The sequence below is a fragment of the Mandrillus leucophaeus genome, unplaced genomic scaffold (genome assembly GCF_000951045.1).
Source record: "Mandrillus leucophaeus isolate KB7577 unplaced genomic scaffold, Mleu.le_1.0 Scaffold359, whole genome shotgun sequence".
Classification (NCBI taxonomy): Eukaryota; Metazoa; Chordata; class Mammalia; order Primates; family Cercopithecidae; genus Mandrillus; species Mandrillus leucophaeus.
Window position 1 is genome coordinate 2,253,485 of NW_012103798.1, and position 72,089 is coordinate 2,325,573.

General features: G+C 39.3%; 1 protein-coding gene across 1 annotated transcript; it reads left to right on the forward strand.

Annotated features, from left to right (window-relative positions):
- Window positions 1–27,054: 27,054 nt before the first annotated feature.
- Window positions 27,055–59,938, forward strand: SLC35F4 (solute carrier family 35, member F4). Its single transcript, XM_011989588.1, has 8 exons — window positions 27,055–27,150; window positions 29,831–30,016; window positions 34,539–34,833; window positions 42,590–42,809; window positions 51,859–51,984; window positions 53,895–54,087; window positions 57,293–57,382; window positions 59,485–59,938. Exons 3-8 carry the CDS (start codon window positions 34,616–34,618, stop codon window positions 59,724–59,726), a joined length of 1,089 nt encoding a protein of 362 aa, XP_011844978.1. The 5' UTR covers window positions 27,055–27,150; window positions 29,831–30,016; window positions 34,539–34,615; the 3' UTR covers window positions 59,727–59,938.
- The last annotated feature ends 12,151 nt before the right edge of the window (window positions 59,939–72,089 follow it).

Below are 72,089 nucleotides of genomic sequence, written 5' to 3' on the forward strand. Positions count from 1 at the left end.
TTGCCATTTTACAGATTTATTTCTCAAGAAAAGTATTGCTTTTTAAAATATACTTTAAGTTCTGGGGTGCATGTGCAAAACGTGCAGGTTTATTACATAGTCATACACGTGCCATGGTGGTTTGCTGCACCCATCAATCTGTCATTTACATTAGGTATTTCTCCTAATGTTATTCCTCCCCTAGTCCCCCACCCCCCAACAGGTCTGGGTGTGAGATGTTCCCCTCCCTGTGTTCATGTGTTCTCATATACTCCCACTTATGAGTGAGAACATGCGATGTTTGATTTTCTGCTCTTGTGTTAGTTTGCTGAGAATGATGGTTTCCAGCTTCATCCATGTCCCTGAAAATGACATGAACTGATCCTTTTTTATGGCTGCTTAGTATTCCATGGTGTATATGTGCCACATTTTCTTTATCCAGCCTATCATTGATGGGCATTTGGGTTGGTTCCAAGTCTTTGCTATTGTTAACAGTGCAGCAATAAACATACGTGTGCATGTGTCTTTATAGTAGAATGATTTATAATCCTTTGGGTATACACCCAGTAATGCGATGGCTGGGTCTTTATAGTAGAATGATTTATAATCCTTTGGGTATATACCCAGTAATGGGAATGCTGGGTCAAATGGTATTTCTAGTTCTAGATCCTTGAGGAATCGCTACACTGTCTTCCACAATGGTTGAACTAATTTACACTCCCACCAACAGTGTAAAATCTTTCCTATTTCTCCACATCCTCTCCAACATCTGTTGTTTCCTGACTTTTTAATGATCACCATTCTAACTGGCATGATGTAGTATCTCATTGTGGCTTTGATTTGCATTTCTCCAATGACCAGTGATGATGAGCTTTTTTTCATAGTTTATTGGCTGCATAAATGTCTTCTTTTGAGAAGTGTGTGTTCATATCCTTTACCCATTTTTCCATGGGGTTTTTTTAAATTGTAAATTTGTTTAAGTTCTTTGTAGATGCTGGATATTAGCCCTTTTGTCAGATGGATAGATTGCAAAGTTTTTTCCCATTCTGTAGGTTGCCTGTTCACTCTGATGATATTTTCTTTTGCTGTGAAGAAGCTCTTTAGTTTAATAAGATCCCATTTGTCAATTTTGTCTTGTGTTACCATTGCTTTTTGTGTTTTAGTCATGAAGCCTTTGCCCACGCCCATGTCCTGAATGGTATTGCCTAAGTTTTCTTTTAGGGTTTTTTTGGTTTCAGGTCTTACATTTGAGTCTTTAATCCATCTTGAGTTAATTTTTGTATAAGGTGTAAGGAAGGGATCCAGTTTCAGTTCTCTGCATATGGCTAGCCAGTTTTCCCAGCACCATTTATTAAATAGGGAATCCTTTCTCCATTGCTTGTTTTAGTTAGGTTTGTCAAAGACCAGATGGCTGTAGATGTGTGGTGTTATTTCTGAGGCCTCATTCTGTTCCATTGGTCTGTATGTCTGTTTTGGTACAAGTACCATGCTGTTTGGTTACTGTAGCCTTGTAGTGTAGTTTGAAGTCAGGTAGTGTGATGCCTCCAGCTTCGTTCTTTTTGCTTAGGATTGTCTTGGCTATATGAGCTCTTTTTTGGTTCCATATGAAATATAAGGTAGTTTTTTCCAATTCTTTCAAGAAAGTCAGTGGTAGCTTGATAGGATAGCATTGAATCTATGAATTACTTGGGGTAGTATGGCCATTTTCATGATAATGATTCTTCCTGTCCATGAGCATGGAATGTTTTTGCATTTGTTTGTGTCCTCTCATATTTCCTTGAGCAGTGGTTTGTAGTTTTCCTTGAAGAGGTCCTTCAAATCCCTTGTAAGTTATATTCCTAGGTATTTTCTTCTCTTTGTAGCAATTGTGAATGGGAGGTCACTCATGATTTAGCTCTCTGTTTGTCTGTTCTTGGTGTATAGGAATGCTTGTGATTTTTGTACATTGATTTTGTATCCTGAGACTTTGCTGAAGTTGCTTATCAGCTTAAGGAGATTTTGGGCTGAGATGATGGGGTTTTCTAAATATACAGTCATGTTATCTGCAAACAGAGACAATTTGACTTCCTCTTTTTCTATTTGAATACCCTTTATTTCTTTCTCTTGCCTAACTGCCCTGGCCAGAACTTCCAATACTATATTGAATAGGAGTGGTGAGAGAGGGCATACTTGTCTTGTACCAGTTTTCAAGGGGAATGCTTCTAGCTTTTGCCCATTCAGTATGATGTTGGCTGTGAGTTGGTCATAAATAGGTCTTATTATTTTGAGGTATGTTCCATCAGTACCTAGTTTATTGAGAGTGTGTTGAATTTTGTTGAAGGCCTTTTCTGCGTCTATTGAGATAATCATGTCATTTTTGTCATTGGTTCTGTTTATGTGCTGGATTACGTTTATTGATTTGCATGTGCTGAACCAATCTTGCATCCCAGAGATGAAGCCGACTTGAACATGGTGGATAAACTTTTTGATGTTCTGCTGGATTTAGTTTGCCAGTATTTTATTGAGGATTTTCACTTCAATGTTCATCAGGAATATTGGCCTGAAATTTTCCTTTTTGTAGTGTCTCCCCCAGGTTTTGGTATCAGGATGATGCTGGCCTCATAAAATGATTTAGGGAGGAATCCCTCTTTTTCTATTGTTTGGAATAGTTTCAGAAGAAATGGTACCAGCTCCTCTCTGTACCTCTGGTAGAATTCAGCTGTGAATCCGCCTGGTCCTGTACTTTTTGATTGGTAGGCTATTAATTACTGCCTCAATTTCAGAAGTTGTTACTGGTCTATTCAGGGGTTCAACTTCTTCCTAGTTTTTTCTTGGGAGGGTGTATGTGTCCAGAAATTTATCCACTTCTTCTAGATTTTCTAGTTTATTTGTATAGAGGTGCTTATAGTATTCTCTGATGGTAGTTTGTATTTCTGTGGGATCAGTGGTGATATCCCCTGTATCATTTTTTATTGTGTCTATTTGATTCTCTTCTCTTTTCTTCTTTATTAGTCTGGATAGTGGTCTATCAATTTTGCTGATCATTTCAAAAAACCAACTCCTGGATTCATTGATTTTTTGAAGGGTTTTTTGTGCCTCTATCTTCTTCAGTTCTGCTCTAACCTTAGTTATTTCTTGTCTTCTGCTAGCTTTTGAATGTGTTTGCTCTTGCTTCTCTAGTTCTTTTAATTGTGATGTTAGGCTGTTGAATTTAGATCTTTCCAGCTTTCTCTTGTGGGTATTTAGTGCTATAAATTTCCCTCTACACACAGCTTTATGTGTGTCCCAGAGATTCTGATATGTTGTAGCTTGTTCTCACTGGTTTCAAAGAACATCTTTGTTTCTTCCTTAATTTTGTTATTTACCTAGTAGTCATTCATAGCAGGTTGTTCAGTTTCCATGTAGTTGTGAGGTTTTCAGTGTGTTTCTTAATCCGGAGTTGTAATTTGATTGCACTGTGGTCTGAGAGAGTGTTATGATTTCCATTCTTTTGCATTTGCTGAGGAGTGTTTTACTTCCAATTATGTGGTCAATTTTAGAATAAGTATGATGTGGTGCTGAGAAGAATGTATATTCTGTTAATTTGGGGTAGAGAGATCTATAGATGTCAATTAGGTCCACTTGGTCTAGAGCTGAGTTCAAGTCCTGGATATCCTTGTTAATTTTCTTTCTCGCTGATCTGTCTAATATTGACAGTGGGGTGTTAAAGTCTCCCACGATTATTGTGTGGGAGTCTAATTCTCTTTGTAGGTCTGTAAGAACTTGCTTTATGAATCTGAGTGTTCCTGTATTGGGTATATATGTATTTAGGATATTTAGCTCTTCTTGTTGCATTGATCCTTTTACCATTATGTAATGCCCTTCTTTGTCTTTTTTGATCTTTGTTGGTTTAAAATCTGGATTTTTTCAGATACTAGGATTGCAACCCCTGTTTTGTTTGTTTGTTTTGTTTGTTTTGTTTTGTTTTGTTTCTTTCCATTTGCTTGTTATTCTTCGCTTATTTTTGAGCGTGTGTGTGATCTGCAGGTGACATGTGCCTCTTGAATACAGCACACTGATAAGTCTTGACTCTTTATCCAATTTGCCAGTCTGTGTCTTTTAATTGGGGCATTTATCCCATTTACATTTAAGGTTAATATTGTTATGTATGAATTTGATCCTGTCATATGATGTTAGCTAGTTATTTTGCCTGTTAGTTGATGCAGTTTCTTCATAGTGTTGATGGTCTTTACAATTTGGTGTGTTTTTTCAGTGGTGGGTACCGGTTGTTCCTTTCCAGGTTTAGTGCTTCCTTCAGGAGCTCTTGTAAGGCAGGCCTGGTGGTGACAAAATCTCTCAGCATTTGCTGGTCTGTAAAGGATTTTATTTCTGTTTTGCTTATGAAGCTTAGTTTGGCTGGATATGAAATTATGGGTTGAAAATTCTTCTCTTCAAGAATATTGAATATTGGCCCCTACCCTCTTCTGGCTTGTAGGGTTTCTGCTGAGAGATTTGCTGTGAGTCTCATGGGCTTCCCTTTGTGTGTAACCCGACCTTTCTCTCTGGCTGCCCTTAACATTTTTTCCTTCATTTCAACCTTGGTGAATCTGACAATCATGTCTTGGGGTTGTTTTTCTCAAGGAGTATCTTTATGGTGTTCTCTGTATTCCCTGAATTTGAATGTTGGCCTGTCTTGCTAGGTTGGGGAAGTTCTCCTGGATAATATCCTGAAGAATGTTTTCCAACTTGGTTCCATTCTCCCCATCAGTTTCAGGTACACCAATCAAATGTAGATTTGGACATAGTCACATATTTCTTGGAGACATTTTTCGTTGTTGTTGTTTTTTTTTTTTTTTTCATTTTTCACTAATCTTGTCTTCTTGCTGTATTTCATTGAGTTGATCTTCAGTCTCTGATATCTGTTCTTCTGCTTTATCGATTCGGCTGTTGCTACTTTATATGTTTCACGAAATTCTTGTGCTGTGTTTTTCAGCTCCATCAGGTTATACATGTTCTTCTCTAAACTGGTTATTCTAGTTAGCAATTTGTCTAACCTTCTTTCAACGTTCTTGGATTGCTTGCATTGAGTTAGAACATGCTCCTTTAGCTCGGAGGAGGTTTGTTATTACCCATCTTCTGAAGCCTACTTCTGTCAATTTGTCAAACTCATTCTACGTCCAGTTTTGTTCCCTTGCTGGTGAGGAGTTGTGATCCTTTGGAGAAGAAGAGGCATTCTGGTTTTTGGAATTTTTAGCCTTTTTGCGCTGGTTTCTCCCTATCTTCATGGATTTATCAGTCTTTGGTCTCTGATGTTGGTGACATTGGCATGGGGTCTCTGAGTGGACATCCTTTATGTTGATGTTGATGCTATTGCTTTCTGTTTGTTAGTTTTCCTTCTAACAATCAGGCCCCTCTTCTGCAGGTCTGCTGAAGTTTGTTGGAGGTCCACTCCAGACCTTGTTCGCCTGGGTATCACCAGCGGAGGCTGCAGAACAGAAAAGATTGCTGCCTGTTCCTTTCTCTAGAATCTTTGTCCCAGGGAGCCACCCACCAGATGCCAGCCAGACCTCTCCTGTATGAGGTGTCAGTCGGCCCCTACTGGGAGGTGTCTTCCAGTCAGGATACATGGGGTCAGGCACCCACTTGAGGAGGCAGTCTGACCCTTAGCAGAGCTCAAATGCTGTGCTGGGAGATCCGCTGCTCTCTTCAGAGTTGTCAGGCAGGGACGTTAAAGTCTGCTGATGTTGCACCCACAGCTGCTCCTTTCCCTAGGTTCTCTGTCCCAGGGAGATGGGGGTTTTACCTTTAAGTCCCTGACTGAAGCTGCTGCCTTTTTTTCAGTGATGCCCTGCCCAGAGAGGAGGAATCTAGAGAGGCAATGTGGCCTCAGCAGCCTTGCTGAGCTGTGGTGGGCTCCACCCAGTTGGAATGAACTTCGCAGCAGCATTGTTTACACTGTGAGAGTAAAACCACCTACTCAAGCCTCAGCAAGGGCGGATGCCCCTCCCCCCACCAAGCTCAAACATCCCAGGTGCACCTCAGACTGCTGTGCTGGCAGCGAGAATTTCAAGCCAATGGATCTTAGCTTGCTGGGCTCTATGGGGGTAGGACCTGCCAAGCCAGACCACCTGGTTCCCTGGCCTTAGCCCCCTTTCCAGGGCAGTGAGTGGTTCTGTCTCACTGGCATTCCAGGTGCCCCTAGGGTATGAATAAAAAACTCCTTCAGCTAGCTTGGTGTCTGCCCAAGTGGCCACCCAGTTTTGTGCTTGAAATCCAGGGCCCTGGTGGTGTAGGCACCGGAGGGAATCTCCTCGTCTATGGGTTGTGAAGACCATGGAAAAAGTGCAGTATCTGGCCAGGAGTGCAGCATTCCTCACGGTACAGTTCCTCCCAGCTTCCCTTGGGTAGGGGAGGAAAATCCCCCGACCCCTTCTGCTTCCTGGGTGAGGCAACGCCCCAGCCTGCTTCAGCTCACCCTCCGTGAGCTGCACCCACTGTCCAACCAGTCCATGAGATGAACCGGGTACCTCAGTTGGAAATGCAGAAATCACCTGCGTTCTGCGTTGATCTCGCTGGGAGCTGCAGACCAGAGCTGTTCCTATTCGAACATCTTGCCAGTAAACTGCCATGATGACTGGATTCTTTATGTCAAATATACATACAAGGTCTTTTCACATTTTATTTTACAATCTTGGTCATGTGATCAATTTGTTTTACTCATATACTAATAATACATCCTAAATGTCAGATAGAAACACTTAGGGCTAGTTTAAAAATCTTCTCTTGGATCCCACTTGATATGATTTTATTACTGAAATGCAAAAAGAAAACAACTGTCATTGTAAGACACCATCATTACTTAACCCAAGAATAAACCGACTCTACTGAATTTAGATGGCATCTTTAAAGTCCCTTCTGTTGCCTACATATCAAGTGAGAGTTTATTTTCTTCTTTGAATAACAGAAACAGTTAATTTTTGAAAAACAAAACTAAAAGGTAAACTATCATGACCTGTAAATGGCATTCAGTATGTCCCAGGTTCCCTATTAATTGCTTGACTAACTCCTCCTCTGGGTTCCTGCTTAGATTTCACTTCCTTAGGAAAGCTTGCTTGAGCCCCCAGCCTGGTTAAATGCCCCTGCCATGGCTCATACAGACCCACTCTACCACTCCTAGCACACTGCTTATCCATACTATTGCAACTGCCTATTTTCTGGTCTGTATTTCCCTAAAGTCTTTAAACCCTGTGAGGTGAAGGTCATCATTATTCACAGCTATTTTACGAGCACCTAATATAGTTCCTAGTACGTGCAGGGTATTGAGTAATGTTTCTTGGGTGAGTGAATAAACAAATGAGTGTAATGTATATAAAGGTATCTCTGATTAGGAAGCTCTGTCATTTTTTTTTCTTTTTAAGAATAAGTAGTTAAGCTGAGCTCAGATTTCCAATATGGGGTTTCCCTATGAATGGGAAAGAGTCTAACCTATAAATCATCATCCAAAAGCTAAGGCTCAGTCAAATTATCTGACTTAATATTCACGCTGTTTTTGCAAAACAGAAAACCACATTTTCATAATGTATAATGCAGTGTCTGTGGCTCTGATTGAGAGGAAGGAGGACTTGAGAAAGGGGATGGGGCGAGGAAGAAGAGGGGCTAAGGTGTAGTCAGCTATAGCCAGGAGAAGAGTGGAGGAGGCTGACCCACAATATCAAGGGATGAGCGAAAGAGAACTTAGTCCTTATTTAAGGTGAAGGTGAGGCTGTGGTTGAGGGGTAAGGGACCCCTCAACATATGTGGGCAAGGAGAGGCAGGGAAGCAAGGATGATCCAAAGCAACAAGTAAAGGGAATAGACAAAAAGAGTGGAATTCAAAGTAAACAGACAATGACGGAGGCACCAGACAGTAGAGAGTTGGAGCCTGGAGAAAATCTCAAATGTGCTGGGAAGACCCAACTAGCCCACCCGATTCATCCACTTCCCTAGAAGGCTGGTCTTCAGAAGATATTTAACTTTGTCAGTCTTTTTAGGGGATGCTCAGTATTTTTCACTGAGAGGGGCAAGGATCCTCTTGTGCTTTTTACTAGGAGAGCATGTACATCACAGAGTTCAAACATTCACACCTTTGATTGTAACCCAAGGGGGCAGTTAACCATCACAAGTTAATATATAAGCCTTGTAGCACATTTGACATCAAACTAGCCAATGTGCAAGGGTCAATTTCCCCTTCATAATTCTAGAAAATTATACCCTTACTACCACACTAAGGTAGTATATGTTATGAGAATTCTGTTGGTTGATGTTCTCTAAGTGGATCAAGAAAAATACTATTAAAATAAGAGACTAGGTATGAGGTTTCAAGTTAGAGAAGTTGAAAAAGTTCTGGAGATAGATATTGGTGATCGTTGAACAACCATATGAATGTACTTAATTCAACTGGACTTTACACTTAAAAAAGCTAAAATGATAAATTTTATGTTATGTACAGTTTGCCACAATAAAAACATAAGAGAATAGCAATAGGAGCTTGATATAAAGAAATGGTAGTTATTTTCCAATTTTAAATGTAGAAAATCAAGAGGCACTTAACAAAAGAAATATCTAGGGTCAGGTGCTCAGTTAAGGGTAGTTAAACCAGTCACTGAGCCCTGGGAATCCTAATATTTGGTATAAGGTTCTTTTCAGGCAAAGCTCCAAATCTAACCCTCTATCCCATCTATATGTACGGCTGAGGTTCTAAAAGCCTCATAATATTGTTTTGTAAAGATGATCAATTTCACATTGCATGCCATGGATGTTTAAAACTATATCCTTTGGTAAAAGCCAGTACATAAGTTTAATTTATCATATACCTTACTGAAATTTCTCTTGAAAATACACTCCTTAAAGCAATAATTAACAGTGAAGATTATGAGCAGTATTTTTTAAAAAGAAAATGTCAGAAAAGCTCCAAATCTAACCCTCTATTCCATCTATATGCAGAACTGAGGTTCTAAAAACCTCATAATATTGTTTTGTAATGATGATAAATTTTACATTGTGGGCCATGGATTTTTAAAACTATTTCCTTTGGTAAAAGCTAGTACATAAATTTAATTTGTCACATAACCTATTGAAATATCTCTTGGAAAATACACTTCTTAAAGCAGCAGTTAACAATGAAAAAATGAAGTGTGCAGTTTAAAAAAAAAGAAAGAAAAATGTTTGTTTCTTGTTCTTTCAGGGATTCTCACTAAGACGTTTTGCTCTAGGGAAGGTTCCAAATGCATTGATATTTCCTGGAAATGTCTTGCCCTGTGCCTAGGAATAATTCTGAGAAATCTTTTCTTGGTGAAATGTTTTCAATTGTCATGGTGATGCTTAGGAAAGACACATTTTAAAGGAGGTGAGAGTGAAGAATCATATTGGCTTCACAAAGTTTAGGATTTTAACTTGTACTTAGCTAGAAAGAGTGCCCTACCTGGTATTAAGTCACAAGGTCCTCATAAAATTTTAAAAGTTTAGACGGAAATTTTCATAGAATTTCTGGCCCTACCTTATTTGATGGATGAGAACACTCAAATCTGAAAAGCTTAAGTGAAATTTTCATAGCATTTCTGGTCCCACCCTTTTATTTTATGGATGGGAACACTCAAATCTAAAAAGTTTAAGTGACACCCCAAGGTCACCCCAAGGCCACACAGCTTTCTCCTTACATGTTGTCTTACAAACCCCTCATATGCACTTGTTTAGAACAGGAACCAAGTTCTCTTGATGGCTGACCTACCACCCAGCAGTCATTGTGGGGAGCTGTCTGGTTTGAAATCTCATACCCACCACTCCCTGTTGCCCTGTCAGAGATCTAGAACTCGTCTGCCATTTCCCTCTACTGTGACAGCTGGGCCCTTCATTAAAACAGTTGCCTGAGGGGGAATGGTCACAAGCACACACACACCTCCTTTTTAAGACTTTTTACTTCCAATTCTTTCTCAATTTGTTCTTAGTTATTATTAAAAATTCTGTCATTTGTTCATCCTTTTTGTCTGTTTCTTATTCTTTGTCTGTTTCTTATTCTTTGAGAAATAACAACTTTACTCATGAACCTTACCATGTATCAGCTTAAAGAAATATTTGTCATTGTTGATGACAGAAATTGATGTTAATGGGTAACCTGTACCAAAGAAGTCTGTTCTAGGATTTAAGGGAAATTAAACAGAATAAATATCCAGGGCACCAACACTGAGAGTTTTTGGAAATACACAGAAATTTCCCTGAAGATCCCCTCCAGTAATTACCAACAACTTTTTCTTCCTCCTTAAATTAAATCTGTTTTTCCTCAACCGCTAACTCTCAAAATAAATATGAAACCGTTTTTATTCAATATTTTCTTGTTTTACTTAATGACTGGTTTTATTTTATGTGTTTCCCCACTGCCAGTGTACAGTATTTTAGCAATAATGGGATGTTAGTATCAATCTGCAGCCAAACCACAATTTATAACTTTGTTTATGTGGGGAAATGCATCTAGAGCTGGAAAAACCCAGTTTATAAGTCAGAAACTGCCTATGGTATATGCCCTGAGTTTAAGTAAAATTCAGTCAGTAAATATTTTTTGAGAGCCTTCTAGGTAAAAAGGCACCAAACCAGGGGTTATAATGTTCTGCAAATAAAATACAGAATAACACAAAGATACATTACATCATCTACTCCTTACAACTTTACTAGGTAGATGTTAATTTCCTCCTTGCCAATAAAGAAACTGAGGCTTTGAAAGGAAAGACAACTTGCTCAAGAGCACAATCCTAGTGGGAGGCAGAGCTGTCTTTCTCTTCCAGGTCACCTGACTCCCAAGTCTGGGCTCTTTCAGCTGTGCTGTGGTGCAGTCATTATGCTCTAAGGAGACTATGCAGGAAGTCAAGCTGTATTTGCAAAAGTCTTTGGAAGCTATGTGTCAGAAGCTTCTGGGAAAAATAGAAATTTGTGCTGAATCTCAGGTAGAAAAATGTTTGCTCGGACTATTGCTGCCTTAGAAATACATCTTAGAGAGTGCTATCCCAACTTACTAAGAAATTGAAAAGTATCGTTGGAACAACTGGGACTCCAGGAGGATAGGGTGACTGACGTTTCTGACTGTGAGTGGCCTATTGTTGGGGGAGGACAGGGGACATAGGGAGGAGCACAGACTGCCATCTTCTCAGGGGAGCGTATGACAGGCTGTCCTTTTGCCATCAGTAAGACTTCTTTATCAACATCAAACCTCAGATATTTCACTTTGATCTAAACCCCTGATGGAGTCAGACACACAATAAATTACATAAATGCTCTAGTAAGATTTGCTTGAAAGCCTTGAGAGCTAAATCTATTCCATGCACCTGCTAATCAGACCAACTCAGCATGTTTATTAATGGTCTCCATCCAGAAGAAGGAAACTCAGGCAGTTTCCCAAGATAGTAAGCAGTTGTTCTCAACTCTCCCATAAGTCAGAGAAGCAGGGACTCCAAAACAACCCAGCCCCTGCTGCCCAGATCTTAAATATGATAGCTCAGAGTTAATGGCATGCGGTGTCATGAAAGATCTAAAAGTTACCATCAGCACAGTCTCCATCCCATGCTCACATCTCAAAGATGCAAATGTGAGGCAGCTCTTGATGCATCTGGAGTTTATTGACTTTCCTGCTAATTACCCAATTTCTCAAGTATTTGTTGAATATTTAGTGTGTGCCCAACATTCTTTCATGGAGGCATAAGAGATTCAAAATTGGTCCTTGTCCTTAATTACGGTATTGCTACTCTTGTTCATTTATTCATTTAGTCACTTAAATATTTCTTGAGCATGCGTAGTTGGAGATAAGACATATGCACATTAGAGTTATTGAACACAGTAGAGCATAATTAGATGTTATCTTTAGTTTCTCCCCAAGGGTCAGAGAGCTCAACAAATGCTCATGAAAAGCTACTAAGTGCCAATACTGGAGATACAGAAATAGCTAAGACAGAACTCTGACTATTAAGAAGCTCACAGCCAGGAAGAAAAATGAATAAACCAGAAATTACAGTAGAATATGGTGTAGTTAGGTAAGTGCAGTGTGCACAGAGGAGGGAAAATGGCCAAGGAATGCCCCTATGGGTAAGTGACACTTGAACTGAGTCTTGAAGCTTGAATATGAGTTCATAGAATGTTGGCTCAACTGCTGGGTAGGGAGAAGCGGTCATCAACCAGGCTAGAGAAAAAGGCAGGCATGAGACATGAGACTTGCTTGTAATAGCCTGGGAAGTTACAGCTCCCTCCTCTCTGACTGCCCCACTAACGCCAGATCCTTCCCCAAACTTTTAGTTTTTTAGAGAAGGTCAGTGGCACAATCATAGCTTACTGCAGCCTCCAACTCCTGGGTTCAAGTGGTCTTCCTGCCTCAGCCTCCAAAGTTACTGGGATTATAGGTGTGAACCACTGCATCTGGCCTCAAATTTTGATCTCTGCCTCCTCTACTCAGTGGTAGTACCTCAGACTCCAGCTTTCTGCAACACAGTGAGGACATTGTCACTGTGTCACTTGAGATGTTGTCTCAAGGAAAAGCTGGAGATTATGAGGCTGACCTTGTAAGATCTTAGGGACTGCACTGTTGCACTGCAGAGTGACCAGTACCTGAGCTCAGTTGCCTCATATGCTTTGTCCAGTTTTATTTTGTTTACAGTGGGAGGGAGGCCAAGTTACTTCATCTAACTGGAACTCTCCCACATTTCTTGACTAACTTCACTCGACTTTGATGTTATTTACCTTTCAGTTCCTCAAGCCCCTGCCTCCATTCTTCTTCCTTCCACCTCCTTCTCCTCTCTACTGAAACTACTTTCATTAATCACCTGGGAGGTCCTTATTGCCATAAAAAATGGGCATTTCTTTGACTTTCAATCTCCTTGTCTTGTTGGCAGTCGTGGAAGTGATTAAACAGCAACTCCTTTTTTTTTTTTTTCTTTTTTCTTTTTTAACTCTTCTCTTAGATTCTCTCGGCTCTATGACTCTGATTTTGCCTTTGATGACTACACTATTTTGTTTGCTGGCCTCAACTTCTTCCACCCCTTGATAACAGCATTTCCCAGGACTGTTCCCCAGGCTGTTCATCCTGGACCAGCTGGGCATCTTCTCTACACTCACAGCTTTAGAGAGTTTATTTCTTACCCTGCCTTCCATTGTCTCTTACATGGGAATACACCCAGCTTCGTATGACCAACCCTGTTTTCTTCACCCAGACCCTTGTTAGATTTCTCCAGCTACCTAGTAGGGATTTGTACCCGGATAGCCCACCTCAAAACAGATCTGGCTTCTGTCTCTTTTTAAACCTTATATTCTTCTCTCCTTTATCTACTGAACTCTGTCTACACTATACCAGCCTGCATTTACTTGCTAGAACTCACCAAACTCTCCCCACCACAGGGTCTTTGCATGTGCAGTTTCTGCTTCCGGAATCTCCCTTTCCTCTGTTTATGCCTCAGCCTTGAAGTCCCAGTTTGCCCATAATCTCCTCAGAGAAGCGTCCTTGCATGACCTTATGTAACTAGACACCACTCTGCTATTACCTATCACTACTCACTCTTTTGTTCTTCACAGAACTTAGAACTTGTCATTATTGGCTGATGTATTTGCTTACACATGCTCTATCCATACGTTTATGTGTTTTTTCACTTACTTTAAACTTCCAAAGACTGAAACCATGTCTGTTTTATCAATTCGGGTCTGCATGGTACCTATCACAGTGCCTGGCACATAGGAGATACTCAGTAAATACACTCAGTAAATATTTGTCAGATGCATGAGTGAGATCATCACCAGACTCACTCTCCATTTCTTCTCTACAGGAGGATCTTCCACCCCAAGTTTTCTGTGCCAGGCATTGATGCTGGAGACACAAGCATATAAAGCATGGTCTTCCATGCTCCTACAACGTTTGGCTTATAAATTAACAAGTAAAAATAAAGTTATGAGACAAAGTGAATTCTGAGCTGAGAGAAACCGATGGGTTAGGTTCTGTGGTTATCGAGTTTTTAAAGTTGAAAAACCAAAGTTTGTCTTACAGCCCAAATTGAACCTCATTAAGGCTTAGCTTCACCATTATTGAGTCCAGATGGTATTGCTGCCTTCACAGACCCCAAGCAGTCATCAGGCTGTTTTCCTGCTGGTTTTGACCTGTTTCCCAAGAAGCGGTTGCCCTATAAGAGTTGTTCTTACTTCTGGGCTCTTCCAGTTCCTCACACCCTCCAGGCTCAGAGTCCTGCAGATTCTCATTTTTATTAATCCCAGGATTTGTCATTATATTAGCACATTTCGTGTTGGGTTATAATTTACCTGTTTTCCAGTCTCTTTTCCCTAATATAGTGTGAACTGAGGCAGAAACTTAGTCTTATGGTCTAGTTCAATGTCTGGAACATAGAGACTCCTCAATAAATCCTTATGAATGAATGAATAAGTGTTGCCAAATCTCCTCTAGCCAAAACAAACAGTGACAAAGAAAATTATCCTCTGGGCTATAGATGTGTAGGTCAAAGTTCCCCTAGAGTTTTTCTGTGATAATTGGATAACTTCTATCCTCACATGGCAGCTCCTCTCTACAGTCCTGGAGGCTGGAAGCATGTGGCAGCCAGTCATTCACGAATAGCCAGCAAGGGCCTCATGTGGGCAAGTGGAGGGGTAAGGATGGCAAAAGGAGATAGATTCAAGGAATGTTTAGAAGGTAATGCCAGCAGCATTTTTACCTTATTCTAAAGCCCATGTAGTAAATTTAAGTCATCTTCCAGACAGTGTGAACATCAGAAGAATTATCTTTTACTCTATCAGATAAATTTAGGATTTTGAGAGGAGAGCATGCATAACAAACTGCAAGAGCTGCCTCTACAAGAAACATTTTAAATATTCTATGCTCAACTGTCAGCAACAGCACATTAAGCATTCTAATACTTGCATAGCTGCCATAATTCGCCTCACATGGGTGAATATGGTACTCCTGGGAGGTGACTTACTCTCCTTTGCTTACCAAAGGAACTGAACAAATACTTGCATATCATTTTTTCCTCATCTCTGGCTAAGAAATGACCCTTATGGTGGGGATTTTGATTAAACATTTGCAACAATCATGGGAGCAGAGACGTGATAAACATGCCAAACCAGTTTCCCTAAACGCAAGGTAGCAAGATTTCCAGGAGCTTAATGAAAGCTTTACATTTTCTTCTATTAAATTACAAAACCATGCCTGATTTTTATAAATCTTTTGTACTGTGAATAAAAGATTATTTTTTTCTGATAAAACTACCCTGAATTATCTGAATCTTCCATATGCCATCTTTTCTCCCATCCATCCATCCATCCATCCATCCATCTGCATACATGTCCATCCCCACCTCCCACATAACAGATTTGAGATGGTTTATCGACTCCTTAAATTAACACAATTTCTGTGTTTTCAAAATCTCTGCATGGAAAAGTGTTCCCCTGATCTTTGCATTTGTGTCCTGTCTATACTTCCTGCATGCACTTTCTCATCTCCCACTTGTTTCTCAATAAAGGCCAGTCTGGCTTTTGCCCCTGCTACTCCACCAACAGTGCTCTTTCCAAAGTCAGCAATGACTGTCATGTCGCTAAAGTCACACTTGTACCATGGCAACCTTCTCCCATTCTCTTCCTTTGATTTCTGTATTGTTATAATTTCCTGGTTTTTTCCTCATCTTTTGGGCTGCTTTTTTTTTTTTAGTAGGTTCATATCCTTTTAATTACTGGGTTTCTTGAGTCTCAGCCCTTGTTATCTGCAGTTCTCAGTCAACATTTTCCTTCTGGGTGATATCCCCTCCTGTATGAGTTTGCTAGGGCTGCTGTAACAAAGTTCCACAAACACAGTGGCTGAAACAACGAAATGGTTTATCTCACAGTTCCAAAGGCTGGAAGTCCGAGGTCAAGGTATCCACAGGGTTGCTTTCTTCTGAGGCCTGTGGGAGGCAGTCTGTTCCACCACCTCCCCCATAGCTTCTAGTGGTTTTTTGGCAATCTTTGGCATTCCTTGGCTTATAAAAGCATCCATTCTTTCTCTGGCTTCATCTTTACATGGTGTTCTCCCCATGAGTGTGTGTGCCCAAATTCTCCCTTTTTAGAAGGCCCACTTTAATGACCTCTTTTTAATTTGATCACCTCTGTAAAGGTGTTATCTCTAAATAAGGTCACATGCTCAGGTACTGAGGGTTAGAACTTCAACATGTGAATTTGACGGAGGGGAGAGAGAGTGGAACACAATTCAACGTATAACCCCTCCCATAGCTTCGATGACTTGTCCATATACTGATGACCCTCAAATCTGTCTGCAGCCCTAATCTGTCTTCCGAACTCTAGACCCATGTGTCCAGCTGCCCACTGACCGTCTCTCCTTGGATGAGTTTCATGCACTTAAACTCACCATGTCTAAGACTGCATTCATCACCCTTCCCATAAATCAGGTCCTCCTTCTAGTTCTGTGAATGGTGTTTTATCAATTCAGTTGTCCAAGACAGAAACTGATGCTTATTCTTGACCCCTCTTTCACCCTCATTTCTACACCCATGTTCAATTATTTACCAAGTTATATCCATTCCATCTCTGTGATACTGTTCAACCTACCTCTCTTCAACCTCATTGCTGCCACCTCTTCAAGGCTACTATAATCTCTCCCCTAGACATCCAGTGTTCTCTTAACAAGTCATTTTACCTCCAGTTTTACTTCCTCTCAGTCCACTCTCCATGTTACACAGTGATCTTCTAAAAACTCAAACCCGATGATTCCACTTCTCTACTTAAATCCTTTCAAATGGCAGTGAGTGCCTTGAAAGTGGGCTTTGGCCCAGATTGGTGTTAGGCTTAGAACTGGACTTTAAAGGGATGGTAGGACTTTGGTAAGTGAGGAAGAGGCTTCTATGAGTGTGGACCTGGGACTCACCATTGTGGGTTTAGGTCCAATAACTATTTCAGCCCATCTACCTGGCAGTTGTGGATACCCATAACAATTGTGAAAACAAACTGATGCTGGTTGTTTAGCTTATATCCCCAGAGGTGGAAACTTGCGAATAGTTTCATTTAGATTGGGGCTTAAATCACAGCAGAGCTGCCTAAGCAGCTGTCTCTGCCAGTTCCTGACTGGCACTCCTCCCCTGGGTGACAAATTTTTATATGCTAATAGCATTAGCTGTACCCTGGCATGCTCGTCTGCCCATTTATTTCTTTCTGCTAATGAACAAGGCATAAATATTTTGTGAACTGAGCCATAGGGTTACAGTTTAAAAGCCCACTTCCCCAAAGAGAAGATACTTATGGACCATTAGTACTGGCAAGGGGCTGTGCAGTGAATTGCCTCCCAGAGTAAAGGCTGCCTTGTCCACCCCTTGGCATTTAGCACTCTTTATAGAAATTGCTTGTATAATTGGCTTTTCCCCTCCTGGACCATACAAAAATGAGGGCAAGCACCATGCCTTCTTGTTCTTCCCTGTGCTTAGCAGAGGGGCAGGCACTGCTAGGCACACAGTAGGCATCCATAACTTATTAATTAATTAGTCATCACAGAATAGGCCAGTAGCCATAGGTTTCTTGATTTATTCTAAATTGAGTTTTGAACTATAATGAGTTATAAGACTGCCTTATTAATGCGTTGTCAAATTCATCAATCCAGAAAATCACCAGGGCCATTTGGAAGAGGTGTTCCAGGGCAGCATACCAGGGAGGAATTTGTAAGTAGAGAATCTGTAGTTTCTACAGTCCATAGGGAGTATTTGTCAAACTTGTCAGAGTGCTGGTGACATTGCAAGAGGATGGTGGTGATGTCACAAGGTTCACAAGGATTTTAGTACTCTTTGTATACACTTGTATGTAGATAAATAACCTAGTTCAAGTTACAAGGAAACCAAGAATTTGGGGCAAAAGAAACAAAGGTTCAAATAGAAGAAAAGTCACTGTGAAAGCTTAATAAAAACAAACAGGGTGATTCAGGGAAGCAAGCTCAACATATGAAAATCCAGAAATAGAAAACAAATTAAAATCAGTTGCTTATTTGAGTAAGATATTATTTCAAGCATAAACACTCCCACTGCATCTAAAATGAGTTTTAAAATGCCATTAAGTTATTTGTATGTGTTTTTGGAGAAATAGATATGTATTATAGAAAGCAAAGTAGTCTTATAGTCTTAATGCCAGCATCTTGCCACCTAAAAAAGAGAGATATTTATTCAAAGGTACAACATTTGGAACTTTCTTTAATATTCTGGGAATAGCAAACTATAGATTTATACCAGGCCAAAAAGCACTTTTAGTTTTGTTTTCTTCATACAGCATAGACTTTTCTTTTTTCTTTTTTCAACTTTCATTTTAGAATCGGGATACATGTGCAGGTTTGTTACAAAGGTATATAGCATGATGCTGAGGTTTGGAGTACGAATGAATCTGTCACCCAGGTAGTGAGCATAGTACCCAATAGGTCATTTTTTCAACCTTATCGCCCTCCCATCCTTCCCCCTCTTGTCTTCCCCAGTGTTTATTGTTCCCATTTTTATGACCATGTCTACACAATGTTTAGCTCCCACCTACAAATGAGAACATGTGGTATTTGTTTTTCTGTTTCTGCATCAGTCCACTCAGGGTAATGGTTTTCAGCTGTATCCATGTTGTTGCAAGGGAGGAGATTTCATTCTCTTTTGTGGCTGTATAATCCATGGTGTATCTGTACCACTTTTTTTTTTTTTTTAAATCCAACCCACTATTGATGGCCACTTGAGTTGATTCTATGTCTTTGCAATTGTAAATAGTGCTGTGATGAACATATGGATGCACATATCTTTTTGGTAGAACAATGTATTTTCCTTTGGGTATATACTCAGTAGTGGAATTGCTGGGTTGAATTCTAGTTCAACTCTCAGTTCTTTGAGAAGTCTCCAAGTTGCTGTCCACAGTGATTGAACTAATCTACATTCCCACCAATGGTATGTAAGTATTTCATTTTTTCTGCAGCCTCACCAACATCTCTTATTTCTTGACTTTTTAACAAAAGCCATTCTGACAGATGTGAGATGGTATGTCACTGTGGTTTTGATTTGCGTTTGTTTGATGATTAGCGATGATGAAGATTTTTTCATGTATTTCTTGGCTCCTTGTATGTCTTCTTTTCAGAAGTGTCTGTTCATATCCTTTCCCCATCTTTTATGATGTTATTTGCTTCTTTCTTGTTGATTTGAGTTCCTTATAGATTCTGGATAATAGGCCTTTGTCAGATACATAGTTTGTGAATATTTTCTCCATTTCTAAAGGTTGTCTGTTTACTCCCTTAATAGGTTTTCTTTCTGTGTAGAAGCTCTTCAGTTTAATTAGGTCTCATTTGTAAATTTTTTTTTCAATTGCCTTTGGGGACTTAGCCGTAACTTCTTTGCCTAGGCTAATATTGAAAAGGGTATTTCCTAGGTTTTCTTCTAGGATTTTTATAGTTGGAAGTCTTAGATTTAAGTGTTCAATCCATCTTGAGTTAATTTTTCTATATGGTGATAGGTATAGGTCCAGTTTCATTATCTTGCATATGGATAGCCAGTTATTCTAGCACCATTTATTGAATAGGGATCTTTTCCCCCGTTGCTTATTTTTGTCAGTTTTGTCAAAGGTCAGATGGTTGTAGATGTGCAGCTTTATTTCTGGGTTCCCTATTGTGTCCCATTGGTCTATGTGTCTGTTTTTGTACCAGTACCATGCTGTTTTGTTTACTGTAGCCTTGTAGCATTAGTTTGAAGTCAAGTAATGTGATACCTCTGATTTTGTTCTTTTTGTTTAGTCTTGCTTTGGCTATTTGGGCTCTTTTTTGGTTCCATATAAATTTTAGAATAGTTTTTCCCAAATTGTGAAAAAATGGCATTGATAGTTTGATAGCAATAGCGTGGAATCTATAAATTGCTTTGGGCAATATGGCCATTTTAATGATATTGATTCTTCCAATCCATGAGCATGGGATGTTTCTCCATTCATTTGTGTCATCTATGATTTCTTTCAGCAGTGTTTTATAACTCTCCTTGTAGAGAACTTTCACCTCCTTGATTTGCTGTGTTCCTAGAATACAGCATAGTATTTTCTTATCTATTTTACTTCAATTTAGTTGGCTGATCTCTTTGAGAAGTGTTCTAAAGTGAATCTTAAATTTATTTTTGTTTTCTTGGGTTAAACTGCATTATTTCAGAACCATTAAGACTAGCCTTTTCACTGTATAGAAATGAATCTCCACTTGCTGTTGGCATTATCATAGTGACTGGAGTGATATGGGAGAGAAGTGATGTTGGTGCATCTAAGAGATTCTCTCTACCCTCAGTTGGGAATCAACCAGCTCTCTTACACAAGAAAACTTGCCACTATGTGCTCATCAGTGGCAACAGCCAGCTACACTCCCTTAAAGATGTCTGTCACTGGGCTCTTACAGGGAAACTGGTGGGAAATCCAGAAAATTTTCCTAAATGCTCTCAAGAGGTCCCTGTCTGAGAACTGTCACCCATAGAGATAGCTGTAATACAAAGATAACTAGTGAGTGAAGACATCAGAAAGAAGGGGAATAGATGAGGAAGGGGCTGCAGAGTTGGGTGCATGGGAAGGTCCTATAAAGTAGGTATCAGACAGGACTTTTGGTTGCAAGCCACTGAAATGCTACCCTAGGGCCATTAAGCAAAATGGAGATTTACTGACTGGCCTTGGGAGGAGAGGGTCACAGAGCCTTGGAAAATGTGCAGGAACCAAGTGGCCTTCAAAGCCATGCAGCTATAACAATCTGGCTGAGACGCTGCCATTTCCATCACTACCCAACATCCTGTTGCTACTGGTACTGTAGGACTTTAACCATCCTGGCTTCCAGGAGATTCTAAGACTGGATAGGAGCATCCGATGGGCTGAAACCAAGTCATACCTACACCTTATTGCCAAGAGCAAGCAGAATTATTTGGCTTCCTTCAGCTTCCATTGTAGGATGTAGGGCACTGTTTCCCATTAAGAATTATATAAAAAGGGAGGGAGAACTCCCCCTAAACAGGAAGAGGGTTGGGTGCTGGGTAGCTAAACACATGACAGAAGTCTAAGATAGCCATATTAAATATATTTAAGGAGTTGATAACTGGGCTGAGATTTTTTTTTTTTAATTGTTGTTTGTTCTTTTGCAATGAAAAGCACTTTCTGTTATGTGGGAAATTATTTAAAGACCAGGACTATCACACACAAAGAAAACTTTAAATGCAATTTTGTGGTATTTCTGCTGATTCATATCTAGAATCAGCAAAATAGATTTTAAAAATGTTTCATAAGTATCTTAGGAATACTTAAACATCCATTTCGGATTTCTATAAATGTTTAGCCAAAATTATCCAAGTTACTCCACAATCGAATTCTACAGATGACAGAGGTGTAAAGAGTAACAAGGCTGAGTAGACAGGTTCTAGGTCTGGACAAGGTAAGAGGTAGCTGGAATTAGGAAAACAACTTTAGACTTAATAAGACCTGGGTGTGTTTGGAGCCACAGTTGAGGGAGAGGGGTTATTCTTGGGCAGGACTGAGGGTTAAAGCTTGATGCTGGAAGGAGATACAGGGTCCAAAAGGATAGAAACAAGCAAGTGTTAAGGATAATATTTTATTTGGAGTAAGGGAACCAGAGAAAATGTGTCTTGATCCCAACCACTTCTTTAGTATATGAATCCAAAACATGTGCTTGACAAGTATAATAGGGGAGCTCCTCTGGCATTTGGAGGCCCAGGGAAAGTGGCACTGTAGTTGCATTGCACAAGGTCATGACAGGGAAGAATAATTATAATTGGCTTACATGTACAAGGTGTGACCATTATGCATTGTTTATGTTCTTAACACCATTATTATTAATACTATTATTAATATTCTTTCTACCATCATCATGTGAATGCCGAGATCCTAGCCAGAGAAAAGAAAGATTCTACTGCAAGACAAGTTTCTAAAGGGGACATTCCAGCTCCCCTAAAGACTACATTTTGGATTAACAACTTCCAAACAGTTATCTTCCCTCCAGGTTCTCTCTGTAGTGAGTATCCTACCCTCTCTTGCCAATTTTGCCTTCCTGAAATTCTGCTTTCAAGCCATCATCCCTCTACAAAACACCTTAGACACGTTGTTTGCTCTCCACAATTAAAAGGGCAAAATCCACACTTTCCTGTGCTGGAAGCTGCCCTAGGCTCTCCTCCTATCAAAACCTTGCTTTGCTTTTTGATCTGTTTGAATCCATTGTCCTCCATGAAGGTTTTTTTTTTTTTTTCTCCTTCCAGGCTGAAATTAATCTCTCCACTTTCTGAATAATAATTATCCTTATTTTCTGTGCTACTGAATTGCTCACATTAATGTATTTAAGCATTTGGGGAAATATATGTTATCTTCCCAGCAAGATTGTAACATTTTTGCCTCCAGAAGGAGCTCAGTAAAACTGATGAGGTGAGACAGAAGAGCAGTGAGAGACACTGGAGAGAATATGGGCTTTGGAATTGGACACACCTGAGTTTTCATCAACACTTAGGCTATTGGAAATTCCCTTTCCTCATCTGTAAAATGGGGATAGTAAAATACACTCACAAGTATTGTGAGGTCTGGAGATAATACACATAAGGTTTTTTGTGCATAGTGGGTGCTAAATTAAATAGTAGGCATTTTTATTTTTACCTTGTAAAAATAGGTAGCAGTGATATAACCTTTGATTTCAAAGTTGGTTACAGGTAGAGAAGATAAATTGTATTCTAGATAGATTATTACTATTTTAGGGATAAGATGTTTATAACAGAAATATAACCATTAGTACTCCTTTCTTTCAGATATAGATTTTAGATAAATAAAAAATGAATTAGAAATTAAAAGCTTTTTCAAATACTACATGTTCTCTCATAAGTGGGAGCTAAATATTGGGTACTCACGGACATAAAGATGGCAGCAATAGACATTGGGGACTACTAGAAGGAGGAAGTGGGAAAGGGTTAAAACTTAATGTTGGGCACTGTGATCAGTAGTGATGGGATCATTCATACCCCAAACCGGAATCAAGCAGTGTACCCAGATAACAAATGTGCACATGTGTCCTCTGAATCTGAAATAACAGTTGAAAAAACATTAAAAGGTATTTTTCATGTTGTTTTAATATGCACGTAAAACTACCTAAATAATTCAGATTTACATCCTCAAAAATGTAGCTTTCAGATAATATACATGTAATTATCATTTGTAAAAAGATAATAAGCAAGTCTTGAAAAAACTTTTAAAATATAAATATATGGCACACAAAAATATAGATAATAATATAACCAACAGCCAAGTTATTTTAAAAACATATTTATTTATTAAATGAATTAACAGCTGTTAGAACTATAAGGAGTAATACCTGATAAGTACAATGGAATTGGGCTGAGGAGTTACGGCTTTCAGAGAATAAATTGAAATGAAAAGTTTCTATTGCTTGTGTGTTGACTATCCACCATGCTGACCCTTTTCAGTTATTTCAAGGTTATATGTTTACCTAAGAAGAGGGTAACCCTTAAACCAGATTCCATGTGGGTTTCTATGAAAAACCTACCAAAACTGATGACAATAAATAATCCTACTACAAGGAAATATTTGTTGCCACTGAAATCAACAGAATATGAGTTTTAAAATAAGATGAAATATAACTGTTCATATAATATTTTGTTGAGTTATTGATATTTTATCTCTTTTTGTAAGAAAAAATGACAGAGTAATAATTATGGCTGCCAACCGACATCAAGTGAAAAATCCAGGGTTACATTTCTGTCTTCAACGTTTCTTTAGTGATTATAATATCTTAGTCATGGAAAAGGTCTTGGATCTTCAAAAGAAACACACTTACAAAAGAAGAGTTGAAAATAGCACTAGTTTTATGGCCAATATATAATTTACATGAGCGTGTTTGGAAGAATTATCAATCAATCATAAAGCTAGTAGGGGGTTAGGAGATCATATGATCTAACCCCTGACTTTGTGTCATAGCATTGTTGTAGAAACAGAATATTGGACGTCTTTTCTTTACTCTTCCAGATCCTCTTTTCCACTTTTTACCCCCAACTTTCTCTGGGAGCTGAACCTGTAAAGAAAGAGGCTGTCTTATCTCCTGGTTTTGGTTTATTAACAAGGAGCTCCTGTGGGACATCAAAGGAAGGGAGTATTCTCAAGACCCCCAACTGGGTGCCTACCTTAATTAAAGACCGTGACCCAAGTCAAGCAACCCTCTCCTTCCAATTTTTTTTTTCCAAGACAGAGTCTTGCTCTGTCGCCCAGGCTAGAATGCAATGGCATGATCTCAGCTCACTGCACCCTCCGCCTCCCGGGTTCGAGAGGTTCTCCTGCCTCAGCATGATAATTTTTATATTTTTAGTAGAGACGGGATTTCATCATGTTGGCCAGGCTGGTCTTAAACTCCTGACCTCAGGTGACCACCAGCCTCATCTTTCCAAAATGCTAGGATTACAGGCATGAGCCACCGTGCCTAGCCCCAGATTCTTCTAATCACTCTGTCCCTTCATCCCTTCAGGGCTACGTTTAGTAAGAGCTGTAGTTAAACCTGAATACTGCCCTACCCTCTGTGATTTCTCACATACAGTGTTTCTCAAAATTTAACTTACATTGGAATGACCTGAAAGGCTCCTAAAACTATAGGTTACCCTACTGCAGAATTTGACTCAATGGGTCTGATATTGGCACTGAGAATTTGCATTTCTAACAAGTTCCCAAGTGATGCTAGGGTGGGAGGCTTAGAGAGCCACTGCCCTATGGCCCTATACCTTGACCACCTTTTCTAAAATTGTCCTGTTTTGAGTTTGCCATATATTCCTTCTGGAATCCTATCCATATAAGTGGCTATAAAAATGAGTTGAAAACATACCAAGTTGTCTTATGGTTAAGCATAATTTGCAGGTACATGTTTGAAAAATCTTCAGGTTGAAGAAGAGAAAGCTGTGGGAATTTAGGAAATCATTTTGTCTAATCCTTTAATTTCAGCAAGGAAATAATGTGGACAAAGTGAGGTCACGTGATTTATCTGAGGTGACATAGCCAGTGGTATCCTACTTTTCAGGGCAGCCTTTCCAGGATACATATTATGCTGCCTCTTGTCATAGCACAATTACCCCTTCTATACACACACACACACACTCCCTAGATTGTGTTAATCGCTTCTGGGTATTCATGATTTCTGCCTTTAGGTTTAGGCACCAGATCTACACAGTGGTGTTTGCCTCATGATTTGGGGCAAATAGGGATAAGGTCTCTGGCTCAGCTTCAGTATAGTACTTAGTAAAGCCAGATGTTTTGTTAACCTTTTGTGCCCATAGGAGATAAAAGCCAATAGTAAGGCCTTTGAATGATAGCTGGGACTTTGATCTATCTGTATCTTCCAAGTCATCTTGCACTTGTTCGCATGGAGACATTTGACTCTTTGCTTTTTACCCCCAGTGCTTTCCAAAGACCTTTTCCTAGTTAACCTTCATCAATTTGGCTTTTCAAGTTGTTATCTGAGAACACGTCTTATACTCAATCTGTGTAAGCAGTTGTTTTACTCAGTGGCTATAGTTCTTTTGCTTTGAAGTTCTTAAACACCCAAGGCACCTTATTCTCAGCTCCACTCCTCCTTTCCTGGGAGCTTCAGCCTGTTGCAGCGTTCCCTCGGCTAGTCACAGAAATTGGACAAGTCATCGGTATAATATTCAAGTCCCTTTCTCAGGATTTTTGACTCTGTGCAGCTAGATTTCTCTCAGAAGGCTAAAGCTGTGAGATTGGAAGTGTGGGAGCTTCAAACAACCAAATATTCTGCAGAGAAATGTAAGCAGCAGTCAACTGAGAAGAAATGAAGCTGGTACCCAGCAAGGAGAGATGGAGAAGATGAGACTGATTGCACCAGGGCCCTGGTCCCAGGTGTTCCTGAGGTTTAAGGACACTCAGCCCTTCTTGTCTCTTTAGGTTACTAAGCTCCTAAAAACTCCCCTTTTAGCTTTAAACCAATTTAGTTTGGATTCCTAGTATATTAAGTCAAATATTCTATTTAATCAATGACCCCAATAGTCATTTTTGTTTACCAGGTCTCCCCAGGTTTAGACAGCCTGGTTTCTTGGCCACTGTATACTGCCTGAATCTCAATTAGACAGTTCCTGAATCTCAATTAGACAGTTCCTCACCTAACAGGTGAGGGTGAAAGAATGGGATTTCCGATACTCTTGTGTACTGAGATTTCAGCATCTTAGAGCTGATTGTCTTAATATTAAGCTTCATAGCATGCACCTTATGCCTCTGTTTATGCTTCTATGGTTTCCTGTGACTGTATTGCCTATTCCCCAACCTAAAACTCTGCCTGATTAAGTTCTATTCATCCTTCAGACACCTTTGATGTAACCTCCCATACAGCCTTCCCTGCTCCAGGCTTCTGAATGAATCCCTCACTGCCTTTCTTCCTGCTCCCCTGGCTGCGTCAAACTGTGGCTAATTGGTTACATGTCTGTATCATGCTTAACTGAGAGTTCCATGAAGGTACAAACTATTCTTCATTTGTCTATCTCTGCTCCTGACACAATACCTGCCCCATAATAGGTGCTTAGTAACTACTTGTTGAATCAAATTGCATTTGGGAGCATGCAGATCCTGACCAGTGCATATAAAGAAATCATATTCTCCTTCTGGACCAAATAAGAAAAACAGCCCAAGATGGTCCCACTGCTATGGGTCAGGTGAGCAGATGTCTTTAAGAAGGATAGGGGACCATCTGGTGTGACAAATGAGATACCACACACACATTACTCCTAACACAGTTTATTCACAATACTTAGTAAAGTCAGAACGCTGTTTCCTAACTGGATTTGCAATCTCTGGTTCCACTAAGGCACTCATTGTTGCATGCAAAACAGAAAATAGAAATGATTTACTTATAACACTTGACTACATCCCAGGCGATGTTCTGAATGTTTATATTTGTCAAGGTTGCCTTTAGATTAACTAAATGGTACAAGACCATAGAGGATGGGACAATGTTTTCGCTTCCAGGATCAGAGATAATTGTATCAGGACTTGGGCCAGGCCTCCAGGTCTGGCTCTGAAGTTTAAAGTTTGCATTGTTTAAGACAGTGATGAACTATTCTTGGATCTCTTCCACAAACTGACCAGTGGGAGGCAGCTGGCAGTAAGCAATGGGCTCTGCAGTATATCACATAAGGAACAGGAGGTATGGAAGCCAAGACATAATATTTTAGTGAAAATGAGAAAGGAAGATAAATCACTAGTGTGGCTTATACATTCAACACTTGCTAGCTACACACAAGTTACCAACTTTTTAGGCAACTATGCACCATATTTTATCTCATTCCCATCCCAACTTGCTACCCGACCTATTTCTAGACTTTCTCCTTTTGACCTATAATTGCCAAGAGATTGGGAATGGAATATTGGGAAAATGAGACCCAGTATTACCCTGAGAAAAGAGGAGAAGGCATACCTTATAAAAAATAAATTTCAAAAGATAAATTTTAAAAGACTCTTGGAGTATCTGAGCATCAGCCACTCTTGAAGAACATGAATAATTGAGAGTTCACTGAATTTCATACAGTCTGTTTTTATTGAACTTGAATTGTCCAGTTAGAAACATAGTTGTACAAGGTATAATAAACATTCTGGATATGTAAAATAAGAACCTCAGGTATTTTTGACACTCTTATAATAACAATAGTAACATGGCATTAATTTAAGTGTAGCAGTCAGTATATAATGTTTGTTAACTTTTTGAGTAACTATAAATTTATAATTTTCTAAATCCAAGGTTAAATAGTACATTTTATTTTTATGGGTGTGTAGTAGGTATATATATTTATGGGGTACATGAGATATTTTTATACAGACATACAATGTCTGTCACCGCAAGCATTTATCATTTCTTTATGTTACAAACATTTCAATTACAATCTAAGTTACTTTACAATCCACAATGAATTATTGTTGACTGTAGTCACCCTTTTGTGCTTTCAAATACTAGATCTTACTCATTCTAACTATATTTTTATACTCATTAACTGTCCCCACTCCCTCCACCCTCAACCCACTATCCATCCTACACTCTGGCAACCATCATTCCAAAGAAATAGAAGAAATAGAAATCCTTGGGGAAATGACTAATTTCAGGAGCGGGGCAGGGAAACTATAAGATAAGCCCAGGGCATCTTGCAGTGCTAGAAAGTAAGGAAGAGCTCAACCACAAAAGAATGGGGACAAATCAAAGGTACTCAGAAGCCCATCTAAAAGAGCTCACCATGGCCAAAGCTGGAATAATTTGAGTGAAATAATAAACAATGCAGGTTTGATCATAACCCAAAGTATGAAGTAAATATTCATGAGTCTATACTAATACAAATAAATTGTGAATAAATAAAGGAGGAAAAGAGACAAATTATCTTTACAGAAGAAATCCAAATAATACATGTAGACCACCCCCACTCCAGAAAGTGAGGCTTAGCACCCCCTCTTCCCCACCCCAGAGAGTGGGCTGGACTTAGTGACTGGCTACCGAAGAAGAGAGCATGGAAAGGGGAAAAAAGACAGTGGAGAAACCTGGCCAACACGACCTTGGCCGGGTAATCACAGTTAACATCATCAATAACAAGTCATGTTGGTAGTATGTCATGACTGATACTACATGAGAAGGATTCTTTACCTCTGTGGTGTTCTTCCTGAAAAATCCATGAGCCAAATATAACCATGAGATAAAATATCTAGCAAACTCAAATCGAGAGACTACAAAATACTTCAACAGGTCTCTTTGGAACTGTCAAGGTCATGATAAACAAGACTGAACAACTGTCTCAGACCATAGGTGGATAAAGGAACATGATGATTAAATGTAATGTGGTACCCTAAATAGGGTCCTAGAAAAAGGACATTTGTGATAAAACTAGTGAGAGCCAAATGAAGTTTGGAATTTGGTTAATAGTGATGTATCAATGTTAATCTCTTAATGTTGATAGATGCATCATTTGGATAGGAAAATTGGGGCTGAGGGGTGGGAAGTGGCAGGATGGGCCCTCTGAGCACAGCACCCTGTGTGACTATACTGGCTGCAGACCCATGAGGCTGACCTGGGGTTGGAGATTCTTGGACCATTAATCAGAATTGGGAGGGGGGTTGGCTTGTGGAGGATTTTTATCTATAACACCAAATAGAGGCTAGTGGTGACTGAGAAGACACAATGAAATTAAATTTTAGTGATCAATCCCATGGAAAAGTGTATAGTCAGTTTGTTGGAAACACTGTTGGCAGTTTTACCAGTTAGGAAATTGACAGCCTTAGGAAGAAAAGGGTGGAGTGGAAAATCACAGAACACTGTGCCTTCCTTGCCTTAAGCTATTTGACTGTGTTAAGTGTTAATTCTGAACACAAGTACCAATCCAAACATCATCTTCTAGTGTTCATTTCTAGCTAATAGATTTATCTAAAAGAGTCTTTATCTTATAGGCACAGACCTTGCCATAGCATTTTCTTTTTACGAGCCCCTTTTATAGAATTTGAAATAAGCTCATTAGGACTGTGATTGTTGCAACCATATATTTTACTGCTCAGGCCTTTAAAATCTACTTCTGCCAGCCTGGCCAACATGGTGAAACTCTATCTCTACAAAAAAATACAAAATTAACTGGGTGTGGTAGCACACAGCTGTAATTTGAGCTGCTTGGGAGGCTGAGGTAGGAGAATTGCTTGAACCCAGGAGGCAGAGGCTGCAGTGAGCCGAGATCACACCACTGCACTCCAGCCTGGGCGACAGAGTGAGACCCTGTTTCCAAACAATCAATAAATACATAAAATCTACTTCCAGTTTTTTCTTCAGGCAGTTCTCAAACTGGTGTACTCTGTCTTCCCAGGTACCTCCAGATCATCAGTCACTCGATGTAAACCAGGAGCCAACTGCCCCAGTTCACACAGTGGCATCAGTAGACAACTGTCCCCGCTATCTGTCACCGAAGATTCCTCTGCTCCTATTCTTGAACTTCAGAACCGAGGATCCTCAGGAGTTTGTGGACACAGAGTTGAGAGACAGAACAGATCAGGTATGTGGGTGAACTCCTCTTAAATAATGGCACATCCTAGTAAGCTTCTAAATAGAAAGATCTCACCATTGTCACAGAATGCAGAGATGTTACGTGGACTCTTATGAGTACATGTGGGGAAGATTTATCAAGCCAAAGGATAAGGAAGAAGGAAAATATATAGATACAATCTATTAGTGGCACTCCATTATACTCTACAGTATGGCAGAGAAACTGAATGCCAAAACCTGTAGTTGAGTAACTTAACACATGGTTAGACAATGACTCCTGGTGAAGTTTACAAGGTAGTTAGCTTTCTCATCTTCAAAATATCAAAACCCTGCATCTTTTAATCTCAGCCTGGGGATTCAGTAACAGCACAATGTGCCCATCCTGAAAAGATTGAAAACACCAGCAAAATCACAGAATCTGCTTTTGTCCTCATCAGGACTATTAGTCCCTGGAGCCCTTTTAGTTTTCCCAGTTTTATACTTTCTGCAGGAAACTTCACTGGCTTCCCTGATCAGCATTTTCTGATCAGTTGAGACTTTAGCTTTTCCTCACATCCACCTGACCACTCACCAACTCCTGGGCTACTGACAGGAATTGCTAGATAAATCTTGTAACTATGCTCATGAGTTTCCCAGCAAAATTTATAGTTTTTAAATGCAGCTGGGTCCACTAGCCTGCTGGCCAGTACTGTTACTTATTGGTAGTGGACATCTTATTGCCTTCCTCAGGGAATGGACTCAAGTCCCCTGTTCATATTCACTTCCTCTTATTGTATGACCGACCATACTTCCACGTTCCTGAAAAGAGCAAACAGCTGTACACTTACAAATGCATTTGTCTACTTCAGAATGTCTCTGTGCTTTTACCAGTTACCATCACTATGGGATGACTTGTGGTATGTGTGTCTTTCTACCTTTCCAATTTTAGCCCCCCTACCTGTGTCCATGATCGCCCCACCTACATCTCTTCCGGCCCATTTACTCCTCTCCATTTGTTTCCTCTCTCTTCTCTCCATTTGTTCCTTCAGCTTGGCTGGCAACATACTAAAATCTCTTTCATCCTCAAAAATAGTAACAGCAGCAGCAAAAACAACAAAATACACCACCAAAATAAGTTGGTAGTAAAAAGAACAACAACAACAAAAATAACCTCTAGAAATTTGGAAAAACTGCCTTAAAAAAAAAAAAAAAAAAGACAATTCAGAGGATTCAGTTAGGGATAGGGGAAGGGTAAACAGAGGAAGAGAGATGTGAAAGCTTCTTCAAGGGTCCTACTCATTTGAGAATGTATTTTTAATGAGAAAATACATTCTTCAAAAACAGTATTTTAAAATGATATCTCAGACACTATGTGAACCCCAAGGCTAAAACTAAAAAAAACAGAAAAATAATGGCATCTTAAATTTTCAGAAAGTTTTAATTGGCTTTAATAAATTGCAATATTCCTATTATCCCAGTTGTTTGCAAAACAAAATGTTCCAGTTAATTAAACACACTGGTTAATAAAGACATGCCCTATCTATCATACACAGATTACAAATTTCAATAGACCATACCATTAAAGATCATCTGGAACATAAGTTACTCTTTCTGTGATTATTGGAAGCACTTGGGGATATTCCAGTGCACCAAAAAGAAGAAAAGAATAATCTGAAGAGAAGCTCACCATGCTTTCATGGATATTATGGTACTTAATCTCAAAATAAATTCTATGAGATAGCTATTATCACTGTTTGACAGATAAAGAAGCTAAGAAAGGAATTTTAAAATGTACTCAATGCCATACAATGGCAGGGCTAGGATTTAATTTCATGTTTCCAAATTCCAGTGGCCTCCACTGTCAATTTGCATGACTTGATAAAGGTACACAGAAATGGATAGAATCCTGGTAAACCAATTTTATGATAACAAAATCTAAGCAGGACTATAGAAAATCATGTTAAAAGTGGTCAGAAAATAAAAGAGTTCTGGATACCTAATCTTTCTGTGCTTTGTAAAATTAAAGAATTGGCAACAGTCAATCTAGTTAACAGAAGAAGCCTAGAGTCAATACTATGAAAAGATGTAGGTGACTATTGGTGTCATCAAAAGCACACCCATAGTATAGTGGTGATGCAGATGCATTCTTCAAATAAGGTGACAGTAAAGGCAGATATTGTCTCAGAATCTTTGTAGAGTTATTCCTCCTTTATAAGACAGTCCCTGGGAATCATGAGATCTGAAGTGTAGTAGGGTACACCTTTCTCTTAACTATCGCTTTTTAAATTCCATGCAGGAGCGCCATTCCTGTCAGGAAACAACTTTTTTCCCAAACTAGTCTGAAACTTGCTGTGCTTGAATGGAAAGCTAAGGGCTGAAGTCCTAGCCATGCGGGTGCTCAGAATAAAGTTTCGGTTGGGTTCAACCTTGGACAACCCTTAACACAAGTCTCAGCTTTTTCATCTGTAAAGTGGGAATGACAATACCTACTTAGTAAGTCAGGTTTGTGTTCCTTTCTTGGCCTCTCAACACAAGATTCTCTCATTCTATCCTCTTATTTATCCTGGTTTTCTTTCTACTCTCTGCATAAGCCACATGGTCATGGAGGAAATTTGCAGACCTGTTATCAAGAGATGGTGTTGTCTGTAAACAGCTGAAGGAGCTGAATAACTCACACTTCCAGACTCATCTCAGTGTCACTGCATCATGGACGTTTTTTCTGATCATATCCCCACCCCAGACTCCTCAACAGTACTTGTCTGGCCTTGTATCTGTCCGAGTTGGCTCTTATCACACTGTGTTGAGTATGTTTCTGGCTTTCCATTAGACCGTGGGCTCAAGTCTTTCATAGTCAAACCCTTAGGATCCAAGTAGCTAACTAGCGCCTGGTAGAGTCTCCATAAGATTCTGTTGAATGAATGAATAAAAGATGGCCAGTTTTCATCTTCTGGGTGCCGAGGCTCTGAGAATTCAGTACTGTTTATAAGGCTTATAAGTCATGCAGTGGTTGCCGTGTTCATAGTTACTTGGTTTATACTCCCCAGGGGAGAATTCACTTTCAAGACTTTCTTCTCCCTTCCCCCCAGTGATTATATCAGAAAGCCTTAACTAGGTAAAGGTTTTTAACACAGTGGGGCAGCCACACCTGGCTCATTAAGCAGTAGGAACACATTCAGCAGCAGAGCCAACAGGTTCTGGAGACACAAAGTGAGCAGGCCCCACACACTGCCATTGGCAATCTCCGGGCCACGCGACTTTAACCCTCAGCATAGGCCTTGTGCTTAAGTGGGGTCCCTGGAGACACAAGAGAATCTCCTAGACAATTATCATCTGGGATCTCAGCTCAGGGACTCCAAGTGACCTCTGTTCCTGTTTAGCTTCCTGATAGGTACATGAATTCATTATGTTAACTTGTTTTTTCCATGAAGGGAGACAGCCTTCATGATTATCACTTTTAGAGAGTTTTGGCTATTTTAGGGTGCTGTAAAATTGCTGCTACATTTTCTTAGTAAATGTACAAAGCAGAATTTATTGTGTTCCCAGAAATATATTAAATAGTCATTTGTGATGAGGTGGGAAATGACTGTATAGTCAGGACTTGCTCTATTCTTGGGACACATTACTTTTAATTTAGTAATCATCTCTTCTGCATTTTTTTTTTTTTTTAAGAGACCAGGTCTCCCTCTGTCACCCAGGCTGGAGTGCAGTGGTACAATCATTGCTCACTGCAGCCTCAAACTCCTGGGCTCAAGGGATTCACCCACCTCAGCCTTTGGAGTTGCTGGGATTCTAAAGGTGTATGCGCCACCCCCCTGCAAATTTTTTTTTTTTGCATAGACAAGGTCTCGCTTTGTTGCCCAAGCTGGTCTCGAACTCCTGAATTCAAGTGATCCTCCCGCCTTGGCCTCCCAAAGTGCTGAGATGACAGGCATGAGTCACAACACCAGGCCATTTGCTACAACTTTAAAAAAAAAAAAAAAAGGAAAATGGAAACATATTTCTCACTCCCTTTTCATGTTGGTGCATACAGAGCAGCTTGGGCTGCATTCTGCTCATTTCCCCATACAGACAGAAAGAACAGTTTCTATTGGTGTTTTACATTGTAATGACAGAGGGGAAGAACAAGAGAGCTGGTAGGACCTTGGGATGCTTCCTAAGGTTTCTTATGGGAGGTGTTATGCCTCACATCTTCTCACATTTGATAGGAGAAAGCAGGGCATGGGGCCAAGACCAGTTTTGGGGGGCTGGGATGTGTATTGCTCTTACAAGGCAAGGGCACACTGGAAAACAGCGTAGCATCCATCAAGTCCATGAGCAACCTCATGGACTGGATGGGGACTCAGATGCTTACTGTATTGGGTAGAGCAGAGAGTCCAGAGAAAAAGTGAGCCGAAGTTATCAGTGTCCTCAAATGATGGTAGAAAAGAAAATCACTGGTAATTCTACTGTCTGCCTCTTTGGTTTCATTCATCTTTTTTAAGGAGCTGATATATTTGATTGCTGTTTCATAACCTGCTTTCCACACATTTGTATTCCTTTCCTGTTTCCAGCAGACGATGGGACACAGACTCATTCTGAGAACAGCAGCCAAGAAAACAGAATCAAGGCTCGCTGCCTGTCCTGCACGTCCATGGTTCTGAAGGGCATCTGGGGACTCTTGATCATCTTGTCAGTATCATCGTCTTGGGTTGGAACTACACAGATTGTAAAAATTACTTATAAGAACTTCTATTGCCCATTTTTCATGACTTGGTTTTCAACAAACTGGAACATTATGTTTTTCCCAGTCTATTATTCTGGTCATCTAGCCACTGCTCAAGAAAAGCAATCTCCAATGAAAAAATTCAGGTAGGTTTCATGTTAACTGGCCAATAAGAGATTATTGAAATGTTTTATGAAAATATGCCCATTTTTATATCTTGGGAATATGAGTTGAGTTTTTTGGGGTATGTGAAGAAGCAAGATCTAAGGTTGGTGACGAGCACTGGAAGCAGAATCAGTCCTTCCTTAAAAATATGTGTCTATAACATGGCAGGCACTGTACTGGTGCTTTTGCATGTCTTATGACTGGTGGTAACATTTACATTTTAAGGTGGTGTTATCCCCATTCTAAGACAAGAGGAAACAAATTCAGAAAGGTTGAATGACTCATCCAAGGTTATACACTTATAAATAATAGAACCAAGATTTAAATCTAGATCTATTTCTGAAAGTCGTGTTTTATAAGAACATCCTAGTGCATCAAGCCCAGAAAAAAATGGTATTAATAAGATTGTTACACAAACATTTGCTCAATATTCCTGACACTGAGATGCCTAGCAGATGACACAGCCTGATTTCATGCAACGGGGAGTTTGGCACTAAGAAACTTGAAAAGATGCCACTCTTTGCTGGCTAGATGCTCATGGGGGCTTTGTCTGTTTCCTTGCTAACCATGAACAGTGGTGGTTGGGCTTAAAGTCTTATGGTTCCAGTGGTTGTTCTGTACTAAACCTGAATTCTGTAACCCCCTCTTGGATAGCTCAGGAAGCTGACAGGGCTGATGTTACCCAGCGCTGCATGGCACTCAAGGGAGGCAAAAGCAGCATTTGGGTCCAAGTACCTTTGCTTAGTGGACAGCTCCATGGAAGAGGGAAAAGCCTGATGCTGAGAAGTGACTTCCAGGGAAATTGCTCTAATCACCCAGGAAAAAAAAAAAAAAAAAATAGGGACATCAGTAGACGGCAGACGGAAGAAGAGTCGTCCACATGGACTTATTCCTTAGCAGAATAAATTTGTCTTCCAGGGGCCAAAATCTTTCTTACCCCTATACCAAATGAAAAGAAATTATTACAGTTGGTACATTATAAGACTCTTCTTATAAACTTAACTTGGAAGGGTCTATCTTCAAATTCTATTTTCTGTGTTTTTGAGACAGAGTCTTGCTCTGTCACCCAGGCTGGAGTGCAGTGGCATGATCTCAGTTCACTATAACCTTCGCCCCTTGCCTCAGCCTCTTGAGTAGCTTGGGTTACAAGCGCGTGCCACCATGCCCAGCTAATTTTTTTGTATTTTCAGTAGAGGTGGGTTTCACCATGTTGACCAGACTGCTGTGGAACTCCTGGTCTCAAGTGATCGGACCACCTTGGCCTCCCAAAGAGCTGGGATTACAGGCGTGAGTCACCATGCTTGGCCTCAACTACCATTTTCTTTCTTTTGAAGGTGCATGTACTAATTATTCTTTATTCATTTGGCCTTGAAGAATGTTTAATTTGTGATCACCTTTTACAGTGACTTGGCAGATTTTTCTGTTATTATACTTTAAGTTCTGGGATATATGTGCAGAACGTACAGTTTTGTTACATAGGTATACACGTAGCATGGTGGTTTGCTGCACCCATCATCTATGTTAGGTATTTCTCCCAGTGCTATCCCTCCCCTAGTCCCCCACCTCCACCAACAGGCCCCAGTGTGGGATGTTCCCCTCCCTGTGTCCATGTGTTCTCATTGTTCAACTCCCACTAATGAGTGAGAATATGCAGTGTTTGGTTTTCTGTTCTTGTGTTAGTTTGCTGAGAACGGTTTCCAGCTTCATCCATGGCCCTGCAAAGGACATGAACTCATCCCTTTTTATGGCTGCATAGTATTCCATGGTGTATATGTGCCACATTTTCTTTATCCAGTCTATCATTGATGGGCACTTGGGTTGGTTCCAAGTCTTTGCTATTATGAACAGTGCCGCAATAAACATGTGTGTGCATGTGTTTTTAGAATGATTTATAATCCTTTGGGTATATACCCAGTAATGGGATTGCTGGGTCAAATGGTATTTCTAGTTCTAGATCCTTGAGGAATCGTCACACTGTCTTCCACAATGGTTGAACTAATTTACACTCTCACCAACAGTGTAAAAGTGTTCCTATTTCTCCACATCCTCCCCAGCATCTGTTGTTTCCTGACTTACGATCACCATTCTCACCGGCCTGAGATGGGATCTCACTGTGGTTTTGATCTGTATTTCTCTAATGACCAGTGAAGATAAGCTTTTTTTCATAGCTTGTTGGCTGCATAAATGTCTTTTGAGAAGTACCTGTTCACCTCCTTTGCCCACTTTTTGATGTTTAAGTTCTTCGTAGATTCTGGATATTAGCCCTTTGTCAAAAGGATAGATTGCAAAAACTTTTTCCCATTCTGTAGGTTGCCTGTTCACTCTGATGATAGTTTCTCTTGCTGTGCAGAAGCTCCTTAGTTTTATTAGATCCTATTTGTCAATTTTGGCTTTTGTTGCCATTGCTTTTGGTGTTTTAGTCATGAAGTCTTTTTTTTTTTTTCCTTTTTCTGAGATGGAGCCTCACTCTGTCACCCAGGCTGGAGTGTAGTGGCGCGATCTCAGCTCACTGACAGCTCCACCTCCCAGGTTCACACCATTCTCCTGCCCATCCTCCCGAGTAGCTGGGACTACCGGCACCCACCACCACGCCCAGCTAATTTTTTGTATTTTTAGCAGAGATGTGGTTTCACCATGTTAGCCAGGATGGGCCCGATCTCTTGACCTCGTGATCCACCTGCCTTGGCCTCCAAAAGTGCTGGGATTACAGGCGTGAGCCACTGCCTGGTCTAGTCATGAAGTCTTTACCCATGCCTATGTCCTGAATGGTATTGCCCAGGTTTTGTTCTCAGGTTTTTTATGGTTTTAAGTCTTATGTTTAGGTCTTTAATCCACCTTGAGTTAATTTTTATATAAAGTATAAGGAAGGGGTCCAGTTTCAGTTTTCTGCATATGGCTAGCCAGTTTTCCCAACACCATTTATTAAATAGGGAATCCTTTCCCCATTGCTCGTTTTTGTCAGGTTTGTCAAAGATCAGATGTGTGGTGGTATTTCTGAGGCCTCTGTTCTGTTCCATTGGTCTGTATCTCTGTTTTGGTATCAGTACCATGCTGTTTTGGTTACTGTAGCCTTGTAGGATAGTTTAGTTTGAAGTCAGGTGGCATGATGTCTCCAGCTTTGTTCTTTTTGCTTAGGATTGTCTTGGCTATGTGGGCTCTTTTTTGGTTCTATATGAAATTTAAAGTAGTTTTTTTCCCAGTTCTGTGAAGAAAGTCAATGGTAGCTCGATGGGAAGAGCATTGAATTATTCTTCCTATCAATGAGTATGGAATGTTTTCCCATCGGTTTGTGTTCTCTCATTTCCTTGAGCAATGGTTTGTAGTTCTCCTTGAAGAGGTCCTTCACATCCCTTGTAAGCTGGATTCTTAGGTATTTTATTCTCTGTGAACAATCATGAATAGGAGTTCACTCATGATTTGGCTGTCTATTACTGGTGTATAGGAATGCTTCTGATATTTGCACATTGATTTTGTATCCTGAGACTTTGCTGAAGTTGCTTATCAGCTTAAGGAGATTTTGGGCTGAGACGATAAGGTTTTCTAAATATACAAAATCATGTCATCTGCAAACAGAGACAATTTGACTTCCTCTTTTCCTATTTGGTTACCCTTTATTTTTCTCTCTTGCCTGATCACCCCGGCCAGAACTTCCAAATGCTTTGTTGAATAGGAGTGGTGACAGAGGGCATCCTTGTCTTGCACCAGTTTTTTTTTTTTTTTTTTTTTCAAAGGGAATGCTTCTAGCTTTTGCCCAGTATAGCTGTGGGTTTGTAATAAACAGGTCTTATTATTTTGAGGTATGTTCCATTGATACCTAGTTTATTGAGAGCTTTTAGCATGAAGGGCTGTTGAATTTTGTCAAAGGCCTTTTCTGCATCTATTGAGATAATCATGTGGTTTTTGGTCTTCCAAAGTGCTGGGATTACAGGCATAAGCCAATGTGTCTTGCCTCAACTTCCATTTCCTATCACCACTTTGCAAGTGCTTGGGAATATTAATTCTCACCATGAGTTGATTTTCTATATGTGTCCATGAAAACTCAGCTATAGTGAAAGAAGTAAACAATTCAAAAAGAATAAATGCTTACTGGCTTGGGAGAGCCCTATAACTCTTTGAGATTACTAAAGATATTTTGTATTTGATTCTCATCAAAGTAGACATGATCTTGCATTGTAAAATTTTTTTAACAATATTTGATTATGGGGGAATGTGATTATCAGACTACAATTGTCCCTGTTTGAAGATACCTATGTGCGTTCTACTTGAATGCTTCCATGGTTTAGACAAACATTGATTTAAAACAACAAAAGTTTTGTATAAAAAGAAGTACCTCAAGAATACCTCAAAGCAAGCTAAGTCAGTTTGATTTAAGATAACTGATTTAAAACGAGACTGCTGCTAGCAGAAATGTTTGGGAATGAACTATCTTTTTCACATCTCTCATGTCAAACTCTGAACTTAGTAAAATCTGATTTAGCACTCTACCTATAGTGCATGTAGAGTGAAGTTGACCATTTCTGAAATAGAATCAACGGGCTTTTATTGTCAAGCAGAAAACACTATCTTTGAAGGGAATATTCTCCAGTGGCCTCCTCCATATGAGAGGTAAAATTGTCAGACAATTCTTAGATCCTTGATCTTTTTTTCCCTGTAGACTCATTAATACCATCTGCCAAGAAGTCATTCCCGAAGCTCTCATGACTGAACAAGGGGAAAACAGTTAGTGTATAAGACTGGAAATAGGATTTGTCCCATAACAGCAGAACCTCTGACTATTTTCTCTAGAATGGTATGAAAGCATTTCCATTTTTTTTTCTTGTCAGTAACATCAAAATAATTTTCAATAAAGTATCAAATCTAGATGGTGAGGACTATTTAGAAGTAGTTTTTGATAATCATTTATATACTACAGAAGAATTCAGTTGCCTCAGGTGAATTTGAAATTTAGGAACAAAAAATTGTATGGCATATTATTAACAAGGATGTTTTCTTAGGGGAAAAATTCTTTAGAAAGCATTAAACTAGAGCAAAGATATTTGCCTATGTCAGGCACCTATAAAATGTACTTAAGATGCTATTTAACATATAGAAAGGGTTCCATAACTAGTGGCTGCTGTTTTAATAATAAGCATAACTAAATTATTAGTGTCCTCTAACTTCTATGCTTCATTTCAAGCTATACCACCTGTCAATGCCACTTGCCCAGAAAGTCTGATCTCATCATCCCAAAGAGAAACCCACTGTTTATTTGCTTCTCCATAAAAATCCATATTTTTTTTAGTTTTCATGTTTCTTAGAGTTTAATGCTTAAATAGTATGAGATTTTACACAAGTGACCTGGCATTTGGATGGAGAGCGTTTTTAATGTCTGCAACAACAGTGACAAAGGGGAGAAGGTTGGCAATGAGAGAAGGGGAAGGAAAGGGGAACAATGAGGAAACGAACACCTGAGACAAGATGAGCCAGGTGAGAGCAGTCTCCGCCTGGCAGCAGCGTCTTCCCAGCTGCTTTGCTGGTCAGGCTCTGCCTGTCTGGAGTACACATCTGTTGGTCTTCCCTGTGTCCAAAATCTTTGCTTAGGAGCACTCCTCCCAGCATGGTGGTGGGCTCTTGGTTGAAGAACAATCGCTGGCTAGAGCCAGTGATAAGAAAAAGAAATCCTTTAATCAGGAATGGGTTTTGTTGTGGTGGTTCTTAATAAATGTGTTCATATTTTAAAAGTCAGTCAGTGGTTCTAAATGGTAGGATAAACCCACGACTCTCAACTCCAGCTCTACATGGCAGCTTCCTCATGGAGCAGATCACCTTATAAGTATAGAATATGAACTTTGTGCCCAGGATGCTCTATGAAAACTTCCTCTGGTTCTATGTATGGTGCTAATTCAGACTATCCCATTGGCTGTGGGGCTCCAGAGACACTGTTCACTTTCGTGTGTATGTGAGCGTGTGTAATTTCTGTTTACTTTACAGAAGGCTTTAGGTTATTTAATCTCTTCTTTGAAGTTCTGTCTCTTTAAAGTTAAAATTTGTCTTTGGGAAATCTTACTTTCATTTTACAAAAATTCTTCCTTTTTTGTAAACAAATTTCAATACAAGTTTCTGTGTGTGCAACACATATCTTTAACCTTCCTACAACCACTGACCTGCAACTCCCAACATTCTCATCCAGTTGAAAGTCACATTTACTATGAAACTTAATCTTTAAGGCTGTACTCCCTGTGCCTAAATTCTTTATCACTCCTCCTCTCTACATGGTCCTTTTTTGGGATTACATCATTCACATGAACATTCATGTGAAGCAAACATTGGCTAGAATTTACTTTGATTTGCAATACTTTGAGGCACACTAATTTCACTTAAAACTGGAAAAGAAACTAGTACCAGTACTAGAGTCCTGTAAGTAGATTTCATTATAAACATATGCATATATTAATAATGTGTTGCTTTGAACAAGATTACTTATACTACTCATGAAAATACAATGCCTGACCGTTGCCCCATAAATGCTTGAATGTTCGTGAACAATTGAGTGGAAAAAAATTAAGTAAAATTCTCCCAGTAGTAAGTCTGTTTTCAGTCCATCGTCATATAGGCGCAGTCATTGTGTCACTTCCATTACTACCTGTTTGTATGACTAGCTTGAACATTTTTATTAAAATGGCCCCTCAGAGCCAGGTGTGGTGGCTCTTGACTGTAATCCCGGCACTTTGGGAGGCCAAGGCAAGCAGATCACCTGAGCTTATGAGTTTGAGACCAGCCTGGGCAACAGCGTGAAGTCCTGTCTCTACAAAAAATTTTCAAAAACTAGCCTGGCATGGTGGTGCGTGCCTGTAGTCCCAGCTACTCAGGAGGCGGAGGTGTGAGGATGGCTTGAGTCTGGGAGGCGGAGGTTGCAGTGAACCAAGATCATGCCACTGCATTCCAGCCTGGGTAACAGAGCCAGACCTAGGAAAAAAAAAAAATCATGTTTAGGCCTAGGACGTAAAGGAAAAAAATGGTCCCTGGGGCTAAATGTAGCCAACTTAATTGAAAATCAAATAGAAGATTTAACAATTGAAGTGACCATTTTCTGACACTGAATTCAGACAATTTCTCCACAAAAGGGCCAAATGTTTGTATCTAAGTACAACCTGAGTTTTCATCATGTGGGAGTTATCACAGAGCCTTTCTTCGTTTTTCTGCCTTAAAAATGCTAGCAAGAAAAAAATTAGTCAATTGGGCAGATATATTAGAAAGAGGCGTAGTGTCTTAGAAATAAAACCCAAAGACATGTGTGCCGCACAGATGTATGACAGTCCCTTTCCCTCCAGGTTCTAGGAGCTGTCTGTAGCCTGTTCACAGAGCAGTAGCGGCCTTGACCCTCTCTCGTTTGCCCACTGGGAAAGAATCTTCTCCCTCTTCCGGTAGCTAGTGATTTCAGCAACTATCCATTTCTGTATTTCTCCAGGCTCTTCTGAGAATGCTCAAAAACGACAGAATGGCTTTTCAGGCCACCTCCAGAGAATATCTCGGAGAAGAGGGCCTAGCTCTGTGCTTGGGCACATGTGGGCTGTTTTCCAAGGAACCTCATACAGTCCCTGAAGCCTGCAGATTTCAGAACTGGGTTTGGTGTACTTCACAGATGAAGGATGGGTATTGAGTCTTTGTGCTCTTACCTGAAAATGGCTGCGATGAGTCAGATAAGACAAGAGGTGTCACCACCAATACCTGGATATTAATTTCTGTTTTCTTTCCTAGGGAATGCAGTCGGATTTTTGGTGAAGATGGTCTGACATTGAAGCTCTTTCTTAAAAGAACTGCTCCCTTTTCTATTCTATGGACTTTGACTAATTACCTTTATTTACTGGCTTTAAAGAAGCTGACGGCCACTGATGTCTCCGCTCTGTTCTGTTGTAACAAAGCCTTTGTCTTCTTGCTGTCGTGGATTGTGCTGAAAGACAGGTTCATGGGAGTGAGGGTAATGGCATACTTGATTCAATGTGTGATGCCTGCCTTTAGCATAAATCCCTGGCTTCAGGAGAGCCTGTCTGCTTTGTTTCGTGGAGTTTCTGTAAAACTTTTCTCACTTGTTCTGAGTACAAACTGAAATCTGAAGACGCATTAGAAAGCCCAGGCAGTTACAACATCATGGAAGGATAAACAGTTTGTTTCTACTGGTTAGTGAGCTGATTCCAACAGGAGGCACTAAAACAGGCAGAGAAAACAAGTTCCTATTTTAGAATCAATTTTTAGAATTAATGGTGTGATCAACTCCTTCTGTCCTCAGGAATGAAGGGTCTGAGAAAATTAGCCACTATAAAGATTACGGTTTGCAGTTTTCAATCAACGTATGTTGAGGTGACCCCCATTCCCCCCACCAGATGGATTTAATTAATATCGGTGTAAGTAGATAAGATTACCAAACAATAATTAAAATCACTGGTAATGGCACAATGCTGTTAAAAGTGACTATATATCTAGTGTGACTAATGCAGAAATGGAAGTACAAGCAACAACTTCTTTTGGATACAAATCCTTAGTTGAACTGCATTAAACTTCCACCAACAACTTCAGTTCTGAGTTTATTCCTTTCAGGAGTAATATGGATTAAAAACATATATATTTATATGCTTGTTCTATGTTAAAAATAGATTGCTTGGAAGCCTTGAAGATTTAAGAAGGAGCTAGATCTCATTCATATAATCTGGCATGCCACTTTGATGAAAATATTGAGACAACACTTCTTTAGAAGGAGGTACAAATGAACATCAATATTACACAACTTATCTTCTCTGAAAGAGATGTCCAAGATATAATTTGAAACATTTTGTTATCAAAACATTACTCTTATTGGCAATGACTCCAAGGTCCTTTCCCCCTCCCAAATGCTGAAACTAATGTCTATATTCGAGAGAGGGTTTATGATGGTCATTAACCCTGAAAGCTTTTCTTAAAAAAATTTTTTTAAAAAGTTAGACAATTCTGATTGTATCTTGGGAGATGCTGCTCTGAAATTTAGAAGTGAAGCTTGATATTAAGTAGAAAGCTTTGATAGAAGACAAAATCAGAAACTGTGAGTCAGTCCATGGTACCATTACAATATATCCAAATGTGATACTACATTATTTACTGTCTTACCTTCAATTTGACCCCAAAGGGCTCAGCATCACATATTTATGCCTGGGGCACTGGTGCTGGCTGTCTACCATCAGATACCCTGACAAGTCCTTGAGAGCTGGAAGCTTTCCTATATTGTCCACTGTTCTTTTCAAGATGTGCTACATAATCCATGGGGCCCAGTGCAAAATGAAAATGCAGGGGCCCTGTTAAAAACTATTAAGATAACAACAGAGCATTAAACCAAGGGTGGGGACCTTCCAAGCACGGGGCCCTATGTATCGACATAGGTCATCCCCTAAGAAGTCAGCTGTCTCTCTTTCCAATGTCTAGAATATTGCAGGACACAAAGTAGGGGCTCAATTGATACTTGAGGATACAGTAAATGAATTCATACTTCTGAGATCTTTCTTTTCACTGTCTTTCACTACCATGGACCATGGATCACCCATAAGAACCTGGAGAGTCTTGTCAGAAGAGGGGAGAAGAGAGATCTGGAGGCTCTTCTGTTCTTTTAGTGGCATGCAAACACCAACATTAAATCCATGTTTTCACCACTAGATTTACCAGCAATAAAATCCACTGTATTAGAGTGAATGAACACATTTAACCATGGACCTCACTGATGCAAGAGGTTACATCAAAAAAGGTACAGTGTTTATTTGAGGTATTTTAGAAAAAAAGAAAACAACTGTGTAACTTATCTTTAAATAGCAGATTTTAAAAATCAAAAATCTGCCTAGAGGCTACCAACCATTGCCAGTTTAAATTTGCCATCTGCAGTGGGTTGCGTGGTGACTCCAAAAAAGATCGGTCCACATCTTAATCTCCCAAATCTGTCACTGTGACCTTATTTGGATAAAGGGTCTTTGCAGATATTATTAACTTAAGGATCTTGAAAAGGGGACATCATCTTGGATTATCAGAGTAGGACCTAAATCCAATAACAAGTGTCCTTATGAGAGACTCACAAAAGAGACACACACAGAAGAGGAGGCTGCAGCGATGTGATCACAGACACAGAGACTGGAGTGATGTGGTCACCAGCCAGGAATGCCAGGACACTCACCAGAACCCTGGAAGAAGCAAGGACTGTATCCTTCCCTAGAGATGCCTTTGGTCCCAGCTGTATTTTGAACTTCTGGTCTCCAGAACCGTGAGAGAATAAATTTCTGTTGTTTTAAGTCACCAAGTTTGTGGTAATTTGTTACAGCAGACTTAGCAAACTAATACAGCATCTGTAATTAATAACACTCAGTAGAAGAAATGTTAAATAGTTAATAAGTACTTGTTAATGAATATATCCATAAGTGAAGACATCAGAGATAGCAGAATAGTAAGCATTAGTGTCAGGCATCCTGTAAAACATCAGATATTTTTCTTTGTAAGTAAGAGGAAGTGTTTCACTTCTCACTGTGAGACATTAGGACATGTTCAATGCCACGTTCCAGAAGAATGGTAAAGTGTAACTTTAATGATGCCCACAGTCAGGCCATGGAATGTGAGAAGCACAGAAACGTATTCAGCATTTTGCCTTTGAGAGTATCAGCAATTATTTTCCTCCCAAGACATATTGAGAACACATATAATTAGGTCATTTGAGAAATTAAAGGAGGGCAAACAGCACTGACAACATAAATGTGGCTCTTACTGTCCACATCTATAAATAATATAAAGCATAGCTCCTCCAGATGTCATCCCACTGGACTACTCAATAAATAAATAAATAAAACAGTTAAAGGGATGCTTTCAGTCATCAGATTAAAATTTATATTTCTGGTTCCTGCTAAAGCATCAGTAGTTTAGAAACAGATGTTTGTTGGATTATAATTCTCATATGCTTAGCCCCAGGAATGAGCACGTTTAAAATGAGAAGCTATGACCTTCCCTACTTCTAATTTTTTTTTTTTTTTTGTAAAAAGACCACCATGAAAAGACACTTGAAGTTACAACATCATAAATTGGGTTTATCTGGACCACCAATAGGCCAGAATTACTGATGCTCACATAAAAATAAATTACATATTATGAATAACTTGCTAACATTTTCTTTTGAACACTGAATTATAGATAGAAAGGTAATCTGTTTTACATTTAGTATGAAGTCATTTCAGCCAATTTATTGGTAATCTATGGTTTGTTTAAAAGCCCTTTCATGAGTAATTGCTTGCAGCTAATCTGTGATCATCCCATGAAAATTAGTAAACTTCTTTAAAAGATAATTTTTTGATTGCAAAAATGTTAGAAAGTGATAATCCAGCTCTTGCAGCTTTGAAAATAGGTGTTTTCCTGTCTCTCAGACCTTATGTTTAGCTAGAGTTCTTAAATTCATAAGAACCAGAGAACCCACCTTAAAAAAAAAAAAGAAAAAAAAAGGTTCTTCCAAGGGGAATGTGCCACTGGCTGGTAGCTTTCTTCTCTGCTGTTGGTATCTGTTTTACACCAATGAAAAGAAGATGCCAGACTACAATGGTAGAAACTGTCTTTCAGCTTTTGTCCCTCTCTTATTTTTTTATATTAGTCATTCAAATTTTTCTTACATTTTCCAATTTCCTTGAAGATATGGAGAATATTGGTGGTTGGTGGATGGTTCAGCAGATTCCAACTGTCTTAGCAGATTATGAAATGAATTAGTGTCCCTCTGGGTTGGGAGCCACATATTTTCCAGCCATATTTGGGTCCCTATGCAGTTAGCTTCCCAAACTATGGCTGTTTCAAAGACTTTCCAGGATCTACCAAAAACTGACTGAAGTACATCAGTTAAACTGAATCTTTCATTGTATAGCAGGTACTTCTTTGAATTCAAATTGGGCCCCAGAATGCTCTAAAACAGTACATGAGAGCTGAGCTGCTACTGATTTATGCTGATATTAAGATAAGAATTAGGATGACACATAACTTGACAATTTGTTTCCATCTTGCCTTTGGTTACTCTTGATTCATGTGCAACGCAGAATTCTCTACCCAGAACTCCCATGCTTCCTAGAAGAGGCAGTGGAGGATGGACAGTGGGAGTCATCCTCCCTCTTATCCCTATCTTGGCAGGACAATGACTTACGAATACAGCCAAGAGAGGAGACAACTGGGCTGTGCTGGCTGTCCGATTTTACACCCACAAGGAATCTGTAACCCCTTCAACAAGGTGCAGTCAATGTGTCTACCCTCCACATATATCCTTCACTCTTTCCTCACAGGATTTCTTTACATCTTTGACATCCAGGTCTCCCTTTGAGATCATTTTCAAATGGATTTTATTCATATAAAAATCCACGCGTGTAGGGAGAGGGGGAGTTCAGAGGGCCAGCATCCCTTGGGTGTGCTGCTATCCAAGATACCCCCACTGCCCGTCTCACACACAGCATCTGGACAGCTATAGATTGCCACACCTCTTATTTTTCACACTTCAGCACTTGTTCAGTTTAATAGAATCTGAGTAAAAAAGACAGTTTTTCATAGAACCTTAAATATAACATATGCAGAAGTTTAAGGATTCTGTATAGCCATAGTTCCTTGAAAATCAACTCTATCTAAATTTACCCAGAGAGATAATCATCAGCCTGTTTCTCATCGGTCAAACTATTAACGTGTGTTCCAACCTCAACTACTGACCTTTAGTTTTCAACTTGAGTACAGCAGCTGCCAGCAGTGTGGTCTGAGATCTGCATTTTTAGGGCTGCTGTAGGCTTTGGAATTCAAGGGTTGATTTGTGAACCAGCTGCTTCATACGCACCTAGCTTCAAGAAACAGAACTAGCCTCAAGGCAAAGTAAGGAAACATGTTTGGATTATAATTACTCATTTTGACCTTTAAAATCTTAAAGGAACACTGTAGGAAGAGAAGCAACTAAAGGTTCATCCAATGCCTTGGACCCTGAAGGAGCTGGTACTGTTATGCAAATAAGAATTGTGAAAACCATCTGTGAATGGGAACCATAGTGAATGGGATAAGGTTGATAAACCCTCTTGGAGATGCAGAGAAGGACCAAACCTTTGTGGGCTTTTGATGGCCTGAGCCAAAAGAGAAAAAGAAAAAAATATAGAAGAAAACAAAAACAGCCAAAGCCAGATATTTCTTTAGGCTTTATCTGTACAAACTAATTATTTGAAAGATAAAAGAAACAACCTCCATGCAGGGTCACAGGTGGCATTTAGTACAGTGAGATCACCAAATGTCCACTGGTAAAGCCCTCTTTGGGCTTTAGGAACAGGCTCAAATGACCACACAGATCCCCTCTGATTGGCTCTGAAAATTGGTGCAGAGAGCTCTCTGAGGACCCCAGCATGCAGAGGAAGATAGGTGGCTCAGGAGGCCATGCCACTCAACTGGCATGCTGAGATAATGGGCTAAATAAATCCTCTTCCTTCAATGACTCACCCCAGGTGGGCACACCACTATGTGTGAGGGCAGAGAGGTTTAAAAATTTTAAATGGAGGAGCTGGCAGTTTTATGGTCACTATGGTTACTAACATTCTAACCTAAGCCAGGTTCAGATAATGGTAATGGTAAGGGTTTTTTCCCCCGCCCCCCATCTTTTTTGTTTGTTTTTGAGACAGGGTCTCATTCTGTTGCCCAGGCTGGAGTGCAGTGATGTGATCTCAGCTCACTGCAACCCTCACCTCCGAGATTCAAGCGATTCTCCTGCCTCAACCTCCTGAGTAGCTGGTATTACAGGCATGTGCCAACAAAGCACGACTAATTTTTGTATTTTTAGTAGAGACGGGGTCTCGCCATGTTGGCCAGGCTGGTCTCAAACTCCTGACCTCATGTGATCCACCCACCTGGGCCTCCCAAAGTGCTGGGATTACAGGCATGAGCCACTGTGCCTGGCCTAGTTTTACATCTTATTTAGACACTTCTGCTTGGTTAAGAGGCTGGAACCGGAATAGATTGTCAAGAGACCCACATTTTTCAGAAGCCGAGCAGGTGGCACCACTAGATGGTGTATTTTCAGCAGAATTCCTCTTATGGATGTTAATGTGTCCCAGGAGCACTTCAGTGGTTGTCATCATGTTAATGAACACATATGAGCATTTTTAGGCGCTGGCTTCCTGCAGACACATTTCCAGAAAGCTGAGGCCAAGAAGAGTCATTTTGTGTTTTTCTGTTGAGAAGAAAAGATTATTAATCCCTCTTTGATGACTGATGGATTCTGAAAATGCGTGTGACTGACACGTGCTTAGGATATTTGTTCTCCGGACATCTGAAGAGTATTTACTCTCTAAAGTTAAACCAGTGGTTTAACAACCACTCCACAACTTTTCCTCATTTTCAAGATTAGCTGAGATCTCTTCCTTCACTTACAACCATATAGATAAGAAATATATTTAAAATTTCTTAAAATATAGCCATAGAGAATTTGACCTATCAGATATTTATGAAATTTAAATTAAAATGTGGCAAATAATTTATCTATTCCCACTACACCCTCCACTCGCAGCCTGCCCCAAGAACCTACTGTATAAATTATGAATTACTGCTCATATCATGGATAATTTTTCTAACATTTCAGATACTCAGATTTTCATTCTTTCAGAACTTAACAGCATTGTCTGGCCCCCTAAAGTGAAAAATGCTTCTCTCTGTGAAGGCAATTGAAAGAGACACTGCTGTAATTGATATGTCAATTTAAGTGGTCCAGGCTAATATTTTCACAAGGACTTGAATATAACAAGTAATGAAGATCTTTAAGAGGCTCACTATGGTTATAATTTTGAATTGCTACAGAGTTATGTACTCTTTACCCACATTCAATTCCTATCTTGAGGAAACATAATAGAAAGTTTATGCATATCTATTTTTACTAGTGGCTAACTCAGAAAAGGAAGAGTTCCTACCTGTGGTCATATCTTGGGGATAATGATGCCAACTGCCTGTCCTTTTCTAGACAGCATTTTGTTTTTTGCTTTGGGGTTTTTTAATTGGTTTTCACAATTTTCTAAATCCAGAATTACATACTATAGTGTGTAATTACCTAAACCCATGTGTTATGTATTACAGAATGCTTTTAATAATTTAAAATATAGAATAGCACATCATGTGAAAGTTTGTTAGGATTTATACTGTTTTGTTAGTCTTGTCTTGAAGTAACCACTTGTTTATTTGACCAAGAAAATACAACACTTAGCTAAAAGAAAACAAATATTAACTCAAATGTATTCTCCTGTTAACTCAGTCTTATGAAGGAAATCTATTTGTGCTCATGAACACTAACCAGTGAACATTATTTAAACACAAAACCAAGTCAGGATATGCCAATATCTAATGTGCCTTTTTATTTCGCTGAAATCAGATCCCCCAAAGAACTATTGCAAATCCCCAAATCAAGGAAAATGATAACCCTCATAGAATTTCCAGGTCTTGATAACCCCCTCACTGTGTTTATTGATGAGTCTATTACTTCTTGTTTAGAAAATCTCCTTGACACCTTGTGGTGTGTGTATTAAATTCTATTCCCTATAGTTTAAGGACGAATCTAACCAGAACACACACCCGGCAGCTTTAGAGAATATGATATTCACTCAGCAAGAAAACCACCTCCCATCAAGCAGCCTCCTGATAATGTTTAATGAAGATGATTTTTCACTGCTGACATGTCTGCGTCTGTTCTCATAGTACTCCTGCTGTTTTTCATTAAGGACACTATAATATGGAGCTACTCTGAAACCAAGCGGGCCCTTGTTTTTGGTGACCATTAACAAAAGACATGCTTTGGCAGCGTCTGAATTCTATGTCATTGGGAACATACTTTGCACTGGTCTCAAGCGAGTCAATAATTACATGTTAAAAATCTACATGTTATAAAAAATAATTCACTAATAGTGTTCAAAAGGGCCCCCGAAAATCACATATGTGAAAAAGCTATCTTTACTTGGGAATTTCTTTACTTGGGAATACTCAGAACTGAAGCTTAACAAAATTAATTACCATGTAGGTTTAAATTTCTCACAAATTTTCATCTGGATTTTAAAGTCAGTGAAACCATTTCACAAGGAAATGACATATTGTCACCTGTTCCAGCGTTATTTTACTGTTTGCTGTAGCTCTGAACTGCTTTCCAGTAGAACTGGTTCAAGATAATTAAAGAGATGACACAAACCATTTCACTAAGGGAGTAGACTCCTGTTTTGAATATAGCAAGAATCATGTCAATTTACAGTAAACCATGATGACTTCAGTTGAATTATGAATATTTCACTTTATGCAGTTAATGCTCTAGAATAATTAAATGAAATTATCTTTCAGTGTTTTTTCTGAAAAATGAATTTTCATGTGAACAAAAGGAAGTACTGGCTTCCATTTGACATTCCAAGCGACAGTGCAGACTCAGCTTGCTCCTCTATAAATCTCTATGAGAATTTATTTTCTTTCTTTTTTCCCATTGGCCTAAATTTTGCCTCTTAGCTGTATCAATATCATGTCTCGCTAATCAGGTCCTGATTAGATGGAGATCTTCAGAAACATACACTGATCCAAGGAGCTGATTAAAATGTATACTAAATTGGAGGAAAAAGAATAGATGAAATACAGAAGATATGAAAACACTTAGAAGTGACTTTCTATTAAATTTATTTCAGCAGTACAAATGTTAATCTCTAGAAAGCTTGAGCTAAAAAATTGAAATTATTAGGCCTAAAAAAGTAAAAATATATTAAAAATAATAAAATTACTATTAATTATAATGTGAACAGCTTTTATATTCTGTGCCTGGATATCTCATGAACATATTGATTTATTTCTAACACTGAGCCTTCCTACATTTAATAAGTGATGTACAAAAGGTAATTAGGTTTAAGGAATTACTTAGCAGTTTTATAAAGTCTTGAATTGCCTGATCTAGGATCCAGAGGCATCATTGCTTTTCTGTTTCTTTGTTTCATTGCTTTTCTGTTTCTTTGCATCCTATTTGACAGATAGTTGCTGCAATAATGGCAATTACTGGCATTGTCATGATGGCGTATGCAGATAATTTCCACGCTGATTCCATCGTAGGAGTGGCATTTGCAGTGGGCTCAGCCTCTACATCTGCATTATATAAGGTATGTTGTGCATTTTCTTTTGTAAGCAACTGTCACTCATAACTTAGACTTGAGTACTAAAGTAAGAAAGTAAGATGAAAACATTGATTAGAAAGAAAATAGATGTGTTGAAATGATAGTAAGTAAATTAAGTACTCGTTATGTGATGGGTACCTGCCTGAAAATTTTGCCTGTTTTAATACAACCTTATGAGGCATACATATTTATTTCCACTTTCCAGGTGAGGAAACTGAGGCTTTGAAAGATTCAATAACTTGCCTCAAATCATACAGCCAAATAGTGATAGAACCAAGACTTAAACTCTGGACTAGCCTACTTCTAAGCCCATGTGCTATGCCCTAATCCCTCATTTAGCAGGCAGTTATAGCAGGAACATTAGAAAGTCATCTTCTCTCCCTATGTTTCTTTAATTTAATTATCTATGGTCATTATTTTAATTCAAAAGAGATGTTAGAAATAAGCTATCACTAGAGAGCTGTTTGGCACATATTAACCCCATGCCACAGGAGCTCATGTTACTAGCAAAATGAAGAACCTCTTTTTTTCTCTGATGGATGCTCTAAGTCAGTTGTATGTACCCACCATTTTTTTCTCCACTGGAGTTCCCTGTCATCAAAGAAAATTCTATTCAGAGTCATTGCACCTGACTTCAGAAGTGAGAACTAAGAGAGCAGATCTAAAAGGTTATTCCCCAAAGCTCTACTTTTAAAAGTCAACTTTCTGGATGTATTAAAGAACTGTTCCAATTTCACCTCTCTTGGTGTTTCAATGAGAAAACACTCTCTGAAAGGCAGCAAATACCCTTTTCATCCCTCCTGGAAGCCTTTTCTGATTATTAACCAACACTGTGGCTCAGAGGGCATGAAGTCTATTTCCATATTGACATTTTCTTGGCCCATTGATTCTGTGTGACAAGCTTGACAAATGTTCACTCAACGGCCATTAGTGTCTAACTTGCTCCCCAAGTGAGATTCACCAAGATGTCTGATGTGACCAAAGACTACCACGTGCTCAAATTCTTTTGATTAAGTCTTTCAGCAGAAAAAAATCATTAGTTCAGTTGAAATTAGAAACAGTACCTGGGGTTGCTCTATGACCAGAATGGCTCTCTTGCAGAGGGATTTCCCCTGACCAGGTTACAGAATGTATTCATTCTGAGAGTGGTAATATTTGCTGACATGTACCAAATCATATCTGCACCATAATATAATTCCAGGCAGAAGAGATCTGCCTCACTCTATGTTGTTACAGGATTAGTATAGGGAGTGGTGGGCTTAAGAAGCTAAGAAATATGGACTCTACACTTGGCTTTCTCCCTGACCTGTTGTGTGATTTTATCTTAGCTATTTGCTTCTCCTTGCCATCTTCCTCTGCACACAGGTTTATAATATATAAAAACTGTTTTTTAAACTGGGGAACAAGCACCATATTTGTGAAGTCATTTTAAGCTCACAAAGAAAATTGCGTATAAATCCAAGGCATAAATATTATTTCTCTCAACATAATGACAGGGTCTCTCCATCCAATTTACTTTTCAGTATCTACCAAAATAAGTATAAAACAAATCCCATGCTTTAAGGTCCTAGAAGATTTTTCTGGGCTTGTCTGGACTCTTATTTATCATTTGCCTGATACCCATCACTGATGGTGGCACTAAACACAATGTACAGTACCCAGCAGTTTTCAGCACCATAAGAAATTCATTTTATGACATTTGCAATTTCATACGAAGGCTATAGAGTATTTTAATTCCTTATCTCAACAGCCCATCTAGTGCTGTGAAGATGTCAGGGCAAGAAGAAATGGAGAATAAACTCTGGGCCAGTTAGCTCACAGTACAGAATCATAAGACTTACCTTTCTGTTCTAGCTAAGTCTCTGTGTGGCTGTAGAGTTTCTTTCTCATTCCAGGTCTTGTTTAAAATGTTTCTTGGAAGTGCCAACTTTGGGGAAGCCGCACACTTTGTCTCCACCTTGGGTTTCTTCAATTTGATCTTCATCTCCTTCACCCCAGTCATCTTGTATTTCACCAAGGTGGAGCACTGGTCCTCTTTTGCAGCTCTGCCGTGGGGCTGTCTCTGTGGGATGGCAGGGCTGTGGCTTGGTAAGTGGCCTCGGGTTTTGCCTTCCATTCCCTATATCACTCAATCTTTCTTTGGCTAGTTAGATTATCATCATAGGATTATTTCCTTGGGTAACTCTGTGCTCTAGTTCCCAAACGTATGTTGTTCAACATCATTGGTCATGTTTAGAAGGTTCTTTGCAAGCTGCTGGTTGATTAGGTTCAAGCTATCCAACTAGTATGCCTCCCATGAGTTAAGGTGTGCAATGGAGGCCCAGGCCTCTCTGTATACCACTGGCCTTCAATCCATTCTTCTTCTTCAGCCTCATTTATTCTTTCTAATGCACTGTATCACATTATAATGTTCCATGTGTGCCACGGTGTGCTGGGCAGAGGCTAGGGAGTAGATGGTGCATTCAAAGAACTCAGAGTGGTTCAAACTGGTGGGAGCACTGAGTTCAGAAGGAAAGGAGGGAGGGAGGGAGGAAGGGAGGAAGGGAGATGCTATTTAAGAAGGAAGCAGGTTGGGAAGAACCTGGAAAGCCATTTTGAGGTGTTTGGATTTAAAGTTCACTTAATAATCTTTAAGCAGGTTGGTGATAGGCTCATATCTGCATATGAAACAGCTCACTCTGGCTGAGAATGGAGGATGGATTTGTGATAGGAAGACATTGCCAGTAAAGAGACAGCAGCATGCACTGGGCTTGGTGATCCTGGCTGTGTAGACAGTGCCTAGTTAATGGCCAAGAAAAAATCACCTGGAGTCTTTGTAATGTCTTCACTGCCAACTTCCTATAACTCTGAGGCTGGCTGCCTCACCTGAGCTCCGGGATCCGACTTTTAAGCTGTGCTGCTGTTGTCACTTGATGTGAGAGGAGCCTGTAAAATAACAAGGTTGCTCTTCTCTCACCAAGCAGTCAAAAAACAGCAACAACCCAATGACTTGGTGTTTGTTTACTCAGAATCAAATCCTTTTCATGCCGCTCCCATTTCCCCACGCCACTCGGAGGTCAACTCCCTCTGCCCACTCCTCATTTTCCCACAATACTCGGCCTGCAGAACATCTATCAACCCTCAACTGACCTTCTTTATTGAGGTGATATAATTTGAAATAGTAGCAGCACTGCAACTCCTGGGAGCAACATGTTCTTATTTTCATCCCTGCAAGAGTATTGATTGGGTCATCTTTTTCTATGCTGGCTCAGTCCCTCAGACTCAGGGGAGGTCTTAGACAGAAAACACTCAAGAGAAGGATAAAATATTAATTGTTGGTCCCTTGAGTTCTACTTTTCGACGCCAAAATTATGTGGTTAGCACCTCTCATAACCTCTGCTAAGTTGAGTAGAAATCAATAGCGATACTTCCGTAAGACCAAAACATCCTCATTAAAAGCACCTAGATTATTTTCTGACCAAAAACAACATAAATGGGAACAATCCTAATTAAAATTTTAATGACCTTTAGCCTCCTCATTGCACACATGATTTCCACCTTGCTGCAAAGTAGCCCTCCACCAACATATACTCCTTGGCATATCCAATACATGCTCCTAAGCAAGCCTGCAGAGGCTGGATGCCACCTGTGCTAGCTAAACATTGGCATTCGCCACCAAGCAGTATGAGCTCCACACTCCACTGGCTGCAGTGCTAAGCAGCACTGCAGCTGCTCCACCAGGCCCACCCCAGTGCACTGCAGAGCTCACTGTGCCAAAGTTGTGCTGTGACAATTGAGATAGCCTCCCTCCTGGCTGTTACACACCCCAGGATCTTACGGTCTTCAGTGCTCCTATTCCTAAGTGTTTATTGCCATCCCTCTTTTCTCCATAGAAATCAGACATGATCTGGCTGAGGCTAGGCTGACACAGGTCTGAGAGATACACATCAGTCTGCACCCTGAACTACCCCACATCTCCTGTAGTTATGGTTTCTTGTTTGCTTATATTTCCTTTGCCTCAATCCTCTCAGGTTGACCTACCTTTCCGGAAATGCGTTAGCCCAAATGCAAGTCAGCCTCCTCCATTCACCTAGCATGTCTGAATTGCACTTAAACTCAGGCTAGGCCCCATACTATGGAGTTCAGCAGAGCCTGTGCTGTATTTCATAAATTCCTGATTTGTAAGAATTTGCCATGTTGGACTCCCTAAGTCTGAGGAGAGTGTCAAAGTGCTGGAATATTCATTCATGTTGCAGCTTTGTCAGGAATGAGGAGCAGTTATTAGCTTAGGAAGACCCTCTGCCTTGCTTGCCACTACTATTGTATGAACAATAAAAAGGAGCTCAAGTCGTGTAAAAGTCAAACTCACTGTTTCTAACTATCAAGCACAAGTGACCCAGTGGGCCTAAAGCGGGAATTACAGATGACAATAGAAGAACATACATCATCCTAATTGGAATGGTTCTAGAACTTTTTTTGGTTCTACAGAGATATAGGCAACATGCTTCCCTCATTGTCATGGAGATAGCACTCATCTCTCTATCCCCTGAAACAAACATTTGAGTGGATTCTATTAGAATAATGTTTTGTAATTTATAATTTTCTTTTTGAAAATGTGTTTTTGATAAGTTTTAAAGTGGATAAATGATTATTGTAACTAATTTTATATTTAACCAAAGAGTTCCAAAAGGTATTCATTGAAGAGCATGAAGCTACACCTTCAGTTGGTTCTGTGGATCTGCTCTCTGATTATCTGTACACAAATCAGGATATGGAGACAGTCTCTGGAATTCAGTGAATTACATTTAAACCCACCCTTGTTTGCCCACATGATGCTGACCTCCAGAGAGAGGGGATAAAACAGCATAGGCTATCATTGGATAGACCTTCCTTTAGGCAGTAACACTGCAGCCATTTAATGTCCAGGAATGTGGCACAAAATAGCATAGCAATAAAGAGATGAGGCACCATCTTCAATCAATCACCTGCTTTTAACCTCTGGCTGGCCCCAACCTACCTTTATAGTGCCAATAAGCAGTGCTGTGAATCAATTATTTTACCTCTTTGTATTTGCTCCATATGCCTTTTGCTAGCCTATTGGCAAGATTCAGCTAAACAGAGTGGCAGAGGAGGAAAGAAAAAAATGACTAATTCAGGTAGAATACACATGCATCCATCTCCAAAATTAGAGGATCAAAGGTATAGACAGTTTAAAAGGCACATGTAGCAAAGACATTGATTCATTTACTTTGAGAAGAAAAAAGTCCAGCATATTATTTCTCCTTTATCTTGTATTTCCTCCTCTATTTTACAGCCTTCAACATCCTGGTGAATGTTGGGGTGGTGCTGACATACCCAATCCTAATCTCCATTGGGACAGTGCTCAGCGTTCCTGGAAATGCAGGTACAGGTACCATGTGACATGTGCAGATCCTGGCCACTACAAGTCTCTTGTTTGTGTTTGTTCTGTGTCCTGAGTTGTTCCTTCTAGAAATTGTGAATTATGTTTCTTGCCTGGGAAGATGTTTTTAAATATCGTGAAGGTGGCAGACAACAGAATAACTATGCAGCAGATTTAAAATTTGCAACTAAAAAACACTGTTTTTACTTGGTTGTGCTTTTAGAATTAAATACCAAATGTATCATTTGGGTTTCATGTAATCTCCCTGACAACCTAATTTTGTGGTATTTTTAGAGAAAGTCCTATGGAAACAAAAGGCATCCCAGCATAGGACTTTCAAGTAACCGTCACTAATGAAAGTGTAGAGGATGTACATGGGGTTGGCTTCTCCTCAGACAATCCATGGGGAGCCACAGAAGGCTCTCCTGGGGCAGAGCAGGTGGCCCTCTGGGACAGATATAAGGAAAAAACAATTTTATTCACCTCAGGGACAAGAGAAGCTATTTTTCCAGGATAATATTTCTAGAGAAACCTGCCAGTGAAACAAGAAATACAAATGGATTATCTGGATGATTGTATAGTCCTTTTAACTTTAAAATTTTATAATTTCAAGTCTTGAGCAGCCACTTTTCTGTCCTCCACGACAATCAGCAAATGTTTATTGAACATTTGTCATGTGATCAGGACTGCAAAAAAGAAAAAAATTACATTATTATTCTCTTAAGATGTTTATGACTGAATTTGTAAAAGAAGGCCAACCTACATGAAACAACTTAGAACTCTACAAAATAATTTATTATTAAATGCCAAATTGTGTGAGACAGACTCCAGCGGCTATCAGACATTCAGAGGAAAGAAATATCTGAGTGGAGTTGTCGAGGAAGTTCATCCATTCATCTGACAAATAATTTCTGAGCAATTAGTGTACACCAGGAACTTTCCTAACACTAGTGACAGGTCCTGAATAAGGCACAGTCTCTGCCCTCAGGACCATGTAGCATTGAGAGGGAGACAAAAAGAAAAAATTGAGTAATTACAACATGGAATTGCTTTAATAGAGGTATGTGCTGAATGCTGCAAGGGCGCGTAGGAGGAGCATCCAAAAGGCTTCCTGCGAGAAGCCTAAGGGAAGAGATCTAAGGAGAGGTTTAGCTGGATGAAGTGAGATATGAGGAGTGAAGGGTAGCTCGTGCAAAAAGAATACCACATGTGTGGCCAACAACTCCACTGCTGACTGCATACCCCAGAAAAGTGAAAACAGATTTTAAAAATCCTCATACACAAATGTTCATAGTAGCCCTATTCCCAATAGCAAAATGGTAGAGAAGCCTAAATGTCCATCAGCAGTTGAATGAATAACCAAATTATGATGCATGAAATAGTATTCAGCCATAAGAAAGAATGAGGTGCTGACACATGCTGCAATATGGATGGACCTCAAAAATATTTTGCTAAGTGAAAGAAGCCAGTCACAAAAGGACAGAGGATGTGACTCCATTTATATAAAATAACTAGAATAGGCAAACCTATAGGGGGAAAAAAAAGTACATTGGTGGTTGCTGAGGGCTGGGGAGTGGGGGTAAGAAGCTAAGGAGTTAATCGGTATGGGCTTTTATTTTGAAGTGATGGAGATATTTGGGGGCCAGAGAGAGGTGGTGGCTGCATAATATTGTGAATATACTAAGTGCCACTAAGTCCACTTTAAAATGGTTAATTTTATATTACATGAATTTCACCTCAATTACATTTTTAAAAGAACAGCCTGCACAAGTCTTAGACACTAACAAGTTTGGCTCATTTGAAAAATCTCCAATGGTCCAATGAAACTGGAGACGGGTAAAGGGGTACAGAGGAAAAGTACTGAGAGAAAACTGGGGAGGTAAGTAAGTCAGATTACATGGAATTTGAGCTAAGCCTTGAAAGATAAGCATGATTTAGAGACAAGCAATGGAAAGCAAACCTAGCAATGTGGAAAAAGGAAACACTAACGTGGAAGAATAAAGACGACTCTTGGAAATCTCTAGAAGTAACATAGACTTTGGTGACTTGTTTTCAAAGCTTAGAAACAGGCATATGCAATGCATGACTTGATTTTTCTTTCCTAGCTGTGGATCTCCTAAAGCAGGAGGTGATATTCAATGTCGTCCGCCTGGCTGCTACCATCATCATCTGCATTGGGTTTCTGCTGATGCTGTTGCCTGAAGAATGGGATGAAATCACCCTGAGGTTCATCAACAGCCTGAAGGAAAAGAAGAGTGAGGAGCATGTGGATGATGTGACTGATCCCAGCGTACACCTGCGAGGCAGAGGCAGAGCCAATGGGACAGTGTCTATACCACTGGCTTAGAGAGGGACACATTTTGAATGCACGTGTATGTATATTCTGTGAATATAACAAAATTTTCTCACTACCTGTACACTCAAATGACAGTATTAACTCTGAATTTGGATAAATCATATGTGAAATAATGCCAACAATAAAAGTTTACATTTATATGCTTATCAAGGAATTGGTGTAAATAATCATAATAGTTTTTTTATTAAAACACATTTGTCCTTGTTCTGTTTTCTGATTTTTTTAAATTTCCCCTCCCCTGACTCACAAAATTTCCTGAAACTGTAAGAGTCAATTAAATTATGGTCTTATCTTTTTCTCAACTAAAACTGAGTTCTTCCTACTCAATCAAAAAAAGTTGTCTAAGAGAATAACACATGAAAATAATACATACTTGAAAGCCGGGGAAATGTATTACAGATTTAAACAGAGCATTTTCTATATGTAAAACCCACAGTAGAAACAATGAGGAATAAAAATATAGAATACCCATTTGTACTTTTGATGAGCTTAGAATGGTTTGGAGGATAAGACAGTTCACAAATATCTTTACTATGGGGTGGACATTTGAAAATGGCACAGTGGATATGGACAGGAATGAGCTATCCTGAAAGAGTTGTTTATATTTGCTTTCACTTCTTCAACTCCCATTCACTTTTCAGCCCACTGCAATGCACCTTCTGCCCTCATCAGTTCTCTGGAAGTGCTTTCCCCGATGATCAACCTCTCTCTTGCAAAATCATATTGATATATTTCAACCCTTATCTTATTGTGCCCTCTGACACATTTGACACGATGACCACTCCTTTTTCCTAAATACTCTCTCTTTGCTTGAATCCCACTACTTTCTTTTGGTTCTATTTCTACCTCCCTGGTTGCTTACCTTGGCTTTTTTTCCTAGGCTGATCTTATCACCATCAGGGTTCTCTAAGTTTAGACCTTGGCCTTCTTAGTATCTCATTCCACACTCTCTCCCTTGGGGAACTCCTCTACTCCCATGGCTTCAACTGTCATCCATATGGTGATGACATCAAAATCTTAATCTCCAGCCTAGATTTGTCCTTTGAGCTTTAGCTCTGACTCTTCAAATGTCTTCTGCAGCTCACTTGGACGCCTCCTTGTATACCTCAAATATAGCAAAAACAAAGTTGAATTTATCATCACTCCTCCCCAGACCTGTTCCTTTCCTCTGCCTGTTCCCTGTCTATGTTAATGATACCATTATTCACTAGCTGCCTAAGCTGGAGATCAACCTCACCTCTGCCTTCTCATCCTGCACATCTGTTTAGATATTGTTCCATATTGTTTAATATGTCCTATTGACTCTATTTCTTAAAATTTATTGAGTCCATGTACTTCTCTCCTATTCTACCCATCCAAGGCCCCTATCATCTCTTGCTCTGCTTAATCCAATACTTTCTTCACTGATATCTCTAATTCCTAGACTTGCCTCTCTGTAATTTCTTATGTGACCTATAAAGTGACTTTTCTAACACATAGATTTAATCATTCTACTCCCTTATATAAAATGCTTCAGTGTGGTCTTAATATCCTCAGGATAAGGTCCAAACACCTTGGTATGTCATTCAAAGTTCCTCATTGGCCCCTGCCAGGCTCTAGAGCAGCAATGTCTAGTAGAACTCTCTGTGATTATGGAAATATTTCATATCTGTGTGGTCCAATATAGTAGCCACAAGTGGCTACTGAGCAGATTCAATGTGGCTAGTACAATTGAGGAACCACATTTCTATTTGTATTTAATTTTCATTCTCTCAAAGAGCCAAATGTACAGTCAGACTCACACCGGTAATTCCAGTGCTTTGGGAAGCCATGGCAGGAGAATCACTTGAGCCCAGGAGCTCGAGACTGCAGTGAGCTATGATTGCGGCACTGAATTCCAGCCAAGTTGTCCAGGCAACAGGACAAGACCCTATCTCTAAAATAAATAAGTAGCCAAATATGGCTCTTGGCTACTACACCGGACAGCACAGCTCTAGAGTCTCATTCTACCACACTACCCTTTGTGGCCTCCTGAAATCTCTATGCTTCAATGACACTATACTTCTCTCCACAGGCTCAATCAAGCCACATTCTCTTTCTTGTTCTCTCTCTCTCCCCCTGCCACCACCTGGAAAGCCTTTATCTAGGCTTCATGACATTATGTGTTGCTATTTTTCTGGGAAGTCTTTTCTTAGCTCCCATGCTGTACAACATGGTTTCTTTGGCAGTCTCTGCTTACCCCCACTGGGTGCTGATCACCCTCCATGGTGGTTGCTGATCTGCTGGTCTGAGTTACCAGTAGACCGTGAGCTGCTTGAGAACAGGGGCTGTGTGGCATTCATCACTGTGTTCCTAGTGCCTAGCACTTCTAGACACATGGTAAATGAATGAATGGGTGGCTTTACACTGGAGATATGGCCCCTGACCCAAACTGTATTAGCTCAGTCTTAGTTAAGGACAGGCATTCTTATAGATGAGACTGGTTAACAGAAGGACTGAAAGGAGCTAGATGTAGCACAGCCTTTCTCATGTTTCCATAAAACACCAATATGCTGAACTGATGAACTTCTTCCCTAAGAGGCTGGGTAGAGCATCTAGCAAGTTAAGATATTCTGCACTCTGGGAAATCTAGTGCAAGAAGCCTAGCCTTTGTGGCATCTACCTTGCTATTTGTTTTTATTCGAGTGTCCCTAGAAGTGTTGCTGAGACAATCACAAGGTAAGAAAAGACAACTCCGAATATCACAGAATATCACTGTCTGGGCATCATGGTAAATGAAAACCTTAATGTGTCAGGACTTTGATTTCTCTGTCATTTTTTCAAAAAGGCAATGCCAGTCTCTTGGCATAGATAGATAACATGATATTAACTAAAATAATAACAATGATATAGTTTAAGCTTTATGAAAAATGAGATAAAGTCAATGAAATATGGTATTAGTAATTATGAATTAATTCATTATCAAAGTAGAGTAGTTTTGACTATTAGTTTTGACTATTTAAATGCCATATTGGTGCAAACATTACACTTGCCTTGTTTTTAAATGGCTGTTAAATAGTAGTAATCACTGCTAACCCACTCTAGCATCTTGCCATTACTTAACATGACATTTAAAATTGCACTTTGACATCTTTAAGAAAAGAGTTGTTTTGTTCTTTTTGATGATTCATTTTGAAAAATGGAGTCAGCTACCCTGGAAAGCACTAATTCGGCCTATGACTGATCACGGTAATTAGCTCAGTCTATATTAAGAGAACACTTTCATTATGGTATTCATTCATTTATTCATTCAAAAATTATTAACTTCGAACCTCTGGCTTTGAAGTAGGGTAGTGTGTTAAACTGTTACCAATTGGCTCTTGCTGGCCTCTAGAGTAGCACTCTCTGATAGAACTTTCTGTGCTCATAGAAATGTTCTCTGTGCTGTGGGGAGGGATACAAAAGTGTATAGGAATGATCCCTGCTTCCAAGAGCCTGCAACCTTTATAGGTAAGCTGTCACTCTGACAATTAAAACAACTCAGAAATTTATTTAAATCAGCTTTGGGAATGTGAGATAGTCCCTTTAATTCAGGTAAAGTAGTCATGAATAAAGATAATAATACCTTTCCTTGTTATTGCTCATGGTCATTATGAGAATCAGGATAATGTAGGTCAGTCACCGGTAAATAAGGTTGTGCCTCTTATGTGCCTATGTTGTGCCTTAGATGAGCCACATTCAGTTAGGTATGAAGAATAATTAAGGGAGGAAGACAAAGACCCTGCGCTAGTGAGTGGGAGTACCGTGTTAAGGTAACTGTTATCCTGCCTTTTTATCCACACCTTTTCCCTTCCCAAAGTCCAGGAAGTGATGGCTTCTGTAGGTTCCTGAGTGGCCAGCACAGTCCAGGGACGAAGAGCACCATGCTTCAACCTTGACTCTGCCCTTCTTAGAGATGGAACTTTGGCAAATGACTAACCTCTCTCTGCGCCTCACTTTCATTAGCAACAAAATGAGGATATTAGTGTCATTTGGGATTGTTGAAAAAATAAAATGAAATACCATGTGTGAGATGTGAATGCACAGCCAGACAGGCCAGAAGCAGTAACTGTTGTCAGAATTTCCTCCACTGCTCACCTCCCTGGAGGTCCTCATCTAGAACTTTCACCTACAGATTTGGCCCTTAGGCCTGTCTTTTTGGTCAACTTATTTCACAGCCCTGTGCCCCAGCAAAGTCACGGAGCCTGGTGCCAAGCAGGGAATTTTACCCAAAATAAACGAGACAGACAAAAGAAGCCTGGCACGAGGAATGCTCCAAGGAATGAAAAAAGGATATGCCTTTTCCATCTGCCTGGTTCCCCTGGGTACTCTGCATCATGGCATTCTTGCCCAGTCAGTGGAACTAATTGCCTGACAAAAAGACAGACTAGCAACTTGGGCTCTGAAATTAAAATCACTTCAACCACGTCCTGATCTCTTCACAAACAGATTATAGGCAAATCAATTTTGCTCATCCAGGCTTTGCATGCCTGTTAATTTTGTGCAGGCGCTTTGTCAAGATTCACCAGAGGACAAATGATTTGGAGGACAATGTAAGAGATAAAAGCATGAACGGTATAACCGGCCAAGCATTAGAATATTTCTGATATTTAAGTACAAATCCTCTTTCTTACTTATCCATAAACCCCTGTCGCAAATACAAAGAACACCTAGCACAGGCCAGGCCGGTTAATCTGGCAGGCTAGAACAAGAAGTCTCTATTCATCCTAATTATTTTTTTTCTTTTTTTTTTTTTCTTTTTTCCTCCACATCTGTAGCAATTGTAGGTGAGGTAAGAACAGGGAGAGTGTAGGGGGTAACGGTGTGGGGGTGCCAGCACTGAGACCCCAGAGGCACGAGGAGAAGCATCACGCTTCAATGCTCTCATTGACCAGGACGCTCCACATGTGTTCCACAAAAGCAAAGGCTACTTTATTGTTGTTTGCTGGAGACAGAGGCATCATATCCTTCTGGAGCCTGAGGGATCTTAAGAGCAAGAAATCTTTACCAGAGCTCCAAGAATGGGCTTCAGGGGCTGTCCCAAGAACCCCCTGACAGAGTTTATCAAATACTGTGAACTTCATTGCTTTACTCTGGAGGAATAAAGTCTGAGAATGCAGAGGCTCTAAAACCCCACTATCCTACACGTAAGCCACCAGCCACATGTGGCTATTGAAATGTGGCTAGTACAAATGAAGATGTGCTGTGTCAAACACACCAAAATTTGACGGCTTAGTATGAAAAAAGTAAGCTATTATATTAATAGCTCCATATTTATTACATATTGAAATTAGAATGTTTTGGATATGTTGGGTTAAATAAAATGTATTATAAAATCATTTTAACATGTTTCTTTTTAGCTTTTAATGTAACTACTAGAAAATTTTTAATTAATATATAAGTGGCTTGCATTTGTGGCTCAAATTATATATGGGACAGCACCGCTGTAACAGGTTAAGAATCACTTGCTTGAAGGACGTCCTTAGTCCATTTAGGCTGCTATAACAAAACAGCTTAGACTGGGCGGCTTCAAAAGACAAACATTTACTTCTCACAGTACTGGAGGCTGGGAAATACAGGATCAAGGAGCTGGGAGATTTGGTGTCTGTTGAGGACCCGCTTCCTGGCTCTTAGAAGGCCCCTTCTGGATGTGGCCTCACATGACAGAAGGAGTGAATAAGCTCCTTTAAGTCTCTTTTTAAAAAGTACTAATCACATTCATGAGAGTGGGCTCTCGTGACCTTATCACCTCTCAGAAGGCCCACCTCTTAATACCATCACCTTGGGGGTTAAAATTTTAACATATAAATTTTGGGAAAACACAGACATTCAGACCACAGCAAAGGGATAGAGAACAGTGAAAGAAATTTGGGAGGACAAACCAGCTTTGGAAAGAGACAATTATTCGGTCAGATTCTGTCAAGACAAAATATACTGAGTATTGCTTATGTCAGGCAAGCAAGAACTGCCAGCAAGGAGAGCGAAGAAATAGAGACAAGGACAGCATTTTAAAATTGCAACCAATTGGAAAACTTTGTGAAGATCTGGAAAAATAAGTGAGTTGAAATGGGCAAGGAACTTTCATCTGATACCAGCTCTTATTGATGCAAAAGTGATAGCATCTGCTTTGAATGCTGGAAAGTCAAAAGACTGATGAGAATTCAAGTGGAAAGAAAGGCATTATTTTGGAAAAGACCACTTATAATTTTAGATGTTGTAATTAACTTGTGGAAAAAAGCTAGATTGTATTTTTCAGAAAGTAATAGAATTGCCTACTCTTATGGCATTAAACAGCAAGTAATAAAGGTGAAAATCAGGAATTTATTAAACAGTTTCTGATATTAATAAGACAGGATAGATTTGGCTGATTGATAATATAAATAACTTAACTCTCGTCAATGGTTAGAAGAAATTCCCCAAGATAGAACAGTGTCCAGGGACAGGTTAGTTAACTAGCTATCAGGAATATTCATAAGATGGTATCTACCCAGGAGAAGTTACCAATGTTTTGGATCTGGTCCCCCGCACTGTGGGGCCAGAAACTAAGTCTTGTCAATGTTTTAAAAACTAACCCAGTGATTCTCAAATTGTGGTTCCTTAATCAGCAGCATCAGCAGCATCTGGGAATTTGGTATAAATGCAAATTCTTCAGGTTCATCCCAGACCTAGTGAAGCAGAATTTCTAGGGATAAAGTCCAGCAATCTGGTTTTAACAAGACTTGCTTGATATTAACCAAGCACACACTCAGATAATGCAGGTGATCTGAAAACCGGCTAAAATTTGAAAGTCACTAGATTAATGACCACTATGCTACAAATATAAAATGAATTCATCGATAATCATAAACTGTATTGTCATGTGGACTAAAACTCTCACATTAGTAAGACTAGTATAATCTTTCCCTAAGAGCCAAATCTGCCTGGGAAGCTGAACATTAATGAAAAGGTTGCTTGGTGAACCTGAAAATAAAGAATGAGAATCAGATGTATGCTTCATTTCTATTTTTCATTTCCATTTCAGCTTCCACTCCCTTGTGGGGATGGACTTATTCTGCTGGACAATAGCCAGCAGTGAAGAGAAGAATCAAGAATGACTGGTACAATTGCTCCCATGCCAAGCCAATTACAAAGTCCACTAGAAGAACGTATCCCAGTAAATCCTAGTTTGAACTTCCCCTGAGCAAAAGACATTAACAAGCAGACATCATAGAGTTGCCAACACTTGATTTCTAGACACTGGTTATGACCAAAACAGTCCAAGTATACATGATACACTGATTACTTCCCTTAAATATAATTCCTGTTCGGATATAATAGGTGTTACATTTACCTAGAAAACTGAAAGTGATGCACTGAAACTAAGATCTCTACATTATTTCCTTCAGTGCCCTTGGCTCTTCCACTCCTAAAATCCCAAGAATGCAGAAACAAGGTACTCTCTATCTTCTCTATCTTATTGGCTATGTAATATATCTGGGCATATATAGCTAAAATTTCCACCTTGTTATATTTTTATTTGCATTAACCCATATTAATATTAAAATATTTCCAGTTTTCATTTTCTTTGATAAAGCCTCCTAGAAAATCCAATTATAATATAATTTTTAAACTTCCATTTATTTCTTAAATTGACTATATCTATGAATATAGGATACAACATGTTATTTTGAAATATGTATACACTGTGGAATAGCTGAATCAGGGTAATTAACATATATATTACCTCATATACTTACCTGGTAAGAACACTTAAAATCTACTCTCAGAAATTTTCAAGAATAGAATCCATTGTTATTAACTATAGTCATCATGTTATTCCATAGATCTCTTAGAATTAGTCCTTGTACCTGACCAAAATTTTGTATCCTTTGACCATCTCCCTAATCTCCACTCCCACCCCTAGCCCAATCTCTGGAAACTACTATTAGTCTACTCTCTGCTTCTATGAGTTCAGCTTTTTTAGATCCCACATATAAGTGAGAGCATGAGGTAATTTTATGACTTGTAATTTTTAAACTTTACTTATATTTTTATGTTTAATAATTCTATTGCTGTCAACTATCACCAGAAAAATCCTCTTTCATCTGAAAGTTTGCCCTTCAATAACTTCTACATATGATCTGAGCAGTGCTGAATAGACACTGCGGTGTGTTCTGTTTCACGTTGATCACTCTCTTCTAATTGATAGATTTCTTCTCCTAGAAATGTTAACATAATTGATTATATTTAAGCTGAACTTTGAGGCTCTTTCTACTCCTGGCCTAGACGCTATTTTTATTACCTAATCTTACTAATTGTGTTGATTTTTATCGCTTAACTCTCAGTTTTCCAAGGGCTTCTCTGACATATCTGTATCATTCTTATCCCCTCTCTTTATATCTCCAGCAATATAAAAGTCCACATTTATAATGGTGAAGCTATGAGTCTACATGTTCTAAAATTTCTTCTGAATCGAGGAAAACTACTGTTCAATATGGTTTTGGAATTGGTATATTTGAATTGAGTATGATTCTTAGAAAACTTGCAATCCTGCTCTTCCAAACAAGAGCCAAATGTTAACTAGAATATTTATTTAATGAAAACAATCTATTCCTGATCCACTAAAATGACAGCTTATGTTCTAATTATAGAATATATCATAGTCATTTAGTTACTTTGTCAAATAGTCATAATATAATTTCTGGTATCTACTGACAGTCAAACTCTTTTTTTTTTTTTTTTTTTTTGAGATGGAGTCTCACTGTTTCAACCAGGCTGGGGTGCAGTGGCATGATCTCAGCTCACTGTAACCTCCATCTCCCAGGTTCAAGCATTCTCCTGCCTCAACCTCCCAGGTAGCTGGGATTACAGGTGGCCACCATCACGCTAGGCTAATTTTTGTATTTTTAGTAAAGACAGGATTTCACAATGTTCACCAGGCTGATCTTGAACTCCTCACCTTAAGTGATCCGCCTGCCTCAGCCACCTAAAGTGCTGGGATTATAGGTGTGAGCCACCATACCTGGCCTAATTAGTCAAAATCTTATGAGAGACTTCTGGTTCCAAAATGGCAGCCAAGAAGCAAGCTGGTTTTACTTTCCCCACCCACAGAAAGCCAAAAGCACTGAGATCAGCACCAGCAATATCCCAGAACTCAAATATGAGGATGAGACAGTTCCTGGGGCCACAGAGAAGTAAAAAAACAAAACAAAACAAAACAAAACAAAACAAAAAAACGGACGGTAAGAGAATTGGACTTCCATATCCACAATGCCTCGCACTGCAATCTGCCTTGTAGCAAGCACATGGAAAATTTTCCTCAAACTCATGGTTTCTACACTGGAAAAATTGAGACTGAGGTTGACAACCAACTCCTCCACCATCTTGGATTTCCTGGCAGGAGACCTCATCCTTCCTCAACCTACAGGAAGTTCCATGAGTTCCAGGATGGAGAAATATCCCCAAGGACAGCCAGGGGAGAAAGGAGAAGTGAGACTACCCTAATTTCCAGCCCTGGAAACTTTGCTCTGTAATCAGCCAAAGGATACACCAAATTAGAGTGGCTGTTCAGCAGCTCCATGCTATAGGAGGTTCATGCCACAGGTCTCCGAGGCACAAATCCCTAGTCAGCCTTCCCACACTGCTGGGTTATCTCCCTTGGGACCTCCCCAGTTTGAGATGGTCAGTGTTCCAGTTACTAAAGCCAATCAAACCTGTGCTTAAAATATCATCTAGTACCAAAAAAGAGGCATCAGCCTGGAAAAACAAAAATAAAAAAAAAAAAGAAAAGAAAAGAAAGAAATTTAACAGATTTAACAGATAAATAACAAAGAATCTCTAGGCAAACATGTCCAATAAAAAACAAAACAAGTCAGAAAGAGAAGGCTAGAATAAATAACTAATTTGTCAATGCAAAGACATAGATTTGCATCCACAACATACAACAGCAAACAGGGAACCATGACCTACCCAAATGGAAAAATCAAGGAACCAGTGACTAACCCTAACAAGATGGTGATATATGAGCTCTTTGACCAAGAATGAAAATAGAACATTTAACAAAACTCAGTGATCTTCAAGATAATGCAGGAAAGCAATCCAGAAATTTATTAGAGAAATTTAACAAAGAGATTAAAGTAATTTAAAAAATCAAACAGAAATCTTGGAACTGAGAAATATACTTACTAAACTGAAAAATTCATTAGAGGGTTTCAACAGAAGAATAGATCAAGTAGAGGAAAGAATTGGTGAGCTTGAAGACAGGCTATTTGAAAACACACAGAGGAGAAAAGAGAAGACAGAATAAAAATAAATGAACACCTACAAGATACAGAAAATTACCTTAAAAGACCAGATCTAAGAAGTATTAATGTTCAAAAGAGAGAAAGAACAAGGGGTAGAAAGCTTATTCAAAATTTTCCAAAATTTGGAAGAGATATTAATATCCAGGTATAGGAAGATCAGAAAGAAAACCAAACAGATTTGACCCAAATAAGACTACCCCAGTTGGGCACAGTGTCTCACACCTGTAATCCCAGCTCTTTGGAAGGCCAAGGCAGGCAGATCACCTGAGGTCAGGAGTGCAAGACCAGCCTGGCCAACATGGTGAAACTCTGTCTCTACTAAAAACACAAAAATTAGCCAGCTGTTGTGGCATGCACTTGTAGTCCCAGCTACTTGGGAGGCCAAGACAGGAGAGTCACTTGAACCCAGGAGGCGGAGGTTGCAGTGAGCCAAAGATCATGCCATTGCACTCTAGTCTGGGCAAAAAAAAAAAAAAAAAAAAAAAAACTCCATCTCAAAAAATAAAAAAAGACTACCCAAAGGAATATAATAAGCAAACCCTAAAAAGGCAAGGATGAAGAGAGCATCCTAAAAGCAGCAAACAAAAGAAAGCAAATAACAATGAAGCACTTCCAATTCATCTGGCACCAGACTTCTCAACAGAAACCACAATAAAAAGTGAGTGGGATGACATTTTCAAAGTGCTCAAGAAAAGAACTTTGCCATCTAAGAATGCTGCATGCAGCAAAGCTATCCTTCAAATATGAAGAAGAGATAAAGTCTTTCCTAGACAAATAAAAGCTGAGAGAATTCACCACAAGCAGACCTGTCTTGTTAGACATACCAAAGGAAGCACTTCAACCTAAAAACAAAAATTAACATGCAAAAAAAATTTTTAAGGTATAAAACCCACTGGTAAAAATAAGTACACAGAAAAACTCAGAATGCTCTAATACTTTAAAGGTGGTATGCAATCCATTCAGAACTCTAGTATAAAACCTAAAAGGTAATTCTATCAAAAAACAATAAAAGCTACATCAACCTGTTAAGATATAGGCAATATAAAAATATGTACATTAAAACAACAAAAATTCAAAATGCAGGGGATGGAGTTAAGGTGTAGATCAAGCTTGTACAACCTGTGGCCCACAGGCTGCATGCAACTCAGGACAGCTTTGAATACAGCCCAACACAAATTTGTAAACTTTCTTAAAACATTATGGGATTTTTTTGTGACTTTTCTTTTTTAGATCATCAGCTATCGGTGTTAGTGTATTTTATGTGTAGCTCAAGACAATTCTTCCCCAGTGAAGCCAAAAGATTGGACACCTCTGGTGTAGATGGTTTTTTTAAATTTTTTTGATTTTTTTTTTTTAATTTATGATCTAAGTTAGGTTGTCATCTCTTTAAAATAACTTGCTATATCTATAAGATGTTTTTGTAATTCTCATGGTAACCACAATGCAAAAACCTATCTTAGACTCCATAAAAAGCAATAAAACAAAATTTCCAGAGAAAATCACTTAACCATAAAAGAAGACAGTAAGAATAGAAGAAATAAGTTATAAGAACAATTATAAAACAAGCAACAAAATGGCAGTAGTAAGTCTTTACTTATCAATAACACTAAATGCAAATGGACTCAATTATCTAATTAAAAGACATTGAGTGGCTGAATGGATGAAGAAACAAGACCTAACTATATGCTGCCTACAAGAAACCCACTTCACCTATAAAGAAACACATAGACTGAAAGTGAAGGGAGAGAAAAAGATATTCCGTGTATGTAGAAACCGTAAAGAGCAGGAGTTCGTATAATATAAAAATAGACTACAAGTCAGAGATCACAAAAAGACAATGAAGGTCACTATATAATAATAAAGGGGTCAATTCAGCAAGAAGATATAATAATTATAAATATCTGTGTGCCCAACATTTGAGCACTGAAGTATATAAGCAAAAATTAAAAGACCTAAGGGAGAAATAGACTGCAATACGATAATAGTAGGAGACTTCAACACCCTTCTCTCAGTAATGGACAAGTTATCCATACAAAAATATCAATAAAGAACCATCAAAGTTAAACTACATACT

Coding starts and splice junctions, on each gene's coding strand:
- SLC35F4 (XM_011989588.1), top strand. CDS start 34,616: ATGGTTCTGAAGGGCATCTGGGGACTCTTGATCATCTTGTCAGTATCA. Junction 51,985..53,894: donor CTACATCTGCATTATATAAG/GTATGTTGTGCA, acceptor TTCTCATTCCAG/GTCTTGTTTAAAATGTTTCT. Junction 57,383..59,484: donor CAGCGTTCCTGGAAATGCAG/GTACAGGTACCA, acceptor TTTCTTTCCTAG/CTGTGGATCTCCTAAAGCAG.